Source organism: Rutidosis leptorrhynchoides, chromosome 1 (genome assembly GCF_046630445.1).
Source record: "Rutidosis leptorrhynchoides isolate AG116_Rl617_1_P2 chromosome 1, CSIRO_AGI_Rlap_v1, whole genome shotgun sequence".
Lineage (NCBI taxonomy): Eukaryota > Viridiplantae > Streptophyta > Magnoliopsida > Asterales > Asteraceae > Rutidosis > Rutidosis leptorrhynchoides.
In genome coordinates, this window is record NC_092333.1 from 539754888 (window position 1) to 539826976 (window position 72089).

Genomic DNA, 72089 nt, shown 5'->3' on the forward strand with positions numbered 1-72089 from the left:
TTGATCGTGTCGGACCAGTAGCTTACCGACTTGAGTTACCACAACAACTAGCGGCTGTACATAACACTTTCCACATCTCGAATTTGAAGAAATGTTTTGCTAAAGAAGATCTCACTATTCCGTTAGATGAAATCCAAATCAACGAAAAACTTCAATTCATCGAAGAACCCGTCGAAATAATGGATCGTGAGGTTAAAAGACTTAAGCAAAACAAGATACCAATTGTTAAGGTTCGATGGAATGCTCGTAGAGGACCCGAGTTCACCTGGGAGATGAAGATCAGATGAAGAAGAAATACCCGCATCTATTTCCAGAAGATTCGTCAACACCTTCAACAGCTATAAATTTCGGGACGAAATTTATTTAACGGGTAGGTACTGTAGTGACCCGAACTTTTCCATGTTTACATATATTAATTGAGATTGATATTTACATGATTAAATGTTTCCAACATGTTAAGCAATCAAACTTGTTAAGACTTGATTAATTGAAATATGTTTCATATAGACAATTGACCACCCAAGTTGACCGGTAATTCACGAACGTTAAAACTTGTAAAAACTATATGATGACATATATATGGATATATATATATAGTTAACATGATACTATGATAACTAAACATATCATTAAGTATATTAACAATGAACTACATATGTAAAAACAAGACTACTAACTTAATGATTTTTAAACGAGACATATATGTAACGATTATCGTTGTAAAGACATTTAATGTACATATATCATATTAAGAGATATTCATACATGATAATATCATGATAATATAATAATTTAAAATCTCATTTGATATTATAAACATTGGGTTAACAACATTTAACAAGATCGTTAACCTAAAGGTTTCAAAACAACACTTACATGTAACGACTAACGATGACTTAACGACTCAGTTAAAATGTATATACATGTAGTGTTTTAATATGTATTTATACACTTTTGAAAGACTTCAATACACTTATCAAAATACTTCTACTTAACAAAAATGCTTACAATTACATCCTCGTTCAGTTTCATCAACAATTCTACTCGTATGCACCCTTATTCGTACTCGTACAATACACAGCTTTTAGATGTATGTACTATTGGTATATACACTCCAATGATCAGCTCTTAGCAGCCCATGTGAGTCACCTAACACATGTTAGAACCATCATTTGGCAACTAGCATGAAATATCTCATAAAATTACAAAAATATGAGTAATCATTCATGACTTATTTACATGAAAACAAAATTACATATCCTTTATATCTAATCCATACACCAACGACCAAAAATACCTACAAACACTTTCATTCTTCAATTTTCTTCATCTAATTGATCTCTCTCAAGTTGTATCTTCAAGTTCTAAGTGTTCTTCATATATTCTACAAGTTCTAGTTACATAAAATCAAGAATACTTTCAAGTTTGCTAGCTCACTTCCAATCTTGTAAGGTGATCATCCAACCTCAAGAAATCTTTGTTTATTACAGTAGGTTATCATTCTAATACAAGGTAATAATCATATTCAAACTTTGGTTCAATTTCTATAACTATAACAATCTTATTTCAAGTGATGATCTTACTTGAACTTGTTTTCGTGTCATGATTCTGCTTCAAGAACTTCGAGCCATCCAAGGATCCGTTGAAGCTAGATCCATTTTTCTCTTTTCCAGTAGGTTTATCCAAGGAACTTAAGGTAGTAATGATGTTCATAACATCATTCGATTCATACATATAAAGCTATCTTATTCGAAGGTTTAAACTTGTAATCACTAGAACATAGTTTAGTTAATTCTAAACTTTTTCGCAAACAAAAGTTAATCCTTCTAACTTGACTTTTAAAATCAACTAAACACATGTTCTATATCTATATGATATGCTAACTTAATGATTTAAAATCTGGAAACACGAAAAACACCGTAAAACCGGATTTACGCCGTCGTAGTAACACCGCGGGCTGTTTTGGGTTAGTTAATTAAAAACTATGATAAACTTTGATTTAAAAGTTGTTATTCTGAGAAAATGATTTTTATTATGAACATGAAACTATATCCAAAAATTATGGTTAAACTCAAAGTGGAAGTATGTTTTCTAAAATGGTCATCTAGACGTCGTTCTTTCGACTGAAATGACTACCTTTACAAAAACGACTTGTAACTTATTTTTCCGACAATAAAACTATACTTTTTCTGTTTAGATTCATAAAATAGAGTTCAATATGAAACCATATCAATTTGATTCACTCAAAACGGATTTAAAATGAAGAAGTTATGGGTTAAACAAGATTGGATAATTTTTCTCATTTTAGCTACGTGAAAATTGGTAACAAATCTATTCCAACCATAACTTAATCAACTTGTATTGTATATTATGTAATCTTGAGATACCATAGACACGTATACAATGTTTCGACCTATCATGTCGACACATCTATATATATTTCGGAACAACCATAGACACTCTATATGTGAATGTTGGAGTTAGCTATACAGGGTTGAGGTTGATTCCAAAATATATATAGTTTGAGTTGTGATCAATACTGAGATACGTATACACTGGGTCGTGGATTGATTCAAGATAATATTTATCGATTTATTTCTGTACATCTAACTGTGGACAACTAGTTGTAGGTTACTAACGAGGACAGCTGACTTAATAAACTTAAAACATCAAAATATATTAAAAGTGTTGTAAATATATTTTGAACATACTTTGATATATATGTATATATTGTTATAGGTTCGTGAATCAACCAGTGGCCAAGTCTTACTTCCCGACGAAGTAAAAATCTGTGAAAGTGAGTTATAGTCCCACTTTTAAAATCTAATATTTTTGGGATGAGAATACATGCAGGTTTTATAAATGATTTACAAAATAGACACAAGTACGTGAAACTACATTCTATGGTTGAATTATCGAAATCGAATATGCCCCTTTTTATTAAGTCTGGTAATCTAAGAATTAGGGAACAGACAACCTAATTGACGTGAATCCTAAAGATAGATCTATTGGGCCTAACAAACTCCATCCAAAGTACCGGATGCTTTAGTACTTCAAAATTTATATCATATCCGAAGGGTGTCCCGGAATGATGGGGATATTCTTATATATGCATCTTGTTAATGTCGGTTACCAGGTGTTCTCCATATGAATGATTTTTATCTCTATGTATGGGATGTGTATTGAAATATGAAATCTTGTGGTCTATTATTATGATTTGATATATATAGGTTAAACCTATAACTCACCAACATTTTTGTTAACGTTTTAAGCATGTTTATTCTCAGGTGATTATTAAGAGCTTCCGCTGTCGTATACTTAAATAAGGACGAGATTTGTAGTCCATGCTTGTATGATATTGTGTAAAAACTGCATTCAAGAAACTTATTTTGTTGTAACATATTTGTATTGTAAACCATTATGTAATGGTCGTGTGTAAACAGGATATTTTAGATTATCATTATTTGATAATCTACGTAAAGCTTTTTAAACCTTTATTGATGAAATAAAGGTTATGGTTTGTTTTAAAATGAATGCAGTCTTTGAAAAACGTCTCATATAGAGGTCAAAACCTCGCAACGAAATCAATTAATATGGAACGTTTTTAATCAACAAGAACGGGACATTTCACCCGCTAACTTGGGACATTCCGACTTACGATGTCCTTCTTCTTGGCAATTGAAGCACACCATGCCATCACCCTTTGGTACCGGACATTCCCAAGACTTGTGACCCCTCATGCCACAATTGTAACACCTAGACGTACTAGCATTCGATATACCTGTCCGTGTACCACCCGTGCTCACACTCGGACCCTTAGTCCTCTTACTTGGAGCACCATAAGAAACAACCCTTATTTCACTTGAAGGTTCACCCTTCTTGGATCATGAATACGACTCGAAACCTCTAGCCAAGGCGAATAATTCCGTAAATGATTTCGCTTGTTCCCGGCTAATTTTATTTTTCAATTCATCATTCAAGTTCCGATAGAAATCCCCCATCAACAAACGATCATTCCCCAAATACTCCGGGCAAAAACGAGCCTTCGCCATAAAGGTCGTCTTTAGAGTATTCAAGTCCATTGATCCTTGTTGCAAATTTCGTAACTCATTCCGCATTTCCGACAAATCGGTTGAAGTCCGGAACTCCTCGAAGAATTCCTTCTTAAACTCGTCCCATGATAACGCCATAAACGGTTCACCACCGACAAGATCAATCTTACCATCCAACCAATCCTTTGCCCTACCCCGCCACAAGCTAGTAGCGAGTCTTGTCCTCTTCTCGGGAGGGCATTCAATCGTGCGAAAACATCCTTCGACATCCGAGATCCAAGTTGTGCTTACCAAAGGATCCGGTTTCCCATCGTACATCGGAGGTTTAGTCCTCATGAAGCCCTTAAGACAACGCTCCATTTCACTACTACCCCGAAATTCAAAATACCTCCTATCCATTCTTTCTTCCAACGCACTCATTTGCTCCGCAACGGTGGCCGCAACTCTAGTATTAAAATCTTCGTCATTCGTCTCGATCTCGTTTCGCGTCTCCATTCTAAAGAATGCAAAACGATTAGTCCACGAACGTATAAAACCATACGCACAACACCACCCCATCTTGCTCAGCACCCGTCGTACATCACTTGTTTGACACGATTTGCACCCGTAATAAGGTTTGCAAGTCCTTATTACGCACACACGCCGTATCGACTCGTTAGTACAACGACCACCTCGCTCGATAATATAAACCAACACAACGCAAATTCTACGCGGTATAAGCACACGCAAGAATTACATCACAACACAAGTCAAAATCCTAGTTAGTTCACCTACACGCTAAGGCGCTAACCAAGTTCCCATTCTGACCCGTACACCTACAAGTCCCGCAACAAATAAGCATACACAAAAGTCTAAGTCTAGGCACCTATCTCAAGTCACCTAAATCCCTTAGACCATGCTCTGATACCACTTGAAACAACCCACCCCGTACTAAAACTGGCCCATAAAATTTTTTTCCTTTTAATACGCTTTAAATAACACTTTAGGTCCTAATTGTGTTTCCATAAACATCTTTAATACAATAGAAGGTTTAATAAACCTTAAAACATTTAATACATTGATTAATTGTCCAAACGGACATACACAACCCGACTAGTTTAGTTTCCAACCAAAACCGAGCATGGTGATTTGGGCCTACGCTACCCAAATCCTAATCGAATACAAAAGCAAGATCTTCTAAGCAACCTTGCCAAGATCTCTAATCCCCAAGCTTACCCGAGCCGCCAAACATGCGAACCTATAAAAATATCAACAACGAGAGGGTAAGCTAATGCTTAGTGAGTGATAATATACTACATACATATATATGTATAAAATGGACACGCCACACAAAAGTCAAATACCGCATACCGAAGCATCCAAGTATAAGGCAACTACACTAAGTATACCGTACGATCTCTAAGACAAGCTAAAGATATCAACAAAGTATAAGTTAGTTCACCAACGACGAGGTGAACAACGCCAATGAGCTACACCCGGAGGGTTAGCTACATCACAACAATATAACAATATACGTATACAATATTTAACATGCTAATCAATATTCAACAACATAATATGGTTAACCATAACGCTATGGTGCTACCGGCACGTGGTTCACACCATACGCATTTGAGTCTCACTCTTTTATAGTGTTACCGGCACGTGGTTCAAACTTCGACGCTACCGGCACGTGGTTCACGCTCATTTTATAGTGCTACCGGCACGTGGTTCACACTCGATGCTACCGGCACGTGGTTCACATCATTATATTTATAGTGCTACCGGCACGTGGTTCACACTCGATGCTACCGACACGTGGTTCACATCATTATATTTATAGTGCTACCGGCACGTGGTTCACACTCGATGCTACCGACACGTGGTTCACATCATTATATTTATAGTGCTACCGGCACGTGGTTCACACTCGATGCTACCGGCACGTAGTTCACATCTTATCGCACACATGTTATGGCACTACCGGCTCGATGGTTCATGCCATAACACCCACAAATAGATACGCCATATACACGTACGTATAAATACTCCACTCACAATATTAACCCTTCGCGATTGGGGTTATATAATCCACATCACACGCCCATGTGATAACGTACACACAAAGTGTGCACCTTGCCAAAGGTGGTCAACCAAAATGCACAACCTTGCCAATTGGACCTATACATAAGTCCATCAATCCACCTATATGTGAAGTGAGCTCTATGACCGAGAATCACTTCACCCGACCCGCACCCATCCTACACATACATATGCACATAGGATATTAACACTCACCTTAAGCCTTGATGAATGCAACCAAGTAATCCGCAACATGCCAATGGAAAGTACCTATTCCATTAACACAAATACAACAACACAATTAGGGTGGATTTACAAATCGGCCCAAATTGTCAAATAGTGCAATTTCGACCCAAATGCACTTCCAAGCTCAAACCGCGCCAAAACTAGCCAATGATCACTAACACAAGTGACAATGGTCCTAATATACCAATTAAACCCAAGCATAGGCGTTAAATACCAATCTTTCCCAATATGACACCTTAACCCTAATTTGACCCATTTCAAAATTAGTTAACCAAAATAAACCCAAAGTGGTTCCAACACTTCTATAATCACTAATACAAGTGATTACAAGCTACATACAAGCCTTAAACATGGTTAAATCATTAACCAACCCAAAACCCACCAACATCAACAATAACTAGTTACAATTACCCATTTCACCTCCTAAATGGGTTTTACAACTAACTAGCGCAAAACCCTAAACTTGAATATCAAATTACAAAGATGAAATTCGGAGTTGAGACTTACCAATACCACTAAAATGATTCCGTTGACGAGATGAACAACTTTAACACTTGAGGTTTGACCCGAAACAACCTCCTTCTTCTCCAAATGGAGTTATCTCTCTCTAAAACTCTCCTTTCTTTCTAGGGTTTGAAGGTGAAAGTGTTTTTGAGTGAAAATGAGGATAATATGAGCCTTGAATCAGTCTTATGGCTCTAGAACCGGACATAAGTGAATTTACCAAAACACCCTCAAAAGATTCCATTGAAATGGGTTAATAATATCATTACAGCGACATTTGTCGCGTTTCGCGACACCTTGTCGCGTTTCGCGACACCAATACGCGACACACAACACTCAAACGCTACAAAGTGGATAAAAATCACCATCAGAAGTTGTCTCGTTTCAAGCATGTTTGTCACGGAACGCGACGCACCAGAACGCGACAAACTGCACTCAAACTCGACAGTTTACCTGATGTACTCCAATTTCACTTTTAAAACATCCCAAAGTTAATCGTGGTCAATGCATTACATCCAAACTATTAAATAATCATTTTTGGACTTCAAATGACGCCCCGAGCGTCATGTTTAGAAAAACGGGGTGTTACAAACGAGTTCCAAATGACATTCATATCAATTAAATCGAGTTCATGCATTTTTGACTCAAAAAGTCCACTTTAATACTCAAAAATCATGTTTAGGATCAAAGTTTTGATCATTTAGAAACCTAAACATGTTACACTACTTAATTAAGCATGAACCACCAACAAAATTCGGCCATAAGCCGTTTATATCAAAAAGCCCCAATTTTGCTCAAGAACACAAACCCTAGATTACTCAAAATTTGAAGTTTAAGGCTTCTAATCATGTTAAATAGCATTAATCTAGGTTATACAAACATAATATACAAACAATTTAAGGCACAATTAAGCAAGAAATCATCAAAATCAAATTAGGTATAATATTGCTCAAGAACACTAAAAATCTGAATTAAAGAGTGTTTGGATGTAGAAATTACCGATTTTCTTGAAAAACTTCTTGGCAAGTATCTCCTCATCGTTATTTTAGCAAAAAATTTGATGATTAACGGTGAAAAATTGTGAATCTGGGAGTGTTTTTGTGGGTATTTTCGCATAAATATATGTGTATATGTGTTTGGGGACTGGTCTGTCGACCAGTTGATCCCATCTGAGATTTCATTTCTCCGCGAATGCGGATTTGGGTACCACAAAAACTTCGCGAGTGCGGATTTTTTTTTAAATCTTTAATAATAAAACAATTAATTAAATTTAAAATTTTTTTTTCCTTTTTATTTAGGACGAGGTTGTTTCGGTACGTTTACCTAGTGCGTCCCTCGACAAAATTTTAAAATTTGTTATTTTAAAGCGTTTGTTTTAAAAGCAAAGATTTTTGGGTTTTTTAAATGTTTTTGGCATATTTTAAATCAATAAGATTAAAAATAATGATAACAAAATTTCTCGTCCCGCCCTCGGGTAAAGCAATTTCGGTTCAACGATCTAGTCTTCAACTCACGACGAATTTTAAATATCAATTTTTTAACTTAATGAAATAAAGTAAATTTTTGTTTTTAAATTCACACCAAACTTAAATTTAAAATGCATAAAATTAAAAATTCATATTAATATTATTAATATTTTTATACATTAATTTTTCAAACTTATATTGAAAATATTAATTTTTAAATTTTTTTAAAAAACTTAAATATATTGATTTTAAAAATTTACAATAATAATTTAATATTTTAAAAACAAGGTAAAAATAAAATTAAAAATCTTTTTGGTCTTTTATCCCACTTTAATCAATCAAATATTATCAAAAATATACGCTCCTCTTTTGGGTAAAGTAATTTCGGCTATATTACCTATTTTTACTCCTGACGAATTTTTGAAATATTTTGGATTGATTGATTAAAGATATTTATACCTTATGAATAAACGGTAAATTTCGCAGTGATGTATTAAATTTTTGAATGATATCAATAATTTCGGTTTCGCATACCTAATTTTATTGAATATCAATTTAATACTTTATAGCGAACGATTCAGCGTTTATTATCAAAAGGTTAAAAGCAATAAAAAAATTGTACATACTTACATGTCAGAAAGAATTCTCAGAGACCTGCTTTAGCCGACTCATAGGAGAGTCGTGTGATTTGGTTTTCCATAGCTACGTAAGCGTAACCTCGATTTTTCAATAACTTTTCTTCTAAACATATGAACGGTCCTTCTCTGCATAGAGTAACAAATTCGGTATTTGAATATGTTTGATTGTTAGAACATTTACCTTCGTGTGACCATTTTCCGCATTTATGACATCTTTAAAGGTGTCGTGCTCTTTTTTTTGTTGCGGATTTTGATTTTCCTTTACCAAAATGTGTCTTATGATGATATTTCCTGAGTTCTTTCCTTACTTTATCCATTTTCCCTCTTATGAATGATACCAGTTCACTCGGGAAGGTGTTATAATTACGTTTAGTAATCATAGCGTGTAGTAGTAGACCATGGTTCAGATCAAAGGAATTCTTCATCTTGTAAAACCTAAAAGAAATAAAAATTCAGAATGGGGGGAGAAGACTAGTTCTTTAGGGTCTGCTAGGGAAAGACCATGCGAATTCCATTTTTGAAAACTACACGAAAACAGAATATCTAACTCTAACAGAAATTCATATTACCCTTAAAAGATTCGAATCTTTCCACACTTAGTTAGCTGTGGTGTCGAAATTATGATTAACTTCATCTTCAACTTCCATTGGATTATTTATGTAATGTTTAATTCTGTGACCATTAACCTTAAATTCAATCCCATTTGAATTTATTAACTTTACTGTTCCGTATGGGAAAACTCTTTTGACTATGAATGGTCCAGACCATCTTGATTTCAATTTTCCAGGAAATAGCTTGAATCTTGAATTGAAAAGAAGAACTCGGTCTCCTTCTTTAAATTCTTTTGAACTTCTGATTCTTTTATCATGCTATTTCTTCGTTCTTTCCTTATAGATTAATGAATTTTCATATGCTTCATGTCTCAATTCTTCTAATTCGTTTAGTTGACTTAACCGTAGACGTCCGGCTTCATGTAAATCAAGATTACATGTCTTCAAAGCCCAAAATGCTTTGTGCTCAATTTCTACTGGAAGGTGAAATGGTTTTCCGTAAACAAGTTTAAAAGGTGTGGTTCCAATTAGAGTTTTGTAGGTTGTTCGAAAAGCCCGGAGTGCATCCTCCAATTTCATGGACCATTCCTTCGGATTTGATCCTACGGTTTTCTCTAGAATATGTTTTAAAACTCGGTTGGTATTTTCAACTTGTCCACTTGTTTGTAGATGATAAGCGGTTGAGATTTTATGAGTTACTCCATATCTTTTGAGAACTTTCTCAAGTTGATTATTACAAAAATGAGTACCCAGATCGCTTATTAAAGCTTTCGGTGTTTCGAACCTTACAAAAAGACGTTTTAAGAAGTTAACTACAACTCGTGCATCGTTAGTTGGGAGAGCTTGTGCTTCCGCCCATTTAGATACATAATCAATAGCAACGAGAATGTAGAGATTATTATGAGATTTTGGAAATGGACCCATAAAGTCAATACCCCAAACGTCAAAAACTTCACATACTTGAATGACATTTTGTGGCATTTCATCATGTTGACTTATTTTTCCGGCCCTTTGACAAGCATCACAGGATTTACAAAGAAGGTGTGCGTCTTTGAAAATTGTAGGCCAATAGAATCCAGCATCGTAGACTTTTCTTGCTGTGAGTTGAGGCCCATAATGCCCTCCTGTTGGTCCTGTGTGACAATGGTTTAAGATTTGACTAGCTTCATCTCCAAATACACATCGGCGTATTATTCCATCGGGATAACTTTTAAATAAATGTGAATCTTTCCCGAAATAATGTTTTATATTACTAAAGAATTTCTTTCGTTTTTGGTACGACAACCCTTTTTTAAGGAATCCACATACTAAGTAGTTTGCATAGTCTGCAAACCATGGAATTTCACTATAATCAATTTTCAAAAGATATTCATTAGAAAAGTTATCTTGTATGGCCGATTCATTTAGAACTTCTAATTCGGGATTTTCAAGACGAGAAAGATGATCAGCAGCAAGATTTTCTGCTCCCTTTTTGTCTCGGATTTCAATATCGAACTCTTGTAAGAGTAAGATCCAACGGATTAATCGTGGTTTAGCATCTTGTTTTGAAAATAGGTATCTAAGAGCAGAATGGTCGGTATAGACCACCGTTTAGCTAGAACGAGATATGAACGAAATTTGTCAAAAGCAAAGACACTAGTAAGGAGTTCTTTTTCAGTAGTTGTGTAATTCGTTTGTGCTCCTTGTAACGTCTTACTAGCGTAATAGATAGGTTAAAATCGTTTTTCAATCCTTTGTCCTAAAACGGCTCCCATTGCAAAATCACTTGCATCGCACATGAGTTCAAATGGTAGATTCCAATTTGGAGTTATCATGATCGGAGCATTAGTGAGTTTTTCTTTAAGAATATTAAATGATTTGATGCATTCATCCAAAAAGATGAATGGAACATCCTTTTCTAGGAGTTTATTCATAGGAGTGGCAATTTTAGAAAAATCTTTTATGAAACGTCGGTAAAAACTGGCATGCCCTAGAAAACTCCTAACTCCTCTAACATTGGTGGGATGTGGAAGTTTAGCAATTACATCTACTTTAGCTCTATCCACTTCAATTCCTTCCTTTAAAATTTTATGACCAAGAATGCCTTCTTTAACCATGAAATGGCATTTCTCCCAATTAAGAACTAGATTTGATTGCTCGCACCTAATAAGCATTCGTTCAAGATTAACTAGACATGTTTCAAAAGTATCACCGAAGACTGAGAAGTCATCCATGAATACTTCCATGCATTCTTCTATCATGTCATGAAAAATCACCATCATGCACCTTTGAAAGGTTGCAGGGGCGTTGCAAAGTCCAAATGGCATGCGTTTGTAAGCAAAAGTACCATAAGGGCACGTGAACGTGGTTTTCTCTTATTCCTCGGGTGCGATTGAAATTTGAAAATATCCAGAGAAACTGTCAAGAAAACAATAGTAACTATTCCCGGCTAATCTTTCCAACATTTGATCAATGAAAGGTAAGGGAAAGTGATCGTTTATGGTGGCGTCATTTAATTTTCTATAATCAATACAGACACGCTATCCTGTTACAGTCCTAGTAGGAATAAGCTCATTTTTTCATTTGTGATGACAGTCAGGCCACCCTTCTTAGGTACACATTGAACTGGGCTTATCCATGGACTATCAGAGATTGGATAAATTAAACCTGCATCTAGCATTTTAATAATTTCTTTCTTAATAACATCTTGCATATTAGGATTTAGTCTTCGTTGGCGTTGCACATAGGTTTTATGACCTTCTTCCATAAGGATTTTATGTGTGCAATACGAAGGACTTATGCCTTTAATGTCATGAATCTTCCATGCAATAGCTGGTTTATGAGCTTTTAGCACAGAAATGAGTTGAGATTTTTCATTTTCCATAAGAGAAGACGATATTATTACAGGTAATTCAGATTCACCATGTAAATAAGCATATTCCAAATGGTTTGAAAGTGGCTTTAACTCTAATATAGGTGGTTCTTCTATCGATGATTTGTATCGATATCTGTCTTCTTCTTTTAACATTTGAAGTTCTTCTATTGTTGGTTTGTATTCATTATCCATGAGTGCGGCTAACATTTCAGCTTCATCAATTGATTCAGTTCCTTCTCCTAAAGAACATTCTCCTGTTCCTTGTAATTCTGAAAATTCTTCTAACAATTCTGCATGTGAATCTATAGTTTGAATGTAATAACATGTATCATCTGCAGATTTCGGTTGTTGCATGGCTCTATCAACAGAAAAGGTAACACTCTCGTCCTCTATACTTAGGGTCAGTTTCTTACCGAACACGTCTATTATTGCTTTAGCCGTGTTTAAGAATGGTCTTCCTAATATGAGAGGAACTCGAGAATCTTCTTCCATGTCCAGAATAACAAAATCTACTGGAATATACTAACGTACCAACTTTAACTAGCATGTTCTCCATTATCCCTCTAGGATATTTTACTGATCGATCGGCTAGTTGTATGATTATTCGTGTTGGTTTCAATTCTCCAAGGTCTAGTTTGGCGTATAATGAATACGTCATTAAATTTATACTAGCACCTAAGTCTGCCAATATTTCTATTGAACTAAGACTACCCAGAAAATATGGAATTGTGAAACTTCCTGGATCTGATAATTTTTCTGGTATCTTATTCAACAACACTGCAGAACAATTAGCATTCATTGTAACAGCCGAGAGTTCTTCCATTTTCTTTCTACTTGTGATTAGATCTTTCAAGAATTTAGCATATCTTGGCATTCCTGAAATCACATCAATGAAAGGAAGATTAACATTTATTTATTTAAACATATCCAAGAATTTGGATTGCTCGGCTTTAAGTCTTTCTATTTTTATTTTACTTGGGTAAGGAAGTGGTGGTTGATATGGTTTAACATAAGGTTTTGCCTTAACTGTGTTATCTTTATTAACCTTTTCAACTACCGGTTCTGTTTCCTTCTCTTGTTCAGGTTGTGGTGCCTGTGTAGTAGGAATAGCGTCATCAGAAATTACAGCCATTTCAGGTGGTTTAAGTGTAATACCACTTCTCGTGGTAATGGATTTAGCTGTTTCATTCCGGGGGTTAGCATTTGTATCGCTAGGTAGACTACCTGATTTTCTTTCACCAATTAACCTTGCTAGGTTGCTTACTTCTTGTTCCAAATTTTGAATCGAAGCTTGTTGATTTCTAAATGCTTGAGCATTTTGTTCATTGGTTTGTTTCTGGGATGTGAAAAACTGCGTTTGAGATTCAACTAGCTTCGACATCATATCTTTTAAATTTGACTTTTTATCATCGATTTGTGGTGGTTTAATTGGAAAAATAGGTCTTTGCTGATTGTAAGTATTATTAGATACTTGTTGATTGCTAGGACCTTGTTGGTTGTTGTATGGAATATTTCAGTTATAATTCTGATTTTGATTGTAGTTTGGTCTTGGCGGTTGATAATTACCTTGGTAATTATTTCCAGGCCTTTGGTTTATATATGAAACATTCTCTCTTTGTTCCATTGTTTGTTGAATACTGAGACAATCTTTTGTCAAATGTGGTCCTCCACACTGCTCACAACTAAATCGTATTGAGTGAATATCTTTAGTCATCTTTTCCATTCGCCTCTCGAAAGCATCTATCTTTGCAGAAATGGAATCAAAGTCATGGCTAAAATCGGCTCTAGCCGCTTTAGATGATCTAACGATATCTTTTTCTTGATGCCACTCATGTGAGTGGGAAGCAGTGTTATCAATAATTTTGTAAGCTTCAGTTGCGGTTTTCTTCATAATGGAACCACCAGCTGCTATATCGATGTCTTTTCGTGTAGTAATATCGCATCCTTGGTAGAATATTTGTACTATTTGGTAAGTGTCTAAACCATGTTGAGGACATCCTCTCAACAACTTTCCAAATCTTGTCCACGCCTCATATAAAGTTTCATTTGGCTTTTGCGTGAATGTAACAATTTCTCCTTGAAGTCTCACAGCTTTAGATGCCGGAAAGAATTATTTGAGAAAATTTTCAACTAAGACCTCCCATGTATCAATCGCCCCTTCAGGTAACGATTCTAACCAATCTTTGGCTTCTCCCTTTAAAGTCCAGGGAAATAACATGAGATAGATCTGTTCATCCTCCACTTCTCGGATTTTAAATAGAGTACAGATCCTATTAAAGGTTCGAAGATATTCATTTGGATCTTCCTTCGGTGCACCACTAAATTAGCATTGATTAGTTACCATGTGTAGGATTTGTCCTTTGATTTCATAATCTGGTGCATTATTGTCTGGTTGAGTAATTGCATGACCTTGGCTAGTGCGTTTAGCTCTCATTCGGTCTTCCATACTTAGAGGTTCTAGATTTTTCATGATTGAGTTTGTTGAATCTGAATCACTAGAGGATTCTGATTTAATGGTTTCTTCCTCGACAATCTCTGGATGAGTGATTTGTGGTTCAGGAGGAATGATTAGTGGTTCAGGATCTCTGAATTATCCCTGAATATCCTCCGGATTCTCAATTGTGAGGTCGGGTTCAAAAAATGGATTATCGGAAATTTGAATTGGAGTACTTGGTCGACTAGATGACGATTCTAAAGAAAAATCAACGACGACAATGTTGGCTAGATGTCTTGATCGAGTTACAGGTGGTGAACGTATGAAAGGTGGTGAACGTTTTGCTCGGTGCATTCACAGAATATCCTATTAGTTATAAAGATAAAAATTATATAAGTTATTAAATTAATAGACTTTTCTGATTTTGCCCACGTTTCGAATAGCCAATAGATGCAGCAGGTAGCCAGGACCCTTTAAATCGGAAGCCCACTACTCGCTACTAACAAATCCAACTATTACTACGAACCAGAAAATTTGGATGTCTATTAATTTAACCGCTTAAAATAATTTTCGTCAAAATTTAAAGCAAATAAAGAAAATTCTATGTCCTAAAAACTAGAGCGTCGAGAAATAAGAAAGAAAAAGTGCGTCGAAAAATAAAGATAGCGCGTCGAAACTTAAAAAGTACTAAAATTTATAAACAACGTCGCAAAATTCTAAAGCACCTAAATCTTAGTCTTAAAGAAAAAGTACTTAAGAGATTTTACGGCAAAGCCTAAATATCTAGAAATAAAAATAACAACGGCAAAAATACTAAACTTAAAACTAATTACGAACGATAAAATATACAATATACGAATAAACAATTAAAAAGATACAAAATTTAAAAATAAAACTAAAGTTATAAAAAATACAATTTTTATAAAAATATTATTTTTATATTATTATTTTATAAAAGTATTAATTTTAAATTAATAATAATAAAAAACACTTAATATTACAAATTTAATTAAAACTAAAACTAATTAATATTTAACTAAACCCTAATTAGGTTTAATAATAATAATAATAATTAATAATTAACCCTAATTTCGTAATTAATGCACGTACCAGGTTTGACCTGTCAGACTGCTCCCCGAGTGCGAATTTTTACTACCCAATAACTCCGCGAGTGCGGAGGATGCACACTCAGATGAGGTGCAGGATTAAATTATGCAAGTTTAGTTTTAATATATATATATATATATATATATATATATATATATATATATATATATATATATATATATATTTTTACTTTTTTACTTTTAAATTATATTTTCTGTTTTTAGTTTTTATAAAATATAACTTAAATAAAACTTATATTTTAACAATTACTTATTAGATTTTTATAATTCTAAAAAAATAAACTTTTTAATTAAAACACCTAAATAGATATATATATTTTATTATATTTTTGTATTTTTATGTTTAAAACTTCTTATATTTTTACAAAAATAGATTAAAAACTAAATATATTTTTTATAGCGTTTCGCTTTCAGCGTTGTTGAGTTCCCAGGCAGCGGCGCCAAAAATACTTGATGTTATGCGAGGTGTATACTAAATAGTTATATTTTTATTGCGAAATACTATTAAATACGATACAATTTTACACAATTTATTTATTTATTTATAGAGTGGATATACCTAAACCTTGCTACAATACTTATAGGCAGTGTACCTAATCGTACAGTAATGTAGTTTTTAGTAAGTCCAGTTCGTTCCGCAGGGAGCTAGCCAAGTTTAACGCTATATTTATTTTAAACTATATTTGTATCAATATATATATATATGTATATATATATATATATATATATATATAAGTAATATTATTATTATTATAAGAGGGGGGGGGGTTTACCGTTTAATGACCGGTTTGTCGATTTTATGTCTTAAGTCGCAATTAAAACCTAATGTAAAATATTAAATATACAAATGACTTAATTTAAAGCGTAAAGTAAATGACGATAAATAAAAGTGCGATAAATAAAAGTACGATAATTAAAAGTGCAATAAATAAAATGACAGTAAATAAAAGTGCGATGAGATATAAAATAAAGGAATTATGCTTATTTAAACTTCCGTAATCATGATGTTTGACGTGTTGATTTTAATTTATTACCATGGGTTAATTGTCCTTTGTCCTGGATTATTCGATATGTCCATCTGGTTTTTATCCATAACAGTCCATCAGTCATATATATAAAGTCCCCAACTAATTGGGGACTTAAACTGCAATAAGGTTTTAATACATTGTTAATGATTACACCAGGTTATCGACTGTGTGCAATCCAAGGTTTTAATACTTTATTAGCAATTACACCAAGTGTCCTTGTATGTAATCCACCCCTGTTTTAATGAGACCATTGACTATTAATTCATCCTTGTGTCCGGTTAAATGAACGATTATTAGTATTTATAAATATCCCGCCCATCGTGTCCGATCGAGTGTATATGGTTATTTATAGATACGTCAAATTGTAAATCTCTATATTAAATTAATGAACTATCATTCAGTTAAACAAATATAAAGCCCATTAATAGCCCATAGTCCAATTTCCACAAGTGTCGGTCTTTTGTCCAACCCCCAATTATGGTACAAAGCCCAATTACCCCGTCTTAATATTTAATCCAACATCACGATTACTTCAGCTTAAATAAGCATAATAATAATTTAGCTACGAGACATTAATTTAAAAAGATTGAACATAACTTACAATGAGTATTAATAGCGTAGCGTTACACGGACAGAATTTCGACTTACAAACTTAAAACATTCGCCAACATAACCTTATTATTATTATAATTAAATTAAAATTAAAATTATAATTATATATATATATATTTTTACGTATATAGAAAAGAAAGAAAAAGGGGTCAGTGAAATCGATCAGAATGCGCGGCCTTTTATAGGCCCACTTTGAACTGTTGAGCTCCGCGAGTGCGGAGGTTTTCTTCATCACAGCTCCGCGAGTGCGGAGGTATGGATTCTAGCTCACCAAAGTGATTTAAACGTGGGCTGCTTAAAAATATAATATATAATAATATATATAATTAATTATATATTATATTATATTCTTGTGCATAGTTGACTTGTAATTTTTGTTCTGTTACGTCGCGCGTTGATAGTTGGTTCATGTCTCGGTTCTGGATTTTCGTACGTATTTTCGTATGATTTAATATCTTGTACTTTTTGTTTCACGGCTTGTACTCTTGTCATTTTTAGACGTTTCTCATCAATAATTTGAACCACTTGGATTGTACTTTGTACTTTTTAGCTTTTTGGTCGTTTGCGTCTTCAAATCGTCAAATCTGTCTTTTGTCTTCACCTTTTATTATTTAAATGAATATCACTTGTAAATAGAACAATTGCAACCAAAAGCTTGTCTTTCTTGAAAGATAATGCTATGAAATATATGTTCGTTTTTAGCATTATCAAGTAATAATAATATTTGTTATAATATTTATATTTTAACTTGCAATTACATATATTGATAGTACAATTTATTAATTATTTAATATTTAATAATTATATATTAACATATATTGAATATTTAATATTTATACATTTTAATATATTACAATATGATCAGTAATTATGTTCAGAATATATATATATATATATATATATATATATATATATATATATATATATATATATATATATATATATATATATATATATATTTAAACTACTATATATATAATTATGTTTTAAATATCAAGTAGATAATTATATATTGAAACAAATAAACTTAAAGTATAATATTTAATACTTTGTAAATGTTTTATAAATATTTCTGTATATATATATATATATACACATCTATTTACAATTAATTGTTCGTGAATCGGCGAAACCGTTCGAGGTTAAATGAACATATGAAACAATTCAAAATTTTTGAGACTCAACCTAACAGACTTTTCTTATCGTGTCAAAAATATAAAATCGTATCGAGAGTTTGGTTTAAAATTAGTCGAAATTTTTCGGGTCGTCACACCAGACGCTGCTCCTTTTCAGTTAAATTTATTATTTTATTTTTATAGGTGACTCACATGTGAGAACGATAGCATAAGCTATATCAAATAAAGACACTTTGTGATAAATGTTTTTATTTTGGCAGGAAAACGCTCGAAGAACTAATATATAACAATTATCGTGTTTTTCGAGCGTATGTTGAGGTTTTAGATATTAGGGTTTATATATTATGGTTTATAGGGTTTAGATATTAGGGTTTAGAAATTTAGGGTTTAGGGTTTAGATTTAGGGTTTAGATTTAGGATTTAGATTGAGTTTTTAACACTAACGGTTTAGAGTATAGGGTTTAGGGTTTAGTGTTTAGGGTTTGGTGGAATAAACCCAAAACACCAAACCCTAAACCCTAAACTCTAAATCGGGCTAAATTTTACTTCACAAAACATGAAGAAAAAAAAACGTTAACATTCTTCACGAGCAATATTATCTCGAATATTATTTTTGTCGATCGTTTTCCCGCCTAAATAATAACATTCATCACGAAGTGTCTTTTCTAAATGTTCATATTTTCTTGTGATCTTGATGCCTGAAAAAAATTCCAAAAAAACGAAGAAAAAAAAATTTTACTTCCCCCCGCTTCCCCGATTGGTTACTTCCCCATTGATCCTGTCATATATATATATATATATATATATATATATATATATATATATATATATATATATATATATATATATATATATATATATATATATAATCTAAAGGTTGAAAATTAGTGTTTATTTAATATGATTTGATTAAATAAAATTAATTAGTTTTTTGTTGAGTAAAGATATTGTAGTTAAGTAATATATATATATATATATATATATATATATATATATATATATATATATATATATATATATATATATATATATATATATATATATATATATATATATAGTGGTAGGATCAAGAGGGAAGTAACCATTCGAGGGGAAGCGGGGGGAAGCAAAAACTTTTTTTTTCTTTCGTTTTTTGAAAATACTTTGTTCACGAACATTATAGATGAGATGAAAATATGAACATTTAGTAGAGACACTTTGTGATAAATATTTTTAATTTGGCGGAAAAACGCTCGAAGAAGTAATATATAACGATTATCGTGTTTTTCGAGCGTATTTTGAGGTTTTAGCTATCGGGGTTTAGATATTAGGGTTTAGATATTAAGGTTTATAGGGTTTAGATATTAGGGTTTAGAAATTTAGGGTTTAGGGTTTAGATTTAGGGTTTAGATTTAGGATTTAGATTGAGTTTTTAACACGAACGGTTTAGAGTTTAGGGTTTGGTGTTTTGGGTTTATGGAATAAACCCAAAACATTAAACCCTAAACCCTAAACCCTAAACCCTAAACTCTAAATCGGGCTAAATTTTACTTCACAAAACATGAAGAAAAAAAAAACGTTTATATTCTTCACGAACAATATTATCTTGAATGTTATTTTTATCGATCGTTTTCTCGCCTAAATAATAACATTCATCACGAAGTGTCTCTTCTAAATGTTCATATTTTCGTGTGATCTTGATGCCGGAAAAAAAAAATTCAAAAAAAACGGAAAAAAAAAAAATTTGCTTCCTCCCGCTTCCCCCCGATTGGTTACTTCCCCATTGATCATGCCCTTATATATATATATATATATATATATATATATATATATATATATATATATATATATATATATATATATAATCTAAAGGTTGAAAATTAGTGTTTATTTAATATGATTTGATTAAATAAAATTAATTAGTTTTTTTGTTGAGTAAAGATATTGTAGTTAAGTAATTGATCATAGAAAGGAATCAAATCAAATGCCTTTAAAAAAAGGAAATAAATCATCAAATTGTAATATTAAAAGGAGAATTATCTTGAACTATTACGGAGTAATAATTAATAATTAAATGAAATTAAAATATAGGTTAAATAAACTATAAAATGACAATCGCCTTTGAGAAATGAAATGACCTCCTCACTGCTTTTTAACACTCACGGTCACCGACAGAAAAGAAAAACCTGAATACCTTTATACCTTTTTTAATGCTTTGATTATTGTTATTTGTAGTAGTTGTTAGTCCGTAATTAAAGAAAAAATATCATGGTCCCCAAACTTTGTACCAAAAATTAAGATAGAGACTAAAGTTTAAAACGATCATGTTTGGTCTCAACTTTTTAACATAATACACGAATAGTCCCAATTTTTAACAATCGTTAATCACTACCAGTTAAGTTGAATTAATGAAGGGTATAATGGTCATCTTATTTTTTCCTTTCACCTTCGTCCTTTTCCCTAAAAATTTTCATAAACCCTAATTTCTTAATCTTTATACCTATTCATTAACTTCAGATGACAAACTTACAAATTGCCTCTTTTAAATAAAGAGTTACAGATTTAATTATATAAAGACACGTAACATTTGCTTCACCATGTTCAACCACTTACTTGGAATTGCATTCAGATTCATATGCAAACTTGACAGTAAATAATTAACAATTAACAAAAACATCAAATTCAAATTACTTGATATAAAATAAACAAAAATCAAGGTGATTCATGTATTAACCATCTTATTATTAAAAACCAACGAAATCAATCATATTTTTTTGGTGCTCTGTTATTCTAGCAAATTGAGAGTTTCAAACGCTGCGATTAATCCACCAACAAAGAAACAATAACCAATTTCTTCTTTCTCAACAACCGCATGCAATTCAAACCCAATAGTTCTCGTCCATTCATAAGAACTGAATTCCTTTGGCTCACACTTTACTGGCTTATGCGTCTCCAACTCCGGCAGATCTCCGGCAGAGTAGAAGCAAGAACAAACGGTAGATCTAGTCGGTTTCAGATCCGACGACAAAATCAGTTGCTGACGAAGTAGTCATCAAGAACAGAAGCTTTTAAACAAATCCGATGACTAAATCGGTTGTTGACTAAATCTGGCGAAAGTGCTTTTCAGATCTATTGGGTACCTCCTGAATCTGAGCATCGCCTTAAACCCATATCTATTGATTTTGTATGTTTTTTTCTTTGTTGTGGGTTTTTTATTTTTTGTTTTGTTTACCCTCACTCACTCCCGCGGCACCACATATCTTTCAAGTAACCTTTGTTACAAAGTTACGTTACTAACGCTTGTTAAATATCGGGACCATTCGTGTACTATATTAAAAAGTTGGGACCAAACGCGATCATTTTAAACTTTAATCCCTATTATGATTTCTGGTACAAAGTTTGAGGACCAACCATGATAATTTTTCGTAATTAAATTTAAAATATAATAATAATAATAATAATAATAATAATAATAATAATAATAATAATAATAATAATAATAATAAAGTTCACAAACCCCAAATTACAACATAAAGCCCTAGATGTTTAATCTTTAAGTTTATTCACATGAGTCTTACCCAAAATCACCCCTTTATCATGGAATTGGGGCTTACACCCAACCCATGACCAAAACCCTAACCATAATCCAAATTATCAAGACTTAGAATTGGGACTTACCACAACACTAAAAGATGGCTAACAAGTGGATTCAACAAAAACTCAACTCCAAATGGTGAGAACTAGCTTCTTCTTCACTAGGATCAAACTTTCTCTCTATAGGGTTTCTAACTCTCTCTCACTAAATTGAAAGTGTTGAAATGAATAAGAATGAGCTTGAGGTCAGTTTTGTGGCCAAAAATCAGACCCCAATGTGAAAGGACAAAAACACCCTTTAAAAGCCCCCTTAAGTGAAATGTCCCGTTCTTATTGATTAAAAACGTTCCATATTAATTGATTTCGTTGCGAGGTTTTGACCTCTATATGAGACGTTTTTCAAAGACTGCATTCATTTTTAAAACAAACCATAACCTTTATTTCATAAATAAAGGTTTAAAAAGCTTTACGTAGATTATCAAATAATGATAATCTAAAATATCCTGTTTACACACGACCATTACATAATGGTTTATAATACAAATATGTTATATCGAAATCAGTTCTTGAATGCAGTTTTTACACAATATCATACAAACATGGACTCCAAATCTTGTCCTTATTTTAGTATGCAACAGCGGAAGCTCTTAGTATTCACCTGAGAATAAACATGCTTTAAACGTCAACAAAAATGTTGGTGAGTTATAGGTTTAACCTATATATATCAAATCGTAACAATAGACCACAAGATTTCATATTTCAATACACATCCCATACATAGAGATAAAAATCATTTATAAAACCTGCATGTATTCTCATCCCAAAAATATTAGATTTTAAAAGTGGGACTATAACTCACTTTCACAGATTTTTACTTCGTCGGGAAGTAAGACTTGGCCACTGGTCGATTCACGAACCTATAACAAATATGTACATATATATCAAAGTATGTTCAAAATATATTTACAACACTTTTAATACATTTTGATGTTTTAAGTTTATTAAGTCAGCTGTCCTCGTTAGTAACCTACAACTAGTTGTCTACAGTTAGATGTACAGAAATAAATCGATATATATTATCTTAAATCAATCCACGACCCAGTGCATACGTATCTCAGTATTGATCACAACTCAAACTATATATATTTTGGAATCAACCTCAACCCTGTATAGCTAACTCCAACATTCACATATAGAGTGTCTATGGTTGTTCCGAAATATATATAGATGTGTCGACATGATAGGTCGAAACATTGTATACGTGTCTATGGTATCTCAAGATTACATAATATACAATACAAGTTGATTAAGTTATGGTTGGAATAGATTTGTTACCAATTTTCACGTAGCTAAAATGAGAAAAATTATCCAATCTTGTTTTACCCATAACTTCTTCATTTTAAATCCGTTTTGAGTGAATCAAATTGCTATGGTTTCATATTGAACTCTATTTTATGAATCTAAACAGAAAAAGTATAGGTTTATAGTCGGAAAAATAAGTTACAAGTCATTTTTGTAAAGGTAGTCATTTCAGTCGAAAGAACGACGTCTAGATGACCATTTTAGAAAACATACTTCTACTTTGAGTTTAACCATAATTTTTGGATATAGTTTCATGTTCATAATAAAAATAATTTTCCCAGAATAACAACTTTTAAATCAAAGTTTATCATAGTTTTTAATTAACTAACCCAAAACAGCCCGCGGTGTTACTACGACGACGTAAATCCGGTTTTACGGTGTTTTTCGTGTTTCCAGGTTTTAAATCATTAAGCTAGCATATCATATAGATATAGAACATGTGTTTAGTTGATTTTAAAAGTCAAGTTAGATGGGTTAACTTTTATTTGCGAACAAGTTTAGAATTAACTAAACTATGTTCTAGTGATTACAAGTTTAAACCTTCGAATAAGATAGCTTTATATGTACGAATCGAATGATGTTATGAACATCATTACTACCTCAAGTTTTCTGGATAAAGCTACTGGAAATGAGAAAAATGGATCTAGCTTCAAAGGATCCTTGGATGGCTTGAAAGTTCTTGAAGCAGAATCATGACACGAAAACAGTTCAAGTAAGATTTTCACTCGAAATAAGATTGTTATAGTTATAGAAATTGAATCAAAGTTTGAATATGATTATTACCTTGTATTAGAAAGATATCTTACTGTAAATAAAAAAGATTTCTTGAGGTAGGATGATCACTCTACAAGATTGGAAGTAAGCTAGCAAACTTGGAAGTATTCTTGATTTTATGAAACTAGAACTTGTAGAATTTATAAAGAACACTTAGAACTTGAAGATAGAAATTGAGAGAGATCAATTAGATGAAGAAAATTGAAGAATGAAAGTGTTTGTAGGTGTTTTTGGGCGTTGGTGTATGGATTAGATATAAAGGATATGTAATTTTGTTTTCATGTAAATAAGTCATGAATGATTACTCATATTTTTGTAATTTTATGAGATATTTCATGCTAGTTGCCAAATGATGGTTCCCACATGTGTTAGGTGACTCACATGGGCTGCTAAGAGCTGATCATTGGAGTGTATATACCAATAGTACATACATCTAAAAGCTATGTATTGTACGAGTACGAATACGGGTGCATACGAGTAGAATTGTTGATGAAACTGAACGAGGATGTAATTGTAAGCATTTTTGTTAAGTAGAAGTATTTTGATAAGTGTCTTGAAGTCTTTCAAAAGTGTATGAATACATATTAAAATACTACATGTATATACATTTTAACTGAGTCGTTAAGTCATCGTTAGTCGTTACATGTAAGTGTTGTTTTGAAACCTTTAGGTTAACGATCTTGTTAAATGCTGTTAACCCAATGTTTATAATATCAAATGAGATTTTAAATTATTATATTATCATGATATTATGATGTATGAATATCTCTTAATATGATATATATACATTAAATGTCGTTACAACGATAATCGTTACATATATGTCTCGTTTCAAAATCATTAAGTTAGTAGTCTTGTTTTTACATATGTAGTTCATTGTTAATATACTTAATGATATGTTTACTTATCATAATATCATGTTAACTATATATGTATCCATATATATGTCATCATATAGTTTTTATAAGTTTTAACGTTCGTGAATCACCGGTCAACTTGGGTGGTCAATTGTCTATATGAAACCTATTTCATTTAATCAAGTCTTAACAAGTTTGATTGCTTAACATGTTGGAAACACTTAATCATGTAAATAACAATTTCATTTAATATATATATAAACATGGAAAAGTTCGGGTCACTACATTAAGAACGAGTTAAATGGATTTTACTGGCTCAAACCTCGTGACCACGAGGTCATTTTCGCGACCGCGAGGTCATTTTCGCGATCGTGATGTCACAAAAAAAATAGAGAGCCGTTCGAACAACTACATCTCACGACCGCGAGAAACAAAGTCGCGAGCGCGACATTACGATTTTGTTGGCTGTTTTTCTGTTGTGGTCTCGGGACCGCGAGGAGGGGTATTGCGAGCGCGAAGTGCCCTTTGTTAAGGCTAGAACTGCCTTTTATCAGAGTAGTAACCATAATCGATCAAGCAATCACAAACACACACAATAATAGCCGAGATATAAACACATGAATTAAAAGAAACAACACGAGAATTATAGTGGTCCAGTTTCGATGTGAAACCTACATCCACTTTGGAACTAGAGAGTATTATTATTAATTTGGAGGTGATACAAAGCATGCACATATGAGAGTATTTATAGACAAGGATTAAGACAAACCCTAGTCTAATTAACCTAAGCCCGACCCATTTAAATTAGGGTTGGCCAAACCCTAACTTAACCACCAAGTAAGCCTCTGCCGAAGCCTACATACATTAAAAATCTCCCACTTGGAGGCTTCGAACAACATCGATCTGCACTCTTGTACTTCTGCTTTGCAAGACTCAGCTCATCTCTTCTCTCTCTAGTTCCTGCCTTCTCTTCAATGTTCCTGAAGGCCAGTTGAAGCTATGCACAGCTTCAACTTATCCAGCGTTACTGGTTTGGTGAACATATCTGCTGGATTCTTTGAACCTGGAATGCTCTCCAGATTAAATGTTCCATTGCTTATCCGTTCTCTGATAAAGTGATACTTCATGCCAATGTGCTTCGTCTTAGCATGATAGACTGGATTCTTTGCTAACTTGATTGCGCTCTCATTATACAATATAAGACAAATTCTGTCTGTTTGCTGCCCAGTTCTTTCATGAATGTCTTCAACGACACTAGTTCTTTACTGGCTTTAGTCAAGGCCATGTATTCTTCTTCAGTAGTAGATAGAGCCACGCTCTTTTGAAGCCTATACATCCAACTCACTGCTGTTCCTCCTATAGTGAATACATACCCGGTGGTGCTCTTGAAGGTATTATTACATCTACCCAGATCAGCATCAGAATAACCCCTGAGAGTAGTATCTCTGCCCTTGAAACATAACCCAACTTTGGTAGTACCCTTTAAATACCGTAGTATCTACTTCAATGCTTCCTAATGTTCTTTCCCCGAACTTGACATAAAGCGACTAACCATCCCAACTGCATGTGCTATATCAGGTCTTGTACACACCATAGCATACATTAGACTACCCACGATAGATGCATAAGGAACCTTAGCCATTTCTGCTTTTTCTACTTCAGTTTTAGGAGACTGATGTTTAGAAAGCTTTAGATGACTTCCCAACGGTGTGTTTCTTGGCTTTGTAGACTCACCATTCATTCTGAACTTTTCAAGAACCTTACGAATATACTTTTCTTGAGATAAAGAAACTGACCTATCTTTATTCCTGCATATACTCATACCGAGAATCTGCTTAGCTGGCCCGAGATCCTTCATTTCAAATTCTCTAGATAATTGCTTCTTCAAATTGCGTATTTCAACCATATCAGAACCTGCAATTAACATATCATCGACATAAAGAAGCAATATAATATAGGAGCTCTTGAACTTCTTCAAATAACAGCAATGATCTGTAGAACTTCTCACGAATCCTGTCTTCTCCATGAAATTATCAAATTTCAAGTACCACTGTCTGGGAGCTTGTTTCAAACCATACAAGCTTCTCTTTAGATTACACACAAGATTCTCCTTTCCTTTGACACAAAACCCCTCTGGTTGAGACATATAAATGTCTTCTTCAATGTTGCCATGTAGAAAGGCTGTTTTAACATCCAACTATTCTAAGTGTAACTTCTCAGTTGCCACCATACTTAGAACTAATCTGATAGTCGTCATCTTTACTATTGGAGAAAAGATTTCAGCATAGTCGACTCCTTTCTTTTGTTGAAATCCTTTGACAACTAATCTTGCTTTGTATCATTTAGAACCATCCGCTTCATCTTTGACTCTGAAAACCCATTTATTCTGTAAGACTCTTTTTCCTGGTGGTAACTTGGTCAACCTCCAAGTTTGATTTTTCAATAAAGATTCCATCTCGCTTCTCATAGCCTGCTCCCACTGGAACGAATCTTTCACCTTCATTGCCTCAGAATAACTTTCTGGTTCCCCATTTTTTGTCAAAAGAAGATAGTTAACTGTTGGACTAAACCTCTCTGGCTGTCTTGTGACTCTTGTAGATCTCCTGACCCAATTGGACTGGTCAGGTTGTGGTGGGGGCTGCTCATCATCAGAATCTGAGCTCCCACTTTCGAAAGTCTGCTCGTGATCAGATTCCGAGCTTTCACTGTTAGGAACTCCCACTGGAACTTCAGTTTCATACTCTGGAGTTTCCCTTTCATCCTCTCTTGTTGTCTTTGTGTCAACCTCAAATTCAACTGATTCTTTTTCTTTTGGTGTTGAGTTGAAATCCTTGTACAATTCTACTTCATTGAAGGTGGCATGTTTACTTCTGATAACATGTTTTCCCTTGTTATCCCATAACCTGTAACCCATGTCATCTCCCTCATAACCAATGAACACGTACTTCTTTGCTTTTGCATCTAGTTTGTCACCATCTTTATTAATATCATATGCACTGCACCAAAGATTTTTAGATGCTCATAACTGATTGCTTTACCTCTCCATTCTTCTTCGGGTATTTTGAAATCAAGCGGAGCTGATGGAGAACGGTTGATCAAATAAGCGGCAGTGCTTACTGCATCAGCCCATAGAGTCTTTGGTAGACCACAATTAAGTCTCATGCTACGTGCTCTCTCATTTAAAGTACGATTCATTCTTTCTGCAACTCCATTTTGTTGTGGAGTACCTGGAACTGTCTTGATCATTCGAATGCCATGATCAGCACAATAGTTAACGAATTCGGTGCTGATGTATTCTCCTCCATTATTCGACTTCGAGCATTTTACCTTCAAATCACAAGATAATTCAAAAGCAGATTTCCATTTCTTAAAAGCTTCAAATACATCAAATTTATTTTTAAGAAAGTAAACCCATACCTTGCGTGTTGAATCATCGATGAAAGTAACATAATAGTGTGCTCCTCCCAATGAAGAAACAGGAGTAGGCCCGAACACATCCGTGTGTACTAGCTCCAACTTCTGAGCCTTTAATGTTCTGCCTGCTTTTGCAAAGGTGACCTTCTTCTTCTTTCCTAGAGCACATGACTCGCAAAAGTCCGATTTAACTCTCTTCAGACCAGGAATTTTACCATTAGACACTAGCATTTTCATTCCTTTGTCACTCATGTGACCTAAACGTTGGTGCCACTTACTGGTTAAGCTACGATCATTGGAAACTGTATTTACTTCATTAGCTGGAACTTCTACCATATAAAGAGTGCCTCTCTTCTTACCCTTGGCTATTACTAAGTTCCCCTTTATTACTTTCCACTGACCTTCACCAAATAGCACACTATATCCTTGATCATCAAGCTGTCCAACAGAGATTAGTTTCTTCTTTAGGCCAGGAATAACTCAGACATTTTCCAAGGTCCAATTAGTACCCAAAGAGGTCTTCAGCTCTAAGTCTTTAATCCCTGTAATGTCAAGACAATGATCATTAGCCAAACGAACTTTACCAAGATTACCTGTTTGTAGATTCTTCATCAAATGTGGACTTGGAGTAGCATGAAACGATGCTCCTGAATCCATAACCTACGCATCAATTGTATTCTCAATGCAGCAAACAAGGACGTTATCATAATCATCTGTTGCAACTGCAACATTAACTTCCATTGGCTTTGATGATGTTACTGGCTTAGTGCACTGGTTTCGAAAGTGCCCAGTCTCCTGACAATTCCAACATTTAATATCATTCCTCGTTCTCGACACACTCCTCCTTCTTGACTTTGACCTGCCCCTGGTGGTGTTACTTCTGCCTTTTCTCCTACCCCTCTCTTCTGTGCTCAGCAAGTTTCCTGATGGTTCTCCTGAGCTCTTTCTTCTTATATCTTCCCCAAGAATAAAATCACGAATGCTCTCAAACTTTAGCTTTGAGGACTCTGTGGATTTACTAATAGCTGTGACTGAACCTGACCAGCTTTCAGGTAACGAAGATAATAATAGAAGAGCTTTGACTTCGTCATCGAACTTGATATCAACTGACAGTAACCGAGGGATAATATTGTTGAAGTTATTAACATGATTTGTTACTGAAGCACCTTCTTTCAACCTGGTGTTTAACAACTGTCTGATCAAAAACACCTTGTTAGAAGCAGACGGCTTCTCATACATATTTGCTAAGGTCTTCATCAAACCATGTGTCGTGGTTTCGTTCACAATGTTAAAGGCAACACTTTTTATCAACGTGAGTCTGACAACTGCTAGGGCTTTCCTGTCAAGTGTTTTCCACTCGTCGTCTTTCATTCCTTCTTGTTTATTCTCATTCAAGGCATCAATCAGATCCTTCTGACATAACAAATCTTCAACCTGCATTTTCCACCACCCAAAATCTTGCCCATCAAACTTGTCAATTTTGATCCTCCCTTCTTCAGCCATTGATCTAGCTTAGATCTAAGGAATAGCAGCTGTGATGATCTTTGTAACAGCAACAGCTGTTAGATCCTGTTATCTGGATCAAAAAAGAAAAAAAAACAGCAGCAATAGATATTTTGGCGGCGGCTAGGGTTTAAACCTGAGCTCTAGATACCAGTTGTTAAGGCTAGAACTGCCTTTTATCAGAGTAGTAACCCTAATCGATCAAGTAATCACAAACAGACACATATAATAGCCGAGATATAAACACAAGAATTAAAAGAAACGATACGAGAATTATAGTGGTTCAGTTTCGATGTGAAACCTACATCCACTTTGGAACTAGAGAGTATTATTATTAATTTGGAGGTGATACAAAGCATGTACATATGAGAGAGTATTTATAGACAAGGATTAAGACAAACCCTAGTCTAATTAACCCAAGCCCGGCCCATTTAAATTAGGGTTGGCCAAACCCTAACTTAACCACCAAGTAAGCCTCTGCTGAAGCCTACATACATTAACACCCTTCTCAGCTTGCTCTTTCACTTTTGACCGTGCTTATGTTCTACGCGGTTAAGGTTTTGTACACTAAGGATCAAACTCGTACCTTGGAATTCACATGGCGTCCAAATCAACAAGTTACGAAAAAGAGGTGTTACATAATCCCTCGAAATCGCGGGTTATAAGCAAAGTCAAAGAAGTTTGGATTCCGATTATGAACGAGATTTAGAAACTTCACGTGTACAGTGGTGGTCAAGTGGGTGCTCTAGGCAGATCAGGAGGCTTATTGTCTATTTTGAGGGTTGACTACTTCAACTTGATTGAAGTGGTTTACGATTAGCAGTGGAATGCCATTTATATGTTTAACGCTTGGAATGGATCTGCTTGCTTTCTAGGTGATTTCAATTCCTCACGGTTTCCTGAAGAACGAATACGTGAACATCATGATGAGTTAAATATGGTGATCATGATCTCTCCGACCACACGCCCTTATTTTGGGCTAATAAGTTAGTATTCTGGGGACCAAAGCCTTTTAAGTTCATAAATTATGGCAGTTAATTGGCCCGGTAACAATTTGGCTCATCTGATTATCAAGAAATAATGCTCGTTGCAATAACGAATTTACATGTTGGACCACCGTCATGAAGAGAATTAAACTTAAATCGTTCGAATGGGCAACAAATGCAAGATTACGTTATTCACACAAATTTTACATATGGGATTCCAACCCATGGATGTTACTATAAGCTTTACAGTTGCTAGGTTTCTCAAGTTTCTAGCTTTGCTTATTTGGATTGTTTTCATTTGGAAGATGTTTAGCCTTCTATCCATTCTTAAAATGGAATAAGAGTGGGCTTGGTTGTAGTAAACTAAGCCACCATTTGTTGGCTAGTCTCTTATTCTTCTTTATAATACAAGAATTTTTTGCCAAAAAAAAAAAAAAAAAAAAAAAAAAATTGCATATTATGGCCTCTCATGTAGATGGGCAGATCCACCTCTCTCACGCGCGAATCTTTATTAGTAGCGGTGTGTCTATAACAACACTAATTTTGTAAGAAAATAAATTATAAAATATTATTAAAATTGTATAGAAACTAAAATATAATTATAGATTCACATATGTTTTTAAAATTTATAGTTTTATGATATGAATCATTAAAATATTTAAAATTAGCTCGCTCAGAAATCATTTTGAGTTTTGACCCAAAATTCGTTACTAGTCCTAATATAGTAAATTGTTATGTGAACTTTTGTTGATTTATATTCCTAAAAAGTTAGCTCCTTTATATTCCTCTTATAATAATAATAATGTAATGAAGATTTATAATTTATTAAATTTATTAGAGTTTAATTATTATATAGTAAATGATATACATCCCTAGCAATTATTAGTTCTATCTCTATCTCTATGTCGGTACATTATTTCCTGGCAACTTTTGTCTCGATCTCTATATCTATACTTTCTATTAACAGCAACTTTCCTATAAATTGTCAACAAGATCTATAGTGAATGTTACACCAAGTCAAATTGTCTTTCACATAATTATAATTAATTAATAATTAAATATATAAAAAATGGGATTGCAGAATGATGAGCAGTCTAAAGATTTGCTTGATTCTCAAGCTCATATATGGAACCACATTTTCAGCTTTGTAAATTCCATGTCACTCAAATGTGCAATTCAGCTTGAAATATTGGATATCGTAAATGGCCATGGCAAACCAATGTTGCTCTCTGAGTTAACTGAAGCCCTCTCCATTAACCAAGAGAGATCCCAATTTTTATACCGATTAATGCGCATTCTTGTGCACTCTGGTTTCTTTGTAATACAAAGTTTATCATCCAGGCTTGATGGTGACGAAAGAGAAGGCTATTCGCTAGCTCCTGCTTCTAGAATCCTTTTAAAAGATGAGCCATTAAGCATTAGGCCTTTTTTGTTCTTTATATTGGATCCAAAAATAATGGATCCATGGCAAAACATGACCAAGTGGTTCCAAAACGACGATCTTAATCCTTTCTACACAACCCATGGGAGCAACGGTTGGGAATTTGTATTCCAAGACCAAAGTTTTAGCCATGTGTTTAACGAAGCAATGGCTAGTGATTCAAGGCTTGTTACAAATGTTGTTCTTAAAGACAGTGGGAGTGTATTTCAAGGGTTAAAGTCGATTGTTGACGTTGGATGTGGTACTGGGACTGTAATCCAATCGATTGCCAAATCGTTTCCTGATATTAGTTGCACTGGTTATGATCTCCCTCATGTTGTTAATGGCTTGGTAGGAAGTAATAATTTGAGTTACGTTGGTGGAGACATGTTCGAAACCATTCCGAAAGCTGATGTAGCTTTTCTAAAGGTTGCTACATATTTTAATTTGCACAAATTACTCCTACGTTTTAAATAAATGTCTACCTTACTATTTAAATTCGTTTCAAAATATTTAAATTCGTTTCAAAATAGTTACCCTCATTTATCACGCTGTATCACTCATATTTTTTTATTAAATTCAGTCAAACCTACTCTTAATCACTCATTTTTATTTACTTCAGTCAAACTTATTATAAATGCAAGGGCAATATCATACCTATGTTAAATCTATAACTGGCAATCATTCATCAAAAACTGGTTCCATTGGGTCAATCATTTGGGTCCGTTGAGTCCCGAGAAAACAAAGGGAATGGGTCCATTATTGACCCATCTTTAGTCTTTTAATATCTTAGAAGGTCCGCCTAAACCCGCTTAAATCCGTTTCCAACCCATTCAAAATGAAAAAATAAAAAATTAGAAAAAAATAATGAAAGGAAAAATAATTAGTTTTATTTTCTTTTAAAAATTTATTTTATTTAATTAAAAAAATTTAAAATTTCAATTTACTTTAAAATTTGTATAAAATTAATTTTGTTTGAGAAAAATTTTTATAAGAAAAATGGGTGTCGGCCCGACCCGATCTGAACCCGTTTGGAGCCAACCCGTTCGACCCGGTTGAATTTTGAGACCCATGACCCGTTTTGACCCAAACCCATTTGAGTCTCGACCCAACCCGACCCATTTGCCAGGCTTAGTTAAATCCAACAAAATTTAACAGGAGACTTTTTGGGACAGAGGGAGTATATAAGTCGATTTGAACATTATATAACTCAATATGAATGCAATAATACTATACATGGTGACCATTGTTTGATGATTTTTTTTAATGTGAAACAGTGGATATTTCACGATTGGAATGATGAAGATTGCGTTAAACTATTGAAACAATGCAAAGAGGCTATTCCGAGCAAGGAAAATGGAGGAAAACTTATCATCGTGGACATGGTGGTTAAGAAGAATGATGAAGGGAGCCATGATCAGTTATACGAGAATCAGCTTTTCTTTGATATGCTGATGATAATTATTACTAAGGGGAAAGAGAGGACTGAAGAAGAATGGGTAAAGCTCTTTATTGATGCTGGCTTTAGTGATTATAAGATAACTTCAATATTAGGTTCAAGGTCTCTCATTGAAGTATATCCATAGTTCAGTTTCGTATCTATCGTGACAACATGATCGTGCACTTATATGCAGATTAAAAGTGTGTTCGTATGTTGTTTGTTTTCCTGCTGTGTTGTATCATCGTATGTTGTTTATCTTTATTTACCCATGTACTTGTTGTTTGAATAAATGGTTAAAGTCAAAAATAGGCTACAAACTTACACAAATGTACCGATGTCGCCCACAAACTCATTTCTGTCCTACTGTCGCCTAGAAACTTATAAAAAAATATGCCAATATAAACAAAATACTTTTTTTAACCGTCAACCAAAATGGTTGATTACATGGCTTCTAAGTAGTCATGACACGTCTGTGATACATCGAAACAGAACTGAAAGTATATGGGCGACATCGGGACACAACTGAAAGCATATGGGCGACATCGGGACATATAAAATGAATAAAAAAGTTAAATAATTAACTTTACCGGTTCAGCAGGTAACCGGTAACGAAATGTTAACATCAGTACATTTTTTATAAGTTTGTGGGCGACAGTAGACCGAAAATGGATTTGTAGGCGACATCGGTACATTTGTGTAAATTTGTAGCCTATTTTTGACTTTAACCTTTGAATAAAACCTTAACTAAGAAAAGATTTCTGCTTGAGTACTTGGCGAGACAAAAGATAGTAAAGGTTTCTGCTAATATGTGCATGTTTTAGCATTCGTAACAAGGAGCACTGACTAGAGATAAGGTTTATAATAAATGTGCAAAGACATAGGATAGAAAACGCATATATACTAAACGTACGGATACTTAAATAAATTTTCAATTTAATTCTTTTATTGATGATTCAATCAAAGAATACAGAGTTAATTTTGATTGTACCTCCTCAACTATTTGTAATTAGTATCAAAAAGATGGAAATAGTTTGGTGCAACTATATATATTCCTAATTTTGATTGTACATTTGCAGCAGGGTCGTCCTGTTAATTTCAGGGTCTTGTTCAATAAGCAAAAGGAGGCCCTTTTATAATATATTGTTTAGTTATATTTTGGGTCCTTTTAGACTGTGGGTCCTATGCGATTGCATACTTTGCACGCTCCAAAATTCGGCTCTGGTTTGCAGGGATTTAAGCAATAACAGTTTTGATCAGTCTAATATTTCTTCATGGTTTTCAACTCTACAGTCTTTGACAACTCTGTAAGCAATAGTGTTTTAATCTAACCAAATATTATTTTAATGAAATTACTTGATAATTTATCTTATTTGCTTTAAGGATATCAAGACAAGATGCACTATACAAACCTTGTAGGAGAACTGCTTGCTCCTCTGTTCAGTATTCCTCAATTACAGAACACGTAAGTATATTCGTTTATTTCCCTTTACAAAGATGCTTTTCTTTGATAAGATCTGATATATATGAAAACGGTTCATTTGACAGTGACTTGAGTAACAAAAGCATAAATGGCTCTTCGGATATTAGCTCAAATCCTAGCCAACAGCTTGAACTTGTTGATCTTCAGACTAACTTTATTGCAGACTTGAGGTATTCCCGTTGGGAGAACCGAGTTTCAATAGGACTGGGATTATTGGGGTAGCATTTGCACTTAGCAATCAAACTTTAAGGCAAATAATGATTTCAATACTTATACATTATTGCTGAAAACTACAGTAACTTTTTGGCAGGTATGGAAGTAAATAGGTGATATGTTTAGTTAGCTTGTGAATTTTGAAGATCATTAAAACGATTTCAAAAAAGCTATTCTTTCGGAGTAGAGAGATGAGAGAGAACGAAGTGAGAGAAAACGAAGAGAGAGAAAGTGAGAACAATCCATGGAGAGAGGTGAGGAACAAAAGAGAGACGAGAAAGAAAGATATGGGCACGAATAGAGCTAGGGAATACAGTAACGGTACGAGAAAGATTACACGCGAAAAACCGGAAATCATCTTAAGTCGTTTATGTTCTTCAACTTCCCAGATGAATGGAAAGTGGTAGAACTTTGGAGGATGTTCAAGCAATACGGGTGGGTTAGAGATGTGTACATTGCAAAGAAAAGCTTATTGAATGGTAAAAGATTTGCTTTCGTGCGATTTGGGGAGGTAGAGGATGAAACAAAGCTCCTCTTGAAGTTGAGTGAAATAAGAATAGATGGTAAGATGTTGCAGATATTCAAGGCAAAAGAAAGGTCTCCAAAAGAAAAGAACCCTAATGGCGAAGTATAAATCAGGAAGGGGGAAAGCAGTAGGAACATCTAGGTTAATCATGGGAATACAAATGTGTTGGTTATTAATGCCCAAGACACAACTTATGTCTATACTACTAATAACATTTGAACCTATAGGGTCACACACAATGAGCAAATAAATATCAATTACATATTTGAATATGATTCTTATATTAAAACCTTATTATACATATTGTGTCATTGTTATTTAATAGAAATAATAATACTACAATTATATATAAACAAATATCCATACATATGTATAGAGATGTCTATGTGTTGGATAACAAGTAACCTTTGTTACTTGTTTCTATCTTGTAATTTATATAAAATGTACAAGTATACATTATCAAAGACATTATTAAAAGCTATCCATACACATTGTTTTATTCAATATGTTTAATAAATAAATGTGCATTATAGACTTATAATGGAAGTCATTATGACCTTACACTAATTGGTGAAAGAAAAGAAAAAGTGAAATGATGAACCATGATGGCTTAGTTGTTGTAGTTTTCTTTAAAATGTAAGAGTACATACGTATACTACTTACAAGTTAGAAAACACATACACACTTATAAGTCTCAAGATGTTATCTTTCTTTATTTAAAAGGTTCTAAGTATTCTTTCATATTTGAAAGATTAATAAGAAAACAAGATAGGATTAAAACAAGAAATAAGAAAGGTTGTTTCTTATACTTGTTTTCAAGGGTTGTGAAGGACTAGCATCCGGTTGATATTAGAGTTTGCTTTCGTGTGGATTACCGATAGAGGGAGGCTACTTTGGTTCCTAAATTCTTAGCATCCATAACTTCTCAAGTTCAAAGTCTTCAAAGGTTGTAGTCTTTAAACTCACTATTTATTATTTAGTTTTCTTAACAACATGCAATTGGATCCTTGGTGGGGAGTTTTTGAAAGGTTTAAAAATTGGTGTACATGCTTCCGCTGCTAAATAGTTTTATAAAATTTCATACAAACCCTACAGTGGTATCAGAGCCGCTTTTGCATGTGTTAAGAAACTTATGTTATATACAATAAGAACTTGTTCTTATTATTAGAAATGAACAACTTTTTTTTTCTAAAAAGGAAAAGTTGTAGATTTCTAAAATGCAACTTAGTTATTTTATTTGCTACAATCATTCTTTTTACATGCATGTATGGTTGTAGAAGTTGCTATATATACTAGTTGATATATTAAGTTGCATGGTGCATAGAAAGCCTTTAGACCATTTTGTGATGTTTGGTTGTGTTGAAATTCGATTGGGTTGTAAATTATTCTTTCATTTATAATGGTTTGTAATAATTTTATTTTTTCATGTTTTGTTTATTTTTGAGATGTAAAAGTACTAGTGTAGACTTGTATATTTTATCTATGAAAATGTAACAAGACATGAAGAAAATTCAAGGTGGAATTCTAAGCAATTTTGGAGTCATTTGCAACACCAAATGTTGACTAGGCAAGTAGGAGCTTCAAGACATCACAATGGAGCATGGATATTTGTTATGTCCTTAGATTGACCCGGTCCCTTCGTTTGGCTCACGAAAACCGATTAGGAAAAGGCTTAGCTATGCACCTATTAATTGTTGTGTTTATGTTTGTATGTTGCATGTTTGAATATAGAATATTTGCATGCTAGAAAATAATTATTTTTTTAACAAATCAAACACAAATAAGAGTTTGGTAAATTTATATATAATTTTGAAAATGGTTTTTCGTAAAAGTATAAAATGAGTTTTAATAAAAAGGAGTTTTTACATAAAGCTCAAAGTTAACATTAAAATTATGAATTTTAATAAATTATGAATTTAATAAATTTAAACCAAACTCTTGTATAAAGTTTTAAATAAAATGAGTTTTATTAGAAACTAAAATTGGTCTTAAGTTAGCGCGCTCAATGTATACATATTAATATAGAATATTAGTTTAAAATTGAACACGCCGTGAGTGACTAAAATAGAGATTCTATAAACTCAAGACCAACATATAAAATATGATTTTATCTAAAGTATACGTATAATATATTGTTGAATGCATGCAACAATTATTATACGAAATGTTTTGTCAAATTGAAATAATACAAAACACAAAATCCCTTTTAAAATGTAAATTTATGCCATCCTTTTTAAGACACTCGCTTGTCATTTGTACGTCGTTGTGGAGAGAGCATCAGCCAACCACCATGGTCGTCTTGTGATTACCGAGATGGTGTTTCACGATTTCCATGATAGTCTTGGGCCGAACATCATAGTTTTTAAATAGGACAACTTAATTGGTGCTTCTTGTGGAGAGAGCATCAGCCAAACACAAGAGGCCCAAGGCATAGATGGGATTAAACATACCAGTTGACAATTGTTGTTAAAGATCCCATTAAGATATAGAAATTGTATTAGACTTGCAATTGGTAATCGCTACCTACCTTGTTAATTTAAACTTAGTGGAGAGAGCATCAGCCAACCACTCAAGGTTAAATGTAACTTGGATTCTAGCCTTTAACAAATTAATTTTTCATAAGAAAGTTAGGGTAATTAATTATTAAAGGATCAAATATTAAAATACTAAAAGAACTTTGTTAATTTTGTAGATGTTACCCAATGCAACTACACCCGTTCACCACCTTTCTCTAAGATCTGTCTTAGAGAAGGAAAAACTCAATGATACGAACTTCGGTATCGTAATTTGAGAATTGTTCTCAAAGTCAAAAAGAAGTCGTATATACTTGATGGACCCGTTCCTGAGGAACCCCCTGCTAATGCCACTAAGAGCATCCGAGATGCTTGGACTAAGCACACGAATGACTCCACAGAGGTATCATGCCTCATGTTAGCCACCATGATTCTAGACTTGCAAAAGGACCTGGAACATCATGATGCCTTTGAGATGCTTAAGCAGCTAAAGGAAATGTTCCAACAACAAGCTAGGCAACAACGCTTTGAAACTATCAGAGCGTTACACGCATGCAAGATGACAGAGGGGACATCTGTAAGCTCTTATGTTCTAAAAATGAAGAGCTACATAGATCAACTTGAGAGGCTTGGATCTTCCATTGGTCCTGAGTTGGCAATAGACTTGATCCTCAACTCACTACCAAAGTCATATGACCAGTTCATCTTGAACTACAATATGAACAATTTGGAGAAATCTATCTCGGAGTTGCATTTAATGCTTAAGACTGCCGAGAAGAATATTCCATCCAAAACCTCTGAAGTCCTCATGATTCGGGAAGGAAAAATCAAGAAGCCACAAGCCAAAGGCAAAGGTAAAGGCAAACCTAAGAGTTAGGGCAACTACAAAGGCAAAAAGTTTATCCCAAAGGATTCTGTCAAGAAGAAAGAAAAACCTGCCAAAGATGCCACTTGTTTCCATTGTGGAAAAATTGGTCATTGGAAGCGAAACTGCCCGACTTACCTTGCAGAGCTGAAGAAGACAAAGGCTAGCAATGCTAGCACCTCAGGTATCTATATGATAGAACTATTTGCTTTCTCTAGTAATTCATGGGTATTTGATACTGGTTGTGGAACTCACATTTGTAATAATGTGCAGGGACTAAGAAAGATTAAGAAGCTGAAACCAGGCAATTTGGTATTGCATGTTGGCAACGGAGTACATGTTGCGGTCGTAGCAATAGGCACTTATGAACTTTTATTACCAAATGGCCTGTATTTAATATTAAATAATTGTTATTATGTCCCTAGTCTAACTAGGAACATTATTTCAGCTGCACGTTTGTATGAATCTGGTTACTTGTATGCTATTCCTAATGGTAATATTTCAGTTTTCAATAAAGATGTTTTTTATTTTGAGGCACGGCCTCACAATGGCATATATGAAGTTGACATACAAGATTCATCCAATAATAGTTCTATGTATAACATAAACACCAAAAGATCCAAGCATGACTTGAATCAAACTTATCTATGGCATTGTCGTCTTGGTCACATAAACAAGAAACGCATAACTAAACTCCAATCTGATGGAATTTTAAAATCAACTAACTCTGAGTCATTTGATGTATGTGAATCTTGTTTAAGCGGGAAGATGACAAAGGTACCTTTCTCCTATTCCGGAGAAAGAGCAAAGGATCTTTTGGGACTTATACATTCCGATGTATGCGGTCCTTTTAGAACTATGTCAAGAAATGGTGAAAGATACTTCATTACATTTACTGATGATTTCAGTAGATTTGGTTATGTTTACTTATTGAAACATAAACATGAGGCATTTGAAATGTTCAAAGTGTTTCAAAATGAGGTTCAAAATCAGCTAGGCAAAACGATAAAGCTTCTTCAATCGGATCGAGGAGGTGAGTACTTATGTCAAGAGTTTGACGATCATCTAAAGAATTGTGGAATTATTTCACAACGCACTCCACCCGGAACACCACAACATAATGGTGTTTCTGAGAGGAGGAATCGAACCCTACTTGATATGGTTCGATCTATGATGAATCATACTTCACTTCCTCCATCTTTCTGGACCTATGCCTTATTATCTGCTGCTCGCATACTAAATATGGTACCAACCAAAAAGGTAAATAAGACACCATATGAGTTATGGCATGGAAAGGTTCCAAATTTATATTATTTGAAAGTTTGGGGTTGCGAAGCTCATGTTCGACAAGAAACTTCCAACAAACTTGATCCCAGATCTATCAAATGCATTTTTGTGGGATACCCAAAGGATTCTATGGGATATTATTTCTACAATCCTACCGAGAACAAAGTGTTTGTTTCTAAACACGCTACTTTTCTAGAAAAGGAGTTTCTATTAAATAAAGCAAATGGGAGTAATGTAGAACTTGAAGAAATTCAAGAACCACAAAATATCACACCTGAGGTTGGCACTAGCTATCAACAAATTATTGAAGAGCCTGAACAATTGGTTGCTCAGGAACCTGAAGTAACACAAGACATTCGTAGATCTAGTAGACCTCGTCATAGTCCCCAAAGATATGACGACATTTTCTTAGTGGATGAAAGTGAGCCCACTAACTACAAAGATGCTACATTAGATCCTGAATCTAAGAAATGGAATGAAGCCATGAATGAAGAGATGCAGTCCATGTATGACAACGAAGTATGGGACTTAGTTGATCTACCTCCTGATAGCAAGGCTGTTGGGAGCAAATGAATTTTCAAGAAGAAAACCGATATGGACGAAAATGTACATACATTTAAGGCAAGACTAGTGGTGAAAGGTTTCACTCAAACTCATGGTGTTGACTATGACGAAACTTTCTCTCCAGTAGCCATGCTAAAATCAATTAGAATACTCATCACCATAGCCGCATATTATAACTATGAGATATGGCAAATGGATGTCAAAACCGCATTCCTTAATGGACACTTAAGTGAAGATATCTATATGGAACAACCAGAAGGTTTTGTAAATCCTAAGTATCCTAATAAAGTATGTAAGCTTAAAAGAGCCATTTACGGATTAAAGCAAGCATCTAGAAGCTGGAATCTTCGTTTTGAAGAGAAAATAAAAGAGTTTGATTTTATCCAAAATGAAGATGATCCATGTGTTTACAAAAGGGCTAGTGGGAGCATAGTAGTATTTTTAATCTTATATGTAGATGATATACTACTTATTGGAAATGACATCCCAACTTTACAAAAGGTAAAGTCTTGGCTTGGGAAGTGTTTTCAAATGAAAGACCTTGGCGATGCTGCTTATATTCTAGGAATAAAAATTCATAGAGATAGATCAAAGCGGCTAATCGGCTTGAACCAAAGTGCATATATTGAAAAGATTCTAAAAAGATTCAAGATGCAAGATTCCAAACGCGGATTTTTGCCAATGTCACATGGTACAATATTGAGCAAGTCTCAAAGTCCTAGCACAAATGATGAGCTTAGACGAATGAATGGAACTCCATATGCTTCTGCAATTGGATCCATTATGTATGCCATGTTATGCACAAGACCAGACGTATCGTATGCTTTGAGCATGACGAGTAGATACCAACAAAATCAGGGTGAAAGCCACTGGATGGCTGTCAAGAACATCCTAAAGTACTTGAGAAGGACTAAAGATATGTTATTGATTTATGGTGGTGTGGAAGAAGATCTTACTGTAAAGTGCTACACAGATGCTAGCTTCCAAACTGATAGAGATGATTCACAATCACAATCTGGATATGTCTTTATCTTGAATGGAGGAGCTATAACTTGGAAAAGTTCTAAGCAGAAAGTAGTTGCACAATCTACTACCGAAGCTGAATACATTGCTGCATCGGAGGCAGCACAAGAGGCTGCATGGATGAAAAAGTTCATTGCTGATTTAGGGGTGATTCCAAGCATAGAAGACCCCATAGAAATATTTTGCGACAACAATGGTGCTATTGCTCAAGCAAAAGAACCTAGATCGCATCACAGCACCAAACATATCCTTAGAAGATTCCACTATATACGACACATAGTGGAAGACGGAGATGTTTGTATTCGCAAAGTTCACACAGATCAAAACCTTGCTGATCCTTTTACAAAGGCTTTGGCACAATCAAAACACGAGGGTCATGCTCGGTGCATAGGGCTTCGTAATGTTAATGATTGGAATGATTTGTAATTTAGTATTATGATATTTTGGAACATTTATGCAACATTTATATTAAATGATATGATGTATTTGGAGATAATCATACTCATTAATAATTGTTGTGTTCTTTATTAGTATGTTTAAATCCTTGAATAACCCCGTTATTCAAAAACATCCATAGTCGATCACAACTATGGGAATAGTTGTGAGTTAAGACTAATGTGAATAAGTTGGTTGACTTTCATGAAGATGAAAGTAGAGCAAGGGAGTTGCAACCAAATTCACCTATGTTTATTGAAGAATAAACATTGGACATGACCCGCTTTCAAGATCACTTCATGGATCGATGTCATAAGTGATTCTTGAAAATGGTAATATCTTTATATCCTTAGACCGTAGATACATATTGGGTCTTAAGTGTGAGGATTGTTATACTTTGACATAGTCAAACATTGTTCTTTAGCCAGGCAATCATAAAAGCTATTGTTAAGTATAATATGAGACACATGAGAGACGTGTGTAGTCTAGACAGAATTTGTTCCTCTCATCTGGATGAGAGATTGACATCTATGGGCCCCTCGATGATTTAAATTTATTAAGATGCTTGGCCACGCTCAAACTATATTGATGTATTCAATGGTGTTTGTTTTATCATTTTCAATCTTGATCGAGTAACATAATGTATGAGCTAAATATGAGATTGATTACTATCCATGTTTCATGCTCAACGAGATGTCGGTAACAAAGGGATAACTGATACCTTATCTATATATTGATTTGAAGTTTTAACTTGAGAATCAATGGATGCTCAAAATGACATTTTTCATGTGTTCTTAGGGGCAGTGGCTTGTTGCTAGACGTTTACCACTGTCTGTGTTGACATATGTTGAATCTTGTGCAAGTGGGAGATTGTTGGTTATTAATGCCCAAGACACAACTTATGTCTATACTACTAATAACATTTGAACCTATAGGGCCACACACAATGAGCAAATAAATATCAATTACATATTTGAATATGATTCTTATATTACAACCTTATTATACATATTGTGTCATTGTTATTTAATAGAAATAATAATACTACAATTATATATAAATAAATATCCATACATATGTATAGAGATGTCTATGTGTTGGATAACAAGTAACCTTTGTTACTTGTTTCTATCTTGTAATTTATATAAAATGTACAAGTATACATTATCAAAGACATTATTAAAAGCTATCCATACACATTGTTTTATTCAATATGTTTAATAAATAAATGTGCATTATAGACTTATAATGGAAGTCATTATGACCTTACACTAATTGGTGGAAGAAAAGAAAAAGTGAAATGATGAACCATGATGGCTTAGTTGTTGTAGTTTTCTTTAAAATGTAAGAGTACATACGTATACTACTTACAAGTTAGAAAACACATACACACTTATAAGTCTCAAGATGTTATCTTTCTTTATTTAAAAGGTTCTAAGTATTCTTTCATATTTGAAAGATTAATAAGAAAACAAGATAGGATTAAAACAAGAAATAAGAAAGGTTGTTTCTTATACTTGATTTCAAGGGTTGTGAAGGACTAGCATCCGGTTGATATTGGAGTTTGCTTTCATGTGTATTACCGATAGAGGGAGGCTACTTTGGTTCCTAAATTCTTAGCATCCATAACTTCTCAAGTTCAAAGTCTTCAAAGGTTGTAGTCTTTAAACTCACTATTTATTATTTAGTTTTCTTAACAACATGCAATTGGATCCTTGGTGGGGAGTTTTTGAAAGGTTTAAAAATTGTTGTACATGCTTCTGCTGCTAAATAGTTTTATAAAATTTCATACAAACCCTACAAAATGGACCCAAAACTCCATCTCATGCATATAGAGATGATCGCAAGTTTAGTGACGTGGTCCGTGATATTCACAGTAATCATAACCCCCCCCTTTTGACTTGAGGGAAACCCTAACCAACAGAAGAAGTGGAAGTGTTGGTCCCCAAGAATGTGTGGTAGACATCCCAACAGAGGAAGATAACTCAGCAATCATGAACAACTCATTAATTGGTGAGGTCAGTAAGATTGAACACCTGGGGAACTTCAAATCAATCTGCGAAGCTGAAGGACAAAGTAACTTTGAGTTAAAATACTTAGGAGGGCTAGAGGTGATGATAGCCTTTAAAGAAGACAATGTAGCTGAGAATATAATGAAGCACGAAGATCACAGTATCAAAAAATGGATGAACAACATACGAAGGGGAAATAGTCCATATTTAGTTGCAGGAAGATTAACATGGCTCACTATCATGGGGGTTCCAATTAAATATTGGAATGAGAGAACATTTTGCTAAATTGCTCAATGGTGGGGACGCATATTCGAGACTCACAATTGTTCACTACAGGGAAACCAAAACCTTACTATCGGTAAGGTCTTGATCAAGACATTTGGCACAAATCTCATAAACGAAAACGTCAAATTAAAAGCCGGAAAAAGCATGTTCTACATTAAAGTAATGGAAGACATGGGGGATGATGTTATGCGAGGTGTATACGAAATATACTATATTTTTACTACGAAATACGATACAAATACGATACAATTTTACACAAGTTATTTATTTATTTATAGAATGGATATACGTAAACCTTGCTACAACACTTATAGGCAGTGTACCTAATCGTAGAGTAGTGTAGTTTTTAGTAAGTCCGGTTCGTTCCACAAGGAGCTGGCTAAGTTTAACGCTATATTTTAAAAACTATATTTGTATAAAATATATATAATTAAATATAGTAATATTATTATAAAAGGGGGTTTTTACTGTTTAATGACCGGTTTGTCGATTTTAAATAAAGCGTAAAGATAAATGACGATAATATAAATGACAGAATTTAAATTGCGATAAAGTAAATTGCAGTAATTAAAATGACAGTAAATAAAGGTACGATGAAATATGAAATAAAAGTATTATGCTTATTTAAACTTCCGTAATCATGATGTTTGACGTCTTGATTTTAATTAATTGTTACCCGGGTTAATTGTCCTTTGTCCTGGATTATTTGATACCTATATGGTTTTTGTCCATAATACTCCATCGGTCATAATTATAAAATGATCGTCAAATTAACCTTATTCCCGAAGTCAAATATTCCAACTAATTAGGGATTCGAACTGTAACAAGATTTTAATACTTTGTTAATAATTACACCAGGTTATCGACTGCGTGTAATCCAAGATTTTAATACTTTGTTAACAATTACACCAATTATCCTTGTATGTAATCCACCCCTGTTTTAATGAGATATGAATATTAATTTACCCACTTGATCAGAATAAATAATCAATTACCCAACCCGAATAATTAATTAAATGATCGTAAAAGATGTCGTATAAATGTCACTAAATAGAACATACATAATCATTTTAATAATTATTAGATTAACTAATTTAAAGATAGGTTTGACAGGTTCCAATAAGTTGTCACTCAATTAGACAATACCCCCTATCTATTAATAGTCAATAGTCCAATGTCCACAAGTGTCGGTCTTTTGTCCAAACCTTAATTATGGTACAAAATCTAATAACCCAATCTTAATTTTTAGTCTAACATCACGATTACTTTGGCTCAAATAAGCATAATAATAACTTAGTTACGAGACATTAATTTAAAAAGGAAGAACATAGCTTACAGTGGTGATTAATCGCGTAGCATTGCACGGACAGAATTTCGACTTAAAACCCGTAAAACATACTTAAAATAACCTTATTATTATTAACTTAAAATTAAAATTAAAATTATAAATATAAATATATATATATATATACTACAGATGAAGAGAAGAGAAAAATATGTGTTAAATTCGTCCGAAAAATGCTGAATTTATAGAATGTGGCTTGCTACAGTAACTCATGCGGTCGCATGAGATTTTAGTGCAAATCTCATGCACTCACATGGGCTCATGCACTCGCATGGGTTTTATGCCTATTTCCCATGCGATCGCATGACCGTCAGATCCAGCTCACATATTTTTTGTTTGCTAGTTTGTCGACGTTATTTAATATAATATATAATATATAAATAATTTATATAATTATTTAAATATTATATTATATTCTTGTGCATAGTTGACTTGTAATTTTAGCTCCGTTGCGTCGCGCGTTGATAGTTGGCTCAGGTCCCGGTTCCGGTTTTTCGAACGTCCTTTCGTATAATTTAATATCTTGTACTTTGCGTTTTGCGGCTCGTACTCTTGTAATTTTGAGATGTTTCTTATCAATAAATTGAACCACTTGAATTATATCTTGTACATTTGAGCTTTTTGGTCATTTGCATCTTCTAATCGTCGTTTTCTTCTTTTGTCTTCGCACTTATTTATTTAAATGAATATTACATAAAAATAGAACAATTGCAACTAAAAGCTTTACATATTGGAAGGATATTGATACTAAATATATGTTTCTTTTTAGCATTATCAAATATCCCCACACTTGAACGTTGTTTGTCCTCAAGCAATACAGAATTTGAAATTAAATCACACTTCACTCGAATCACTTTTTTTTTATTCTCACACCTTATACATCAGTGATTTTGATACGGCGGTATAAACAATGATAGTAACGATGTGGTTTACAGTCCCACATGACTTATAAAAATTTAGATCCTTTAAGGAAATTGGATCTTTATGAAAACATTTGATCTTTTGAAAATCCATTCTAGCTTATACCCTAGATAAGTTTTCTGGAATAACCCTTCACCGGTGTTTGCAAAATGTTTTTGTAGGTTGTGTGGGTTTCATATTTTAAAATTTTAGTTCAAAACTTGCGGTTTTGTGTCACCCACTTGCTAATCCTTGTATTAGGAAAGCACACGTCCAGTATACTTGTTCCGTATATTACCTTTCGGTAAACTACCATCCGGTTGTAAAGGAAAGCGTTGAACAAGCAACTATCAAGGCAATGTCCCGTGACATGCAGATAATTATGGTTAAAAATGTGTCGGATGCAATTACTATCCTTTGTAGGAGCAATAGTAAAGATCACCCTATAATTTTTTGGTCTGGCACAAGGTCCTGTCTTCGACCATGCTATGCAACCACCATTCTTACGGTTGACACCCAATTTAGTTCAGGTGACCTAATGAATTCTGGGTGAATTCCTAGGATTTTACGTTCAATGGTAATGAACGTATTGAAAATAGGGTTTCAGAAAACAAATCGGTTTTAATTTTGATCAAAATATTTTCTCGTTCAAGCTCGAGTTTAGATATCATCGAATTCCATGAGTTTGTAATTCACAATCTTTAAAGTCAATCTCAAGGATTGAGTAATATCAGTCTTAAAAGCCGATTTTTAATCTTTAAGGAGATTATCCTTTCTGGGAGTCTGATTCATTAGTCTTATCAAGCTAATTTGCACGGTGCCCCCCCATTGTACGAGACAGATCCTCTCATGGTTAGGATAAGTCTGATCACTTGGCGACCCTGTTTGATGCTGAGGTCCATGGATTTCCTGCTGATTTTAGAGATGACTTTTCTAGATTTTTCGTCAACCTACAGCTGGTCTGGACGACAACTTTCTGACCTAAATCAAGAAGCGCGTGTCTTTTTTGGAAGACTTTACTTCCTTTTAATGATGGAATTGATTCATTGTGTAGATCCATCTTTCTTTCAAATATATTACAGTAAATCGGGTATAACTGATTAGTTTAGTCTCAAGCAAAAGTACCTGCAATAATCTTGTACAAAAATATGTGATATGTGTTTTGCATAACTTGGTAAATTCTTCCCACTCTTAGCTTTTATTTATTTTTTTCTTTGCCTTTTTATTCTCCTCTATTCCATTTTAAATGAATTCAAGCATTTTGGGTTGTTTCTCCATTTATGTTCTCTCCGAGGTAACAATAATTTCGGTATTTACACCTAGTTTTATCGTTCATAAATATGTATAAACATGATTTTCAATCATTTAGTTGAAATTTTTTTCAAATTTTCACAAAATTTGGAAATAATTTGGCAATTAAACTAAGTGTAAACCCGAGAGAATTTATAACCCTTCCCCACACTTGAGATCATGCAATGCCCTCATTTGCATGAAATCAGACTATAATTATAAATTCATGAGGGTGATTAGTGTAGAAAAGTGATTAAAAATACCGAGTTTGCAAACATATTATTTTATATCACACTTGATATTTTGCATCTTGTCGTCAAAATTAGTAGCTTTTGCTGAACTTAATGTCAGTCATTAAAAGTGCGCCGTTTTACCCTGTTTTGTACATGAGATAACTACAAACATATATATACATACTTTTACAAATATATATATATATATATATATATATATATATATATATATATATATATATATATATATATTTTTATTTTTTTTATAAAATCTTTATTTATTAAAACAATTTAAATGAATAATTTTTAAAATTTTGTTTCCTTTTACTTTAGGTAGTTTCGGTATGTTTACCTAGTCCGTCCCTCAACAAAATTTACAATTTTTCGTTTTTAAAGCGATTGTTTTAAAAGCAAAGACTTTTGGGTTTTTTAATTTTTTTGGTATACTTTAGATCAATAAAATTAAAAATAATGATAACAAAATTTTTTGCCCCGCCCTCGGGTAAAGCAGTTTCGGTTCTATGACCTAGTCTTCAACTTACGATGAATTTTAGAAATCATTTTTTAAACTTAATGAAATAAAGTAAATTTTGTTTTTAAATTCACACAAAACTTAAATTTAAAAATGCATATAAATTTCATATAAAACCTATAAAACAAAAAATTCAGAATGGGGGAAGAAAACTAGTTCTTTAGTGTCTGCTAATGGAAAAGACCAATCGGATTCCATTCTCGAAACTACATGAGAACAGAACAACTAACCCTAGACAGCATTATTTCTTATAATATTTGAATCTCCCCACACTTAGGTAGCTGTGGTGTCGAAATTGTGATTAACTTCATTGTCCATTTCTTTTGGACCATAATCAATTTGCATATCTGTGACTTTTGCTTTAAGCCATTGGTCGGATTCCTGTGTAATATCCACAAATTCAACTAGTTTTGCCTTTTCTTTAGGCGATAGATTGGATACTAACCGGTTACATAAATTAAAGTTCCCCTTAATTCTAGCATCGCGTATCCGTTTAATAAGTTTCTTCATTGAACTATTAATAACGGAGTCATTTAATTTCGTATCAACAACGGGGTTCTTTGTTATCAGGTCATCATTAGGTGTTACTTCATTTTCCCCACACTTAGGCATTTTATTACTGTTAAGCACTACCGTTGGAGTTGGTATAACAATATGGTTCTTACCAATTGTTTTTGTTGGTTCAACGGTTTTGGTTGGTGGAGATTTAGCCTTTCGACTCACAAAGGTGATCGATTTTTCATCATTACTAAGTGTCATTCTACCCTTTCTTACATCAAATAACGCTCCGGTAGACGCTAAGAATGGTCGACCTAAAATTAGAGGAATGTTTGAGTCCTCTTCTATGTCAATGACAATAAATTCGACTAAAAAGGTTAAATTACCCACTTGAACGGGTAGGTTGTCAGCAATTCCAACTGGATGCCTAATGGTTTAATCAAAGAGTCGGACACTCATCTCTGTTGGACTTAACTCACCTACTCCTAATCTCTTATATAATGAAAGAGGCATAACACTCACACTCGCACCTAAATCTACTAGTGCATCATAGATGACACAATCACTAAGTAGATAAGGAACAATAAATTCACCGAGATCACCCAACCTGGGTGGAACTTTTGGTGGAACTGTCTTCACCGGATTTATTTTTACGGTTTTTGTTTCTTGCACTTTCTTATTCTTCTTCTTCTTTTCAGAGGTATCATAAACTTTATTACCTATTACTTGCTCATAATCAACTCCTTTTCTTGGAAACGGGATGGGTGGTCTGTATGGTGCCACCACTGGCTTTACATACTCGGGTGGTGGTGGTGTTGTAACTTCTTCATTGTTACTCACATCTAAAACCTTCCCATCTTCTTGTGTTGGTTTTTCAGAATTCGTTGAAACCATATTAACATTCTCATTCCGAGGATTTACTTCAGTATTACTCGGTAGCTTTCCTTGTTCCCTCTCACTCATCATGCTAGCAAGAGTACCTACATGTTTTTCTAGATTCAAAATGGAAGCTTGTTGAGTCCTTAGTGACTGATCAAACCTCTCATTCGTTTAGGTTTGAGATGTAATAAATTGTGTTTGAGATTCCATTAGCTTTGCCATCATTTCTTCTAGATTTGGCTTTTTCTCTTCGGTTTGTTGTAGTGGTTTATATAAGCCAGGTCTTTGTTGATTGAAAGTGTTGTTTTGAGTTGGTTGGTTATTCGGACCTTGTTGGTTATACGAGTTATTGTTGGGTCCATTTGGATTGTAAAGAATGTTTTAATTTCGATTGAAGTTTGGCCTTGGCGGTCGATAATTATTTTGATAATTATTTCCTGGCCTTTGATTCATGTAGGAAACATTCTCAGGTTGTTCCATCGTTTGCTCGATGTGACAATCTTTTGTTAAGTGTGGTCCACCGCATTGCTCACAACTGATTCGTATTGCGTGAATATCTTTATTCATCTTTTCCATTCGTCTCTCGAAAGCATCTATCTTTGCAGAAACGGAATCAAAGTCATGGCTAGAATCGGCTCTAGCCGCTTTAGATGATCGAAAAATATCTTTTTCTTGATGCCACTCATGTGAGTGGGATGCTGTGTTATCAATAATTTTGTAAGCTTCAATTGCGATTTTCTTCATAATGGAACCACCAGCTGTTATGTCGATGTTTTTTCGTGTAGCAACGTCGCATCCTTGGTAGAATATTTGTACTATTTGATAAGTATCTAAACCGTGTTGAGGACATCCTCTCAATAACTTTCCAAATCTTGTCCACGCCTCATATAGAGTTTCATTTGGCTTTTGTGTGAACGTAACAATTTCTCCTTGAAGTCTCACAGCTTTAGATGCTGGAAAGAATTGTTTAAGAAATTTCTCAACTAAAACATCCCATGTGTCAATCGCCCCTTCAGGTAACGATTCTAACCAATCTTTGGCTTCTCCCTTTAAAGTCCAGGGAAATAACATGAGATAGATCTGTTCATCCTCAACTTCTTTGATTTTGAATAGAGTACAAATCCTATTAAAATTTCGAAGATGTTCATTTGGATCTTCTTTTGGCGTACCACTATATTGGCATTGATTAGTTACCATGTGTAGGATTTGTCCTTTGATTTCATAATCTGTCGCATTAATGTATGGTTTAATAATGGCGTGACCTTGGCCCGTGCGTGTGGCTCTCATTCGGTCTTCCATACTTAGAGGTTCCTTTACTTCCATAATTGAATTTGTTGAATCTGAATCACTAGAGGATTCTGATTTAACAGTTTGTGGTTCAGGAGGAATTGTTAGTGGTTCAGGATCTTGGAATTGTCCTTGAATATCCTCCGGGTTCTTAATTGTGAAGTCAGAATTTTGAATTGGAAAACTTGTTCGACTAGATGATAATTCTAAAGAAAAATCAACAGCAGCAATATTAACTAGATGTCTTGATCGAGTTACAGGTGGTGAACGTATGAAAGGTGGTGAGCGTTTTGCTCGGTGCATTCACTGAATATCCTGTTAGTTATAAAAGATAAAAATTATATAAGTTATCAAATTAATAGACTTTTTTGATTTTACCTACGTTTTGAATAGCCAATAGATGCAGCAGGTAGCCAGGACCCTTTAAATCGGAAGCCCACAACTCGTCACTAACAAATCTAACTATTACTACGAACCAGAAAATTTTGGATGTCTATCAATTTAACCGCTTAAAATAATTTTCCATTTTTGAAATTTTAAAGAAGAAATAGAAAATTCTATGTCCTAAAAACTAGAGCGTCGAGAAATAAGAAAGAAAAAGAGCGCGTCGAAAAACGTCAAAAAATAAAAGGTCGAAAAAATAAAAATAAGAAAATAAGCGTCGAAACTTAGAATTCTAAAAACTAAAAATTAAAACTTACGTCTAAAGGTATTAAAGCTTAAAGGGAATTCTATATCCAAAACGGCAATAACTTAATAGGCACTAAAATTTAAAACGGCGTCGCAAAATTCTAAAGCACCTAAATCGTAGTCTAAAGAAAAAGTAGTTAAGGGATTTTACGGCAAAGCCTAAAAATCTAGAAATAAAAATAACTACGACAAATACTAAATTTAAAACTAAGTACGTATAAAAAATACAAATTACGAATTAAACGATTAAAATATACAATTTATAAAAAGATATAGAAAGTGATAAAATTACTGATTTTTATAAAAATATTATTTTTATATTATTATTTTATAAAAGTATTAATTTATAATTTAATAAAACTAATTAAAACTAAAAATACAAAATAAAACTAAAAACTAAACTAAATAATATTATAATTAAACCCTAATTAATAATAATAATTTAATTAAAACCCTAGCGTAATTAATGCTGGGATCAGGCCTGTCAGACAGCCTCATGCGATCGCATGAGCTTTATGTGTCTTGGCCATCCGATCGCATGGCTTCGGATACCAGGCCAGGTCTTGGGCTGCTACAGTGTAGTGGCCCGATTACTTTTTATATATATATTTTTTTTTCTGTTTTTAATTTATATAAAATATTTATATAAATAAAAATTTATATTTTAAAAACTACCTATTAGTTTTTGTAACAACAAAAAAAAATACAAACTTTTTAATTAAAAAAGCGTAAAAAAAATATAGTAATATATATATTTATTTATTTATTTTTCTTGTTTTTATATTTTTGATATTTAAAACGTATTTTTACAAAAATAAATTAAGACTTAAAAAAAAATCTTTTTTTTTGTAAATATAGCGTTTCGCTTTCGGGTCCCCGGCAGCGGCGCCAAAAATACTTGATGTTATGCGAGGTGTATACGAAATATACTATATTTTTACTACGAAATAAGATACAAATACGATACAATTTTACACAAGTTATTTATTTATTTATAGAATGGATATACGTAAACTTTACTACAACACTTATAGGCAGTGTACCTAATCGTAGAGTAGTGTAGTTTTTAGTAAGTCCGGTTCGTTCCACAGGGAGCTGGCTAAGTTTAACGCTATATTTTAAAAACTATATTTGTATAAAATATATATAATTAAATATAGTAATATTATTATAAAAGGGGGTTTTTACCGTTTAATGATCGGTTTGTCAATTTCGATAATATAAATGACAGAATTTAAATTGCGATAAATAAATTGCAGTAATTAAAATGACAGTAAATAAAGGTACGATGAAATATGAAATAAAAGTATTATGCTTATTTAAACTTCCGTAATCATGATGCTTGATGTTTTGATTTTAATTAATTGTTACCCGGGTTAATTGTCCTTTGTCCTGGTTTATTTGATACCTATCTGGTTTTTGTCCATAATAGTCCATCGGTCATATTTATAAAATGCTCGTCAAATTAACCTTATTTCCGAAGTCAAATATTCCAACTAATTAGGGATTCGAACTGTAACAAGATTTTAATACTTTGTTAATAATTACACCAGGTTATCAACTGCGTGTAATCCAAGGTTTTAATACTTTGTTAACAATTATTCCAATTATCCTTGTATGTAATCCACCCCTGTTTTAATGAGATATGAATATTAATTTACCCACTTGATCAGAATGAATAATCAATTACCTAACCCGAATAATTAATTAAATGATCGTAAAAGATGTCGTATAAATGTCACTAAATAGAACATACATAATCATTTTAATAATTATTAGATTAACTAATTTAAAGATAGGTTCTACAGGTTCCAATAAGTTGTCGCTCAATTAGACAATACCCCCTATCTATTAATAGTCAATAGACCAATGTCCACAAGTGTCGGTCTTTTGTTCAAACCTTAATTATGGTACAAAATCTAATAACCCAATCTTAATTTTTAGTCTAACATCACGATTACTTTGGCTCAAATAAGCATAATAATAACTTAGTTACGAGACAATAATTTAAAAAGGAAGAACATAGCTTACAGTGGTGATTACGTTGCACAGACAGAATTTCGACTTAAAACCCATAAAACATTCTTAAAATAACCTTATTATTATTAACTTAAAATTAAAATTAAAATTATAAATATATATATATATATATATATATATATATATTTATATATATATATATATATATATTACAGATGAAGAGAAGAGAAAAATATGTGTTAAATTCGTCCGAAAAATGCTGAATTTATAGAATGTGGCTTGCTACAGTAACTCATGCGGTCACATGAGATTTTAGTGCAAATCTCATGCACTCGCATGGGCTCATGCACTCGCATGAGCTCATGCACTCGCATGAGTTTTATGCCTATTTCCCATGCGATCGCATGGCCGTCAGATCCAGATCGCATATTTTTTGTTTGCTAGTTTGTCGACGTTATTTAATATAATATATAAATAATTTATATAATTATTTAAATATTATATTATATTCTTGTGCATAGTTGACTTGTAATTTTAGCTCCGTTGCGTCGCGTGTTGATAGTTGGCTCAGGTCCCGGTTCCGGTTTTTCGAACGTCCTTTCGTATAATTTAATATCTTGTACTTTGCGTTTTGCGGCTCGTACTCTTGTAATTTTGAGACGTTTCTTATCAATAAATTGAACCACTTGAATTATATCTTCTACATTTGAGCTTTTTGGTCATTTGCGTCTTCAAATCGTCATTTTCTTCTTTTGTCTTCGCACTTATTTATTTAAACGAATATTACATAAAAATAGAACAATTGGAACTAAAAGCTTTACATATTGGAAGGATATTGATACTAAATATATGTTCCTTTTTAGCATTATCAGGGGATATGATCGAAATGGACATGGAAGACTCTGGTAGTGAATGGGAAGATGATGAACAAAATTCTAAAGATGATGAATCCTTAAAAATCAGCTCCGATGATGATGAAGATGAACAAAACCTTGAAGATACCGGAAAAGGTGAACGGTCCAATAAAACCCTGCCGGATAAAAACTTGGAAGACGAGCAATCGGGATGTGCAGGCGGCTGTATGGGAAACAGAAACTACAATGATGATGACGATACCAATTCCACGGCAAAAATCGGCTCTGAAAATAGGGCCCCACAAGATAACCCTAAAAGGGGGAACGAAGAGTCAGCAGGTCAAAATATTAACCCCAGTAATCCTAACCTTAATGGGTCTGAAAAAAATAATGAGCCCAATGCTGATACAAATGAGTCCACTAATGGTCATGAGTTTTTAAATGAGGTGGAAGAAGAGGGGGTAAAGCAGCCCACCAAGGGTAATGGGCTAATCCATGAAGAGGAAAGTTGTGAAATTGAATCTGGTGAGTTTATTTCAGAAACGATGGAAAATCATAGGGACAAAGAAATTGACAATTTGGTAGCTGAAGACCCAAACAAACCCAAACCAGATTCGCTCAAAAAGAAGAAGAAGAGACGGGCAAAAGGTATCACGGAGCATTTGAATTCTTCATCATATGAAGCAGATTCAGAAGATGCCATGGCTGATATCCGCGATGATGGAGTCAATATTGAACTCCCATTAAAGAAAAAGGCTTCAACATCAGAGCATGAGATACATAATGGATGGAAAAACGGTGGTAGCTGGCGTGCATCATCAATAATCATGATGGGTAAATGCTTGGCGAGGGCTAAACAAAAGGAGAAAAAGGGTAAAGGATCGAAATCCAAATCCAATCGAACCTCTTCTTCAGATCGGACCAAAACTAAAAGAGGGTCAAAACAATCGAAGTCAATTTCAAAAAAATTAGCAGGATGTGAGGTGCAGCGATCTGAAAATTCAGAAAGTAGTGTGGGATTGGGAGAATTTGCAGGCAAAATCGGACTTGTATGGGACTGATGTGTAAAATCGTGTCTATAATTTTTAATGGGAAATACCGGTTTAAAGATTACTACACACTAACGGGCAGTGTACCCGATCGTGCAATAGTATAAAGTTGGTAAATCCGAAATCGTTCCAAGGACAGTTTAAAGTGAGAATTAAGATTGCAACTAATGGAAATAAACTAAGTTAATCTATTAAAATTGAAAGTACGAGATAATGGGTTTTGTGGCTATTTAACGATTAGCCAAATCAAGATTTGATCGAAAGTAAAAACAATATTTTTGAATTTTTAGATTTATAAAACTTAAAACAAGAAAGCAATTAAGATAATTTGATATCAATAGAATGGAAATGCTCGTCTAGACCTTTTACCCTCCGAATTGGATGTTTCTATACCTTAGCCCGATTTAAGACTTAATACATGCAAATTACTCAGTCGACTCGTCAAGAGTTCTCTTTAGCAAGTACTCAAACTAGAATTACTAGATGTAGGGTTCCCTAGCACCTAAGACCTTTTCGTTTGTGACTAATTAATTAACTAGATCAAAGATTTGAATAACAATTGCCTTTGTGTTCGCTCTACACAATTTACCCCTATATTGTTTAACCGTTTAAACTTAATTTACCCCATTGGTCCGGTTTAGCAAACAATCAATTAAGACAAATCAATTGTAAACTAGTGTATTAAATCAACAAGTGTTCTCTTTATCAAACAAATACACTAATCAATCAAGTTCATAAAGTTAAACATCAATAAGAATCGATCTTTTATTCAAACTATTGAAATAAACATGCATAAGTTCATAAATCATAAATCATAACATCCAAAACCTCGGTTATTAATCTAGACAAGCATTGAAAACTTAGCCAACAATCATGGCTAAAAACAAATTCATAAATAAACAATTGAGATAATTCATTATGTTTGATAAGAATTAAACCTAGTTGAAATCGTGATCTTAAACGATTGATGAATCGAAACGCATTCTTGAAATGATTGAGTTGATTAAATGATGTTGGGATTCCCCAAAAGTCACCTAAAATCGCCCCAAAGCTGCTGGAATTCGTCTGGATAAAAGTGTTCAAAAGTTAGGGTTTAATTTCCCTATTTATAGCCCCAAAAACCGACCCAGTGGCGACCAACGCCGCGGCCTGGCAAGCCGCGCCGCGGCTTAAATCTTGCCACAACTCCAATTCTTTACCAAATGCTCGACCTTCAAAACTAGTTTTAACCCGCGCCGCGGGCTCTACAGCCGCGCCGCGGCTTAACTCGTGCACATAATTTTTCTCTAATATTTTATAATACTCGCTCGAAATCAACATTAAACATCAAATTAAGGCAACGATGATAGGATAACATAAATTATACCTCAAAATGATCTAACAATCGTACAAATAATCTTCTCGACTCTCAAATCCCAAATCTCTCAAATGTCTTCCAAAATACTCCAATTCGTATCCAAACGGACCCAATAGTGATCGATATTGCGAGAGAAATCATAGATGAAATGCACAATATCAAACCACCCCACACTAGAGTCTTGCTTGTCCTCAAGCAATTGAACTCGATAATAATCTTCTACCATATAATAACATTTTCAAACGCGTATGTAGAACCAAACGAACAACAAATCAAACAAGTACTAGCTTGGGCACGATTTTGGAGTAGATAACAACAATGCCTCCTACTTGCATTCCCCCGAAATTAACTTCCCAAACCTCAAGCAATTAAAATGAACAAAGTAGCTAAATATAGTCTCGAATAGCGTACCATAATAATGAGGTAGAGAAACTGAACCGTAATATGTAGTCTTCAAAGAAACTGGGAATCAAGTGGGAGCCGCGCACCAAGGATATAGCAATCGAACATATGTGCCAAAAAGAACGCACGGGCTACCCTCTAATTGGTCAAGCCAATGCCTCCCACAGTACCTAACATCGTGAGATGTCGGTAAGAAAATAATGTGCTTAGGAGGATACACATTATGTCCAGATATCATCGATAGTCATGGGGTGACCGTCTAATCTGTTAAGTCAATCATAAAGATTGAAGTTCATCAGTCTTAAAAGCTGATATCTTACATTTCTGGAGGTTATCCAACTGGGGATCTGATCAATCATAGATTTGTGTATCATGGTGCGCTCCCCATTTGAAGAGACATATCTCCCTCATCGAGATAAGTCTGACTACCAGTTTCCCTATTTGATGTTGAGGCCTGGTAGATTTCCAGTCGATGTAAGAAATGACTTTTCAAGACTTTTTGTCACCCTACAACTGGTCTGGACTACAACTTCTGAAATAAATTAGCAAGTGTGTCGATTTGGAGACTTTACTCCTAGGGTTATACAAAGTGGTTGGGCGCAACATTGTCCTTGTTAGGAGAAACAATGAGGATCACCCTCTTAAAGTTTTCGATCTAGCGCATGGCCCGGTTTTGACCACACGATCTAATCACCGTTCATACGGTTGACACCCGCCTTGGTGCAAGTGTCCTACGATTGAATTCTTAAAGAATTTGTAGGATTTCACATTTAAAGGTATTGAACGTGGTTGGAATAATTTCCAAGTTGCCTACTTCCCACATGACAAGCTTTTCTACTTGTTTTAAGAAAGGTAGGAAGTAGATACTACCCTTCCGATAAATCCCAAAAACCTTTGGGTGCCATAGCTTCCAGCTATGGGTTGTGTTGTCTAAGCAAACACAAGCACGTACCTATTGTTCCTAAAAAGGATAACACTGGTAAAGCTCAAGGCTCCTCTTCCCACAGTATCACACCATTAGATGATGTAATAATAAAATGGTATAGTTTCGGAAGTCCGCTATACCAAGTAACCAAAAGTTTTTGATCTGGCACGTGATTCGGTCACAATCACGCTATGCAATCACCGCTCTCTTACGGTTTACACCCATTTTGGTACATGTGACCTACTATTGAGTTTCCCGAACTCGTAGGATTTCATGTCCAAAATAATGAACATGTGGAACACTTTTGGCTTCTTTGAAATCACGAAATATGCCATAACATACCAAGCCATATCAAAACCAATTTTCATAAATAAGGTTTTGGCCGAATTTTCAATTGTTTTTCTACTTTTTTTTTTGTTTTTCCCCTAAATTTTTCAAATTTTTTTTTATGACCAAAACCCGTGAAACGTCAAGTCTTTTTATATCAAAACTAATATGATGATGACTCAATTAACAACCAACCCGAGAGATTTTACATCCTCCACCTCACACTTGAGATCAAGTAATGTCCCCATCACTTGAGATCAAAAATAGATTGAAATCGAAAGGGTAATGTGAGAAAGAAAATGTAAAAACTTATCGAATTTAACCACTGATCGCGGAATGCCAGTGACAGATGGCGCTGAACTGACTGCCAGCATAAGAACATCGTCTATTCCCAATCATCACATCAATATCATCAATCATGTAGTTTTGCTGAACTTAATGCCAGACTTGAAAATTCGTTTCACCAACCAACCTAATAAATAAAAAACAAGAAAAACTACATAAACGGGATAAGGTGGCACCACCCAATAACTGAAACGCCTTATCCCCAAATAAGTCTTACAATACATAATCAAAGTAATTTGTTAACGAAGTACAGACCAATAAAGAAAAGTTTGAAAAAGTTACAACATGATCATTGGCGCGCAGGCCTCATCAATAAAAGTCTCCAAAAGGCCATTGGCATTGCGGGTATCTCTCATAGAACTGCCTCCTCATCTCGTCCATAGATTCACGCGGGTCGTATGTTGGTGCGAACACTCGAGGCCTGATTGGATTACGGTAGTAAACTGTCTCTACATGTGGCGTACTCATATAATTATTCGGATAATTATAATAAATACGTGCATTATGACGCTGCCAATCATTACCATACTGCATCCATTGCTAATCATGCACGGACTCGGCCAACCTTTCTTCTTGTCGTAACGTACCCGCCTTGACCTGCTGTTGACTATCCCACATACGATCATTATGTGATCGTTGATCTCCCCAAAAATCATTAAAATTGTTTGACACACCAATCTGAATATTATCAACACTAGAATCCAAGCTATTCCAAACTTCTTCAGACACCGACCAAGGTTTCCCACTACTCGAACCATACGGCTCATCTGACTCCGAACCAAAACATTCGTGAATGCGAGCCGCGACGTCCTCATCATCGTCATGTCGCGTACCACTACCACTCGCCCCCCTTTGTTGAGATGGTTCAACATATTCAACTAACATAGTCCTATTCGAGTTCCACATCAAAATACGTGCATTAGTATAAAATTGTGTCCCGAACGGCTTCATAGAATCACGAGCCGGTGTGCAACGAGTGAAGTTAATATTGAAAAACTTGGCAATTTTTGTAACGTAATGACCACCCAAAAATGGTTTTGCCCGTTGCTTTTCAAGCGCATGCTTACGTAAATATTCACTCACTAGATTAGCCAAATCATCAAACTGTTCATTCTTAATCATATAAATTGACCATAAATCACGAGTCGTCGCTTTGTTGTACCCATTCACTCTTGCACAAAATGTACACCCCAAAAAATCTTTGAATCGACCTTGCATCCTTATCGTGAATGTCTGACCCCTTCGATTCACTTGACATAAACGGATTCTTACCACTAAGTTGATACCAGTATTGCTACGTATTAAAGAATTCGGCACCATAAAACTTAGTCTCTCCCAAATACTGCCTTAAAATGAAATCATCCATGTCGGGGTATAAATTCAACGCTCGACAAAGATCCATCCTACTCATTTCCCGTTCCATTCCTCCTAACCGAAACTGTAAGAAACTCACATCCGTAGCCACACGACGAGGATTAAAAGTTAACGTGGAAAAGAATTCCCACACCAACTCATCATAGATAACATCCGTACACATAAAAGCCTGCTCCTATGCGTGAATAAAATGATTACCCAGTTGTTTAGCGCATGTCAGCACATTTTGGAAATGAGCCCTTAAATGTCTTCCCACTTGTTCTAGCAGGGCCCAGTCCAAATACCAAGTACCAGTGATTGGACGCCTTCTAATCCACTCTAATCTGTCGGAATACTCTTCATCATCTCTTAATGCCTGCAACCAATTTTCGGGATTTGTTTGAATTTCTAAGAGCCTTTCTTCCTCCCTTTGAGCCGCTGTCATTCTTTACCTCTGTAATAACAAACACCAAACAAACAAAACGCAAAGCAAACACGGCCATTAGCATTAATGATTAGTTCCTGTTCAGATTCAAACAATCCACATTTAAAGCATAAGTCAACCGTGGTCAACAAATTGCTACAAGCATTAAATTATTCATTCCCAACATTAACACCACAAACTATCAACCATAAAAAATCATCTTTCCAATTACTCGAACACTTATCATTCATTAGTAACATCTCAATCATAAACTTAAAACGTTTGGCGTAATTAACATTAGTGGAAAGATAATTTCAAACTCCAAAATTAGCAATTTTAAATCCAAATTCAACAAACAACCTACCAACAAATCATCATAGCATCAATGTCATGGCATCTATATCATATAAAAGCAAATTAACATAAAAAAGCCATTCAATTAAGACTAGAACCCTAATGACCCGGCCAAATTAACACACCCACACTTATCATTCAAGTCAAACCATATTTAACAAAACCCATAACCAATTCTCCCAATTACTCATTTCAAATTCGAAATCAAATCAACCATGAACCCAAGAATCAAAGATATGCATTAAAAACACAAAAAGATTATGAATTTCATACATAATAATCATATTCAACAAAGACCCATGATTAATTTAAGCATACAAGACCAAAATCAACAACCCCACACTAATTCTAAACCTAATCCGAAATTTAACATCAAATAAGCATGTAATTAGGCAAGAACAAGAAAAAGAAAGTTAAAATCGGACCTTAGGTGCTATGGATTAGAGATGTGATGAAGAAAAATAAACAAAAATTGAAGATGAAAGATTATGGTTTTGAGAGGATTTGTAATCATGCTTGAGTTTGATAAGATATGTGTGTTTTTCAATCAGCAAAATACCCTAAATAAAGTAAATTCCCGTCGGGTATAAACCTTGGGTCGGGTTTGACCCATTTTCCCTTAAAAAAAACGAATTGGGAATTTCCATCAGACGCGGCCCGCGCCGCGGCTTAATACACCAAAAACCCCTAAAATTTTAAATAGTCTCGACATGCTTTTATAGGTTAACCCGTGCTGCGGGATTTCTAGCCGCGCCGTGGCTTAAAACACATAAATTCCCAAAATTTTCAAAAACCCTCGACATCCAAAATACGTGTTACCCCGCGCCGCGGGATAGCCAGCTGCGCCGCGGCTTAAAACTGGAGGTTTTTCCTTCTTAAAAATTTTAAGTTTTTTCAACCAAAAACACAATTTCCCGCAACCAACGCACTTAACCAATGATCAAATTGTCATTTCAACTTTAAATACCCCTGCAAGCTAAAAATACATAAAAATACAACAAACGTGACTTAAGGAGTGGTCTCGATAGGAGCTTGTAGGCAGTACTAAACGCCCACAATGCATCATCGAGTTTGTTGGACCATTCCTTGGGATTTGAACCAACGGTCTTTTCAAGAATATGTTTAAGAGACCGATTGGTGTTTTCAACTTGCCCACTAGTTTGCGGGTGATATGAGGTCAAAATCTTATGGATAACTCCATAGCATTTCAAAATCTTTTTTATTTGCGCATTGCAAAAGTGGGTGCCCCTATCACTAATGAGGGCCTTCGGAGTACCAAAACGGGCAAAAAGCCCCATCAAGAACGTGATTACAACTCGTGCATCATTAGTAGGGAGAGGCTTTGCCTCCGCCCATTTGGACACATAATCGATTGCAACGAGTATGTATAGATAGTTATGGGATTTCGGAAACGGGCCCATGAAGTCAATACCCAAAACGTCAAACACCTCGCATACTTGGTTGCTTTGTTGAGGCATGTAACGACCCTGATTTTTCCGCTAATATATATAAGATTAATATTTACATAATTAAATGTTTCCAACATGTTAAGAAATCAAACTCATTAAGATTTGGTTATTTGAAATGAATTTTATACAAATTTTTGAACACCCAGTCTGTCTGACGATTCACGAACGTCATAACTCGAAATAATTATATAATGATGTATATATGGATATATATATATATATATATATATATATATATATATATATATATATATATATATATATATATATATATATATATATATATATATATATATATATATATATATATATATACTTATGATTTGATGAAATGATATTTAAGTATCTCATTACATATAATAACAATTGGTTATATACATAAAATGAGATTACTAACTTAAAGACTATATACATATATACGTAACGATTATCGTTGTAATAACGTCTTAATATTTATATATCGTATTAAGATATATTAACACACTATGTTATCATGATAATATAACAATTTAACATCCCATTAGATATAATAACAATGGGATTAATTACATTTAACAAGGTCCTTAACCTAAAGGTTTCGAAACAACACTTACATGTAACGACTAACGATGACTTAACGACTCAGTTAAATATATATACATGTAATGTATTATGATGTATTTATACACTTTTAAAAGACTTCAAGACACATATCAAATTACTTCTAGTTAACAAAAATGCTTACAATTACATTCTCATTCATTTTCATCAAAAATTCTATTCGTACATGTATGGTATTGTACTCGTATAATACGCAGCTTCTAGATGTATTTTCTATTCATCTATACTAATAAAAATCTGCTCCTTAGTAGCCTTAAATGATTAAAGATCATGTGGGAACCATCATTTGTCAACTTGCATGAATAATTTAGCAAGAAAACAAACTTAAGTATCTTTTTTTCTTTATAAAATGTAAAAAACGTATTCATGAATGCACACCATTTCTTCACTCCATTTTCTCATACTTATACTCCAATTTCTCTCTCAAAATACTCCTAACATCATACTTGATCATCTCCAAGCATTTTCACCATCTTTTAGCTTCAATTACAAGCTTTAATCATCATAAAAACAACCATCTTTCAAGAACACTTCAAGAATCATATCAAGTCTTCATGACTACTTCCAAGCTTTCTAATCCATTCCAACTCATCATCTAAGATCAAGAAACCTTTATTATTTATAGTAGGTTATCTTTCTTATTCAAGGTAATATTCATATTCAAACTTTGATTCAATTTCTATAACTATAACAATCTTATTTCAAGTGGAAATCTTAGTTGAACTTGTTTTCGTGTCATGATTCTACTTCAAGAAATTTCAAGCCATCCAAGGATCCTTTGAAGCTAGATCTATTTTTCTCATTTACAGTAGGTTTATCCAGAAAACTTGAGGTAGTAATGATGTTCATAACATCATTCGATTCATCCATATAAAACTATCTTATTCGAAGAGCTAAACTTGTAATCACTAGAACATAGTTTAGTTAATTCTAAACTTGTTCGCAAATAAAGTTAATCCTTATAACTTAACTTTTAAAATTAATTAAACACATTTTCTATATCTATATGATATGCTAACTTAATGATTTAAAACCTGGAAATACGAAGAACACCGTAAAACCGGATATACGCCGTCGTAGTACAACCGGGGGCTGTTTTGGTTTGGATAATTAAAAACTATGAAAAACTTTGATTTAAAAGCAATACTTCTGGGAAAATGATTTTTCTTATGTATATGAAACTATATCCAAAAATGATGGTTAAACTCAAAGTGAAAGTATGTTTTTCAAAATAGTCATCAAGATGTCGTTCTTTCGACGGAAATGACTACCTCTTTCAAAAACGACTTGTAACTTATATTTCCGACTATAAACCTATACTTTTTCTGTTTAGTTTCATAAAGTTAAGTTCAATATGAAACCGTAGCCACTTAAATCACTCAAAACGGATTTGAAACGAAGAAATGACGGGTAAAACAAAATTGGTAAAAACTACTCATTTTAGCTACGTGAAAATTTGTAAGAAATCTATTCCAACCATAACTTAAACAACTTATATTGTATATTATGTAATCTTGAGATACCATAGACACGTATACAATGTTTTAACCTATCATGTCGACCCATCTATATATATATTGCGGAACAACCATAGACACTCTATATGCAAATGTTGGAGTTAGCTATACAGGGTTGAGGTTGATTCCAAAATATATATATAGTTTGAGTTGTGATCAATACTGAGATATGTATACACTGGGTCGTGGATTGATTCAAGATATATATTAAGTTATTCATGTCCGATAAATTATGGACTACTAACATTGGACTGCTAACTGGACAACTAAAATCATCAACACGTAATAAAGAAAATATTGTGAATATTTTTCAATCATATTTTAATATATGTATATATTGTTATAGGTTTATAAATCAACCCGTGGCCAAGTCTAATTCTCGATGAATTAGTAATCTGTGAAAGTGAGTTATAGTCCCATTTTTACTATCTAAATTATTTTGAGATGAGAATACATGCAAATTTATAAATGTTTTACAAAATAAGCACAAGTTCATGAAACTACATTCTACGACTGTTTTGTTATACCGGATATCTGTACTTATTATTATTATGATTGGTAACTTAAGAATTAGTGAAAAACACTAATTGACGCGAATCCTAAAGGTAGATCTACGGGCACCAACCACCCCATTTTTGAATAGTGGAAATGCTTTAGTACTTCGAAGGGTTCTTGTCATACATTTGAATAGTGAAATGTATGATGCCAGATATCTTAAGCACTCTATGTTAAGGTCGGTTACCAGGCGACTCATCGTATGAATGATTTTTGCAGTTGTAATGATCCTGCGCATTTAATTAAATGAAATCTTGTGGCTTATTAAATGTTATGATTATTATATAGAAATTAAACCTATGACTCACCAACATTTTTGTTGACGTTTTAAGCATGTTTATTCTCAGGTGAATATTAAAAACGCTTCCGCTGTCGTATGCCAACCCAAGGTCAAGATTTGGAGTCGGCATAATTGTTTATATTGTTTAAACTTGCATTCGGAGTATTTGTTGTAATATATTTGATCATATTGTAATGGGTTGTGTAAAAACTTATTTATTTGAGGAGATTGTCTTTGATAGAAAATCTAAATTATGTCATTAAGACCTTTATTCAATAATAAAGGTTATGGTTGTTTTTAAAAACGAATGCAAGATTTGAAAAACGTCTCATATAGAGGTCAAAACCTCGCAAAGAAACCAATTAATATGAAACGTTTATAATTAATATGAACGGGGCATTTCAGTTGGTATCTGAGTGTTGGTCTTAGAGAATCAGAATTTTTTTCATTAGTGTGTCTAACTGATTTTTGATGCATTAGTAAGTCTGAACTTCGACCCTAATTATTTTAAAAATGATTGCTTAATATAATTGTTGGAAACATAAGATTATTAACATATAAATATTATAAGATATATCATTCTCTTAACGTGCCTGCTATTATGTGATAGATGACTTCATTCGATCATATAAGCATCTCTAGTGATTCAGATTTCATTTACTTATCAAGTGATTCAGAGGCTGAGTCAAAGCATACGACTTATGAACCAACGGAAAAGTTAACTTTTGGTGCTACCATTAAAGTGGAAAATTGTTGGGAAAATTGGGAAGATTCACAATTGCCAGTAGAGGTTCCAGAAGAGGATCCAGAAGAAGATCCCGAAGAGGAACCCAAAGAAGAGGATCCTGAAGAAGTTGTGGAAATTATCGAACCACAACGTGATTTGGGAAAATCTTTAGCTGTTATACCCGATCCCAAACCCGATGAACCTATTATGACCCAAAATGTTTGTGATCATCCACCTGAACCACCTAAGAGAACAGTTTATAAAATGACCGCTCGTATAACGACTGTTGGTTTTGCTCCCAAACAATTAGCCGAAAGAACCAATTGGGAGGAATTGGAAAAAGAACTATCCAAACGAAAATCCAAACGTTTGGCCGAGAAAGAAACAACTTCAACATCTAAGAAATCTCGCCGTTCGTAAACCATCGGAAGCTATCCTGTATTCCATGCATTGTATAATATGTATTATATTGTGTGTTTAAGTTTGTAAGAAAATCTGCAATGTAATTTTCCTTATGATTGTATAATAATAAGAATAAGCATGGAAGGTTTATTATTATTATTACAACTTATTATTACGTAGTAATGTAATAACTTACCATAGTTTTTCATATTAGAATTTTAGTAGTTAATTTGTGTGTTAGCTGCTAAGTATGAACATGATTATAGTTATAAAACGCTAATATGAAGAAAAGGCTTTTATAATAATAAGTTCATATTAAGCTACAAAATACTTTTTGGCTACTTCTAAAATTCTATATGATTAACTAAGTCGGCTATTTTTGAAGGAAATGGCTCCTCCAGCTACTAGACCACAACAATTGAACACAGAAGAACTTCAAGCTTTCGCTGCAAATATGGCTGCAGTGGTGAATGTAATGAACAACAATAACCAATCGGGTTCCAGCAGTGGAGGAAACAATGGCAACCGGGTAGGATGTTCCTACAAAGCTTTTATGGCCTGCAAACCCAATGAGTTTGAAGGAACTGAAGGACCCGTTGGACTAAAGTGGTGGACAGAGAAGGTTGAAGCCGTGTTCGCAATCAGCAACTGCGCAGAAGAGGATAAAGTTAAGTATGCCACACATACTTTCAGGGGTACTGCTTTGACATGGTGGAATACCTACATGGATTACGTAGGACAGAATACCGCCTACGCACTTCCATGGTCCGCTTTCAAGCACATGATGACGGAAGAGTACCGTCCCAGAACTGAAATCAACAAGCTCAAGGCAGAGCTTAAAGCACTGACAACCCAAGGGTTAGATGTCACTACCTACGAGCGACGTTTCAATGAACTGGCTTTAATGTGTCCTGGAGCATTTAAGGACGAAGAAGCAAAAATTAAAGCATTCATAAAAGGGTTGCCGAAACGAATCCAAGAGCATGTAGGTGCTAACGACCCTGCAACAATGCAGAAAGCAAGCCGTATAGCCCACAAATTGATAAGCCAAATTACAGGAAGGATAAAGAAAGAAGCGGCCGAGGAGGCCATAATGAAACAGGGAAAAAGAAAGTGGGAGGAAAGCAGTGATCAGGGTCACCAGTACAACAACAACAATCAAAACAACAACTACAACAACAATTGCAACCACCCCAACAACAACAATAATCGTAACAACAACCGTAACAATAACCGCAATAACCATCCCAATAATAATAACAATAACAACAATCCCAATCACAACAATAACAACAACAAACGACTCAACAACAATAACCCTAACAACAACAACAACAACAACAAAAGGCAAAGAACTATATGCCCCAGGTGTGATACGTTTCATACAGAATGGTTTTGTAGAGAATTATGTACCAAGTGTAATAGGAATGGCCATATTGTGGCAAAGTGTGAAGTCTACGGACCAAATAGAAAAAAAGGAGTAAATAATGCCGGAACAAATAATAACGGCGTTGTTTGCTGTGGATGTGGAAAACTGGGCCATACCATAAACCAGTGCAGGAATGGAAATAGGCAAGCCCGTGGGAGAGCCTTCAACATTAATGGGGAGAAAGCACAGGAAGACCCGGAGCTTGTTACGGGTACGTTTCTTATCAACAATACATCTGCTTATGTTTTAATTGATTCGGGTGCCGATAGAAGTTATATGAGTAGAGAATTTTGTGCCAAATTAAATTGCCTGTTAACGCCTTTGGATAAAAAGTGTATAGTTGAAGTAGCAAACGGTAAACTAATTAAGGTTGATAAAATTTGACGAAATCGAAAAATTATTTTAGTTAACGAAACGTTTGCAATTGATTTAATACCGGTGGAATTGGGAAGCTTCGACGTAATTATTTGAATGGATTGGATGTCCAAGGTGAAAGCCGAAGTTTTTTGTCATGAGAAGGCGATTCGCATTCCGAGAAAAGACGGATTACCCTTAATGGTGTATGGAGAAAAGGGTAATGCCAAATTAAATCTTATTAGTAGTTTGAAGGCGCACAAACTAATAAGAAAAGGTTGCTATGCCGTACTAGCACACGTTGAGAAGGTTGAAAAAGAAGAAAAGAAAATCGATGACGTTCCCGTTGCAAGAGAATTTCTTGAGGTGTTTTCGGACGAATTACCGGGACTACCTCCACACCGATCCGTTGAATTCCAAATAGATCTTGTACCAGGAGCCGCACCAATAGCTCGTGCTCCATATAGACTTGCGCCCACCAAAATGAAAGAATTACAAAGTCAGCTACAAGAAATATTAGAACGTGGTTTTATTCGACCGAGTACGTCACCATGGGGAGCTCCAATTTTGTTCGTTAAAAAGAAAGATGGGTCTTTTCGCATGTGTATCGATTACCGTGAGCTGAACAAAGTAACCATACAAAACCGATACCCTTTACCCCGAATCGATGACCTATTTGATCAATTCCAAGGTTCGAGCGTATACTCCAAAATTGACTTAAGGTCGGGTTATCATCAACTGAGGGTTAAAGAAGCCGATATACCAAAAACAGCCTTCAGAACTCGTTATGGCCATTACGAATTCATGGTTATGCCATTCGGTCTAACCAATGCACCCGCAGTTTTCATGGATCTCATGCATCGAGTATGTAGTCCATATTTAGATAAGTTTGTTACTGTCTTTATTGATGACATCCTTATTTATTCGAAGAATAACCAAGAACACGAACAACACTTGAGACTTGTGTTAGAGTTGTTAAGAAAAGAGCAACTTTATGCTAAGTTCTCTAAATGTGCTTTTTGGTTAAATGAAGTACAATTTCTTGGTCACGTGGTTAGTAGTAATGGAATCAAAGTTGATCCCGCCAAGATCGAATCCATCAAAAATTGGGAAACCCCAAAAACTCTAACGCAAATACGTCAATTCTTGGGTTTAGCTGGTTATTATAGGAGATTTATTCAAGATTTCTCCCGAGTAGCCAAACCTTTAACTGCCTTGACACATAAGGGGAAGAAGTATGAATGGACTTCCGAACAAGAGGGTGCCTTCCAATTATTGAAAAAGAAGTTGACTACGGCACCTATTTTATCGTTACCTGACGGAATGGAAGATTTCGTTATCTACTGCGACGCATCAAGAATGGGTTTTGGGTGTGTTCTTATGCAACGGAAGAAGGTGATTGCATATGCTTCTCGACAACTCAAAATTCATGAACAAAACTACACCACACACGATCTGGAATTGGGCACCGTTGTTTTTGCATTAAAGATGTGGAGGCATTATCTATATGGGGTCAAGTTTATCGTATACACCGACCACAAGAGTCTCCAACATATTTTAAATCAAAAGCAACTAAACATGAGGCAGCGTAGATGGGTTGAGCTGCTAAATGATTATGATTGTGAAATCCGTTACCACCCAGGGAAAGCAAATGTGGTAGCCGATGCCTTGAGTCGAAAGGAAAGAGAACCTATTCGAGTAAAAGCTATGAACATGATTATTCATACTAATCTTACTACTCAAATAAAAGAGGCACAACAGGAGGTTTTGAAGGAAGGAATTTTTGGAAGGAAAATACCCAAAGGATTAGAAAAACAGCTTAATATTCGGAAAGACGGAACCAGGTATTTAGCTGAAAGAATTTGGGTACCAAAGAATGGGGATTTGAGAAAAGTGGTACTAGATGAAGCACATAAAACCAGATATTCAATACATCCCGGAGTGGGGAAAATGTAGCAAGACCTCAAGAGAAATTTTTGGTGGTCAGGAATGAAGGACGATATAGCCACATATGTAGGAGCATGTTTGACTTGTTCTAAAGTCAAAGCTGAGCATCAGAAACCATCGGGTCTACTCCAACAACCTGAAATCCCAGAATGGAAATGGGAAAATATTGCCATGGATTTCATTGCTAAGTTACCGAGAACCGCAGGTGGTTATGATATGATTTGGGTAATAGTCGATCTTCTTACTAAGTCAGCACACTTTCTGCCAATAAAAGAAGAGGATGGTATAGAGAAATTAGCACGATTATATCTGAAGGAAGTTGTTTCTAGACATGGTATACCAATCTCTATTATCTCTGATCGTGATAGCAGATTTACTTCTAGATTCTGGCAGGCATTACATGAAGCGTTGGGAACTCGTCTAGATTTAAGTACTGCCTATCATCCACAAACTGATGGGCAGAGTGAAAGGACGATTCAGACACTCGAAGACATGCTACAAGCATGTGTTATTGATTTTGGAAGCAGTTGGGATCGACATCTA

At 34.1% G+C, this 72089-nt stretch overlaps 2 protein-coding genes across 2 annotated transcripts; both read left to right on the forward strand.

Annotated features, from left to right (window-relative positions):
- Window positions 1-32247: 32247 nt before the first annotated feature.
- On the forward strand, window positions 32248-34201 carry LOC139878082 (trans-resveratrol di-O-methyltransferase-like). Its single transcript, XM_071865350.1, has 2 exons — window positions 32248-33027; window positions 33876-34201. Exons 1-2 carry the CDS (start codon window positions 32248-32250, stop codon window positions 34182-34184), a joined length of 1089 nt encoding a protein of 362 aa, XP_071721451.1. The 3' UTR covers window positions 34185-34201.
- Window positions 34202-39198: 4997 nt separating this feature from the next.
- LOC139842866 (uncharacterized) lies at window positions 39199-39926 on the forward strand. Its single transcript, XM_071832969.1, has 2 exons — window positions 39199-39625; window positions 39910-39926. Exons 1-2 carry the CDS (start codon window positions 39199-39201, stop codon window positions 39924-39926), a joined length of 444 nt encoding a protein of 147 aa, XP_071689070.1.
- Window positions 39927-72089: the final 32163 nt, after the last annotated feature.

Bases quoted from the DNA above. Each gene is read 5' to 3' on its own strand.
- LOC139878082 (XM_071865350.1), top strand. From the start codon at position 32,248: ATGGGATTGCAGAATGATGAGCAGTCTAAAGATTTGCTTGATTCTCAA. The intron at 33,028-33,875 runs GTTGCTACATAT...AATGTGAAACAG, and splicing joins CTGATGTAGCTTTTCTAAAG to TGGATATTTCACGATTGGAA.
- LOC139842866 (XM_071832969.1), top strand. From the start codon at position 39,199: ATGATTCTAGACTTGCAAAAGGACCTGGAACATCATGATGCCTTTGAG.